Consider the following 72,089-nt stretch of genomic DNA (forward strand, 5'->3'; position numbering starts at 1 on the left):
ACATGTTGACTGATTAATTTAAACCACGTGGTATTTAGCTGAATTTAACCAAATCCTAACAACCTTGGCACTTAAATTCAGACACATATACCACCTACACGTGTCTTAGGGATCACGCATTAAAAGTTTTTTTGATACCCTGTTAGGCACTTTTAATTTCTATTTTTCACAACACGTCCTCCCCACACGACCAGCTCCGCAGTCTTTCTGGCGTCGCAGCACACCGAAGAGACACTCGGTCTCTTCGGTGGGGCCCGATGATGAAGCATGACACTGACCAGGTCGGTGTGTGAGGGCCTCCCTACTCAATCAGAGTGACTGTGTATAAAAAAACCCTCTTATCTCTTTGCTCCATATTCCTGGCAGCCTTGTGACTGACCAGACCTCTCTTCTTTTGTTGTTTGATATTTAACCGGGGATTAAGAGAGTGTCCTTGATTCTCCCTACCTCTCTCTTTGTTGACATATAATTAAAAGGTTGGACATGTACTTTCAAGTTTTACATGTTCTGGTAGTGAAGAATGCCTAAATCAGGTTTGCACTACTGTGACGTCTACCCCTTCCACAGGGTAACAGATTCCTTATTACATTTAATGATCTGCAATTTCTAATTGGGAGCAGGATGCTATGTCATCTTTGGTGTCTCTTTGGAATTGTAATGAAAAACCTTATTTAATGGTAAAGTTGGGATTTTGCTCACAGTTTTGAAAATGCCACTTTTAGACAGTTGTCATTTTTCTGCCATTAGCTTATTTGCATCTGTAGCCTGTCTTGGGTCACAAGACCAGGTGTGACTGACTGACTTTGTAAATTCCACCCAAACAGTCACGCAATAGAGGGATTAGGTGTGCCTCAAAAAGGCGATCTGCGGGAAAGATAGGGGTGGAGCTGAGCACTGCCCACTTGCAACTGAATGACATGTGCTTTCCTTTTGCACAAAGGGCCTAACAACCCTACATTATCGCTGCAGCCAGCTTGGAGTCAGGGAAGGGGAGTCAGGAAATTCCATGCATTTTAAAGTCACAGTCTAGAAGCTTTTCTCACTTTCCAGAAGGAGTGCCCGAGTGTATAAAAAGGGGACCTCAAACACCAACTTTTTATTACCCTTCTAGACCTGTAGATACTCTGCCAGGAAGAAGGACTGTTGTGCTGGTGAAAATACTGCCACTCTGCTGGACTGCTGACAGGCTATCGACCAGATAGCTCCTGAAAGGGTACAGAAAATAAAGGGTGCCGAAAAAGGGGCCCCTTGGTTTACCCCGCTCCTGAGGGATCATATAAGAAAGCTTCGCCATCTTGAGAGATGTTGGAGAAAGACAAAAGATTGTACAGACCGAGTCCGGTATAAAACATCTTTGAACTTATACAAAAAGCTCATTGTGTCAGCCAAAGGGGATTACTACGAAACTCATATAAACAATGCAGCTAATGTACAGAAAGAAACATTCAAAATTCTAAAAGAACTGAGTAAGAAAGATGAAAAGGTTGAAATAACGATAGACTGTAATACCTTTCAATGTTAGTTCCTTGAGAAAGTGGCAACCATTTTGTCAGATATTAGGAAGGACACTCCTAATATTTCCTCTGCACTACAGGTCCCCCAAGCCCCTCCGAGATTCACCATTACTAGGTTTCCAGGTATGGATTCAACAATCCTTGGGCAGCTTATGAATGCAACCAAGTCAGGCTCCCCTGCAGATCCTTGCCCCCCCCCCCCCCGAAATTTTTCGTCTGGCGCTCCTTGTTCTAGAGGATCATATCATCTCCCTCTTAACACCTTGGCTGCTATGGCTTTTCCCATCCTGTGCTGGAAAAGCTTGAAAAGCAGCAATTCATGACGAGCTCACCTTGTCATGAGCACAGCTCCAGTGTGCCTCATGACGAGCTGAGCTCGTCATGAGCATGGAAGGGGTTAAACAACTCGCTAGACACCGGCCTTTTACCAGCTAGCTTTAAAGAGGCACGCGTCAAGCCTCTAATAAAAAAGCCGGGGGCGGACCCGGCTATTCTGAAAAACTATAGGCCAATATCCTAGCTGCCTTTTCTGTCCAAGATCCTGGAACAACATGTGCTAAAATCCCTGTCTTCGTTCCTGGAGTCACACCATCTACTCCAGGAGCGTCAAGCGGGTTTTTGTGCACATCACAGCACCGAGTTAGTAATGCTCTCGGTGCTGGATGAGCTCAGATGCATGGCTGACAGTAAAAAACCAAGTGCCTTGATACTTTTAGATCTTTCAGCGGCGTTTGATACTGTCAGCCATGCCCTGCTCCTGGAAAGACTGGCCGCGTTCGGGATAAAGGATCTAGCACTTCAATGGTTAAAATCCTTTCTGTCAGGGAGGACCCAGAGGATTCAATTAGCGGATTGTATATCTGAGGTGGATGTTCTTGAGCGTGGAGTCCCGCAGGGCTCTGCACTGTCACCACTCTTATTTAACCTTTATTTACAACCACTGATAGACTCCCTGGCAAGCATAGGCTGCAGAATGTTTAACTATGCCGATGATACTCAGCTGTTGCTGAGTATTGACAACACGACATCGGCTCAGACCCAGGCCCAGAATATACTCAGGTTTACGGTGAGCTGGATGACGGCAAATTTGCTGAAAATAAATCCCGCAAAAAATGGAGGTCCTGGTGGTTTCAACTGCTGCCTCGCCCTGGGGTGACTTGTTCTGGCCCCAAGAGCTTGGCCCCACCCCGAAACCATGCTCTATCGTAAAAAGCCTTGGTATTAAGATCAACCATGAGCTGACAATGGCTAGCCAAGTATCTTCTGTTGTCGGAACCTGCACCAATTTAATTAGGCGGCTGCGCAAGCTAGTTCCCTTACTCTCCCTAAGTATGCTCCTAACTATTGTCTCGGCAACAATAATCTCGAGGATTGATTATGGGAACGCACTCTATCTGGGCTTGCCAAAAAATTTTATCAACCGCCTGCAGGTTATTTTGAACGATGCAGCACGATTAATTTTTAGATCACCCAGACAGACCCATGCTTCCACATTACTGCACAGGCTACACTGGCTTCCCATAAAGCAACGGGTGGAATTTAAAAGTTTATGCATTGCCCATAAGGCAATCTACGGGCATGCACCTGCCTATATAAAAGAACGGCTTGAGGTCTACAATCCCAATCGAGCGTTGAGGTCTTCCAACTCCCAACTGTTGTCCTGTCCGCGTTTCAAAATGGCAACTAAGGGAGGGAGATCCTTTTCTGTCCAAGTCCCACAGATGTGGAACAAATTACCAGAGCCCCTCCCCAAAGAAACTAATCTTCTCCACTTCAGGAAGTCATTGAAAATGCTTTTGTTTAAGGAAGCTTTCTGTTCCATTTGAGCAAGGTTGTTACATCTGTACCTTCTGCTCACTCATTTAATTGTTGTTACTGCATCTGTCAGAAGCGCCTAGAGACCTGACGGTGATTTGGTATTATTTAGAGGGATCCTTTAGTTTTTTATTTGTGTTCTTTTATGCATGCCTTTTATCAATGTGATATATTCTTCCCCATATAAGTTTGTCCACAGTTGGTGCTTGATTCGTTTGGGATTATTCTTCTATTGTGTTTTCAATTTATTGCTGCATAAATACTTAACATGTTGCCTCTAAGTTAAATCTGACTGCTTTTTGTGCCAAGCTACCCAGGGTTAAGCACAGGTTAATGTAGTGACTTTTTGAGGTTCACCCTGCATGCGAATTGTGGCTTTTGCTTGATCAGGGCTCAAGCCCCAGTCAACCAACAACCCTATTTCTCATCACTCCAAGTATTTTCACATTTAGAGTCACTACAATACCTCCTTGCCTATTGCTGATATGGTGCCTGTTAGAAATGGGTTCCTCTGTTGGTTGTGGTATTCACCCTGTCCAAGTAGGGGCTCTTCTTTATAGTCATGGTAAGGGAGTTACACACCCAAGATAACTCCTGCTCAGACCCTTGGGAGCTTGCACGAGCAGTCAGGCCTATCTTAGAGGCAGTGTGTACAGTATTTGTATATACCATGTACAGTAATACAGTGAAAACACTACAAATGGACATCACATCAGTTTAGAAAAATAAAGTATCTTTCTTTAAACCAAACAAGAGAAAAATGACACAAATCCAACATACCCTCATCAAAATATCACTTTTAACAGATTTTAGCAATTCTAGCCATAGAAGTCTATGGATGCAGTGATTTTGCAGAAAGTACTTTCAGATGAATCAAAATTCACAAGAAAAACAGCCGCAGAGGAGGGAAGCACAGGGATGCATTGGTTCTTGAGTCCCTGTCGAGGTCGATACGTCAGTTCTGCTGCACGTAGGAGAAGTGTTCAGTCCAATCCAGACTGTAAGGAAAAGATATGCATTAATTTCCAAGGCGTATCCGGTTGGTGGGTGATGTGTTGGAAAAACACAGGTGCGATGCGTGGAAATCAAGATGCACTGGAGGTCAATGCAGCAGCAGCAAACAGTTGCTGAGTCAATTTCTTTAACTGTGGTCCAATGATGAATCAATTCTTTCAGCCGCCCAGCAGGGCCTGCATCAAAGTCAGTATGGTGGTGTCAGACTTCGGAGACATTAGGATGGCGGGTGGATCGTTGCGGGCCCCCAGGGACTCTGAAGGGTGGGGGGTGCACATGGGGCGTACCTCTGGTACCCCCCTGCATTTCAATGTACAATGTGGCAGGCACCGCACGGTTCCTGTCACGTTATGCTTTGTAAGGCACAACCTGCCTTTGTGGCATTGCGGCGGGTGGTGCTTTCAGCTCCACCTGCCGCAATGTTTCAAATGTGCGATGCGCCCGCCATCCTAAAAGAGGGTACAGGACTGGCGCTAACATTGCGGCCGGTCCCGATTCCCGGGGGTATGGTGGGCGGATAAAGTCTACTAATGTCCCCCATGGTGTGCTGAACTTGAGGCTGCAGCATTTTCTTTGTCCACAGAGAGGCACTGCATCAATTTCTTCAGCCAAACGGCGGTGGTGCATGTTGCATGGAAATTTTATCCTGCACTGTGGAGTTGCATTGGAAAAATAGGCACTGGAAGGATGATGCACTGATTTTGATGTCTTTAATCAGCAAAACAACCTCCAAGAGCCCAGAACTGGAATTGGCACCACGAGGCAGGTTGGAACTCCCAGCAGTGGAGTTCAGGGATGCTGCAGATGAAGTCTTTGATGGCAATGATACTTCTTAACAGGAGGCAAACACACAAGCCCTTGGAGACAATTCTCAAGCAGGATACACAGCAAAGTCCTTTCCTTTTTCTCCCCAAAGCAGAAGCAGCAACTGTTGGCCAACCAGCAAGCAAAACACAGCAAAGGGGCAATACTCCTCATTAAAGCTCTTCAGGTCTTCTCCTTGGCAGAATCTCCATTTGATCCGGAAGTGTTCTAAAAGTCTGGGGTTTTAGGTCCAATACTTATACCCTTTTGGCCTTTGAAGAAGGCATACTTCAAAAGAAAGTTGTTGCTGTTCACAAGATCCTGCCTTGCCCAGCCTTGGTTCCAGACACACTCCACGGGGTGGAGACAGCATTGTGAGAGGACTGGCACAGCTCTAGTCAGGTGTCAGTGACAAATCCTTCCACCTCTCTTGCTTGGGAAGACCCATCAGCCTGGTGATGGTCATCGGGATATGCCGGGCACACCTCTGCTCCCTTCGTGTGAGTGTCTAGAGTGAATGGACAAACAACCAAGCTGTCAGTCTAAACCAGACAATTTCACAGGCAGGCAGAGGCACAGAGTGGTAAAGCAAGAACATGTCCACTTTTTAACAGTGATATTTTCAAAGACACAATTTAAAAACCACCTTTACTAAATGTTTACATTCTGAGTTTAGAGAATCCAAACTCCAAATCTCTATCTCTTCCCAATTGAAAGTTACACTTTTAAGATGTTACAAGGCAGTTCCAATGAATAACCTATGGGGGAGATGAGCCTTTCAATAGTGAAAAACGAAATTGGCAGCATTTCACAACAAGGACAAGTAAATCACGCCATCACATGTCCTACCTTTCACATACACTTCACTCTGCCCATGGGGGTACCTTGGGCCTACTTTAAGGGTGCATTACCTGTAGAGAAATGGAAGGCTAGAGCCTGGCAAGTGGGTGCACTTGCTAGGTCAGCATGGCAGCTTAAAGCTGCACTCACAGACACTGGAATGGCAGGCCTGTAACAGGAAACGGTCTTTACATACCAGTGATTACACCGGGATGCCATTACAACATAGTGGTTACAACAACCGCGTTGTTAGCACGCATCGACTTGCAGTAGATGGCGTGCTAACATTAGGAATAGTATAGTTTACTATTCCAACACGTTCCTTACTGTTGCATAGGCTGGAATTGGAATAGTAAATTATATATTTCTAATCTCAGTGTGCAATCTACTGCACGTCGATGTAATGACTCGCGTAGTAATGGCATTGCGTGGTAACAACGCGGTCGTTATAAGGGCCACATTGTAATGCCACGCAACATAATGACTCGCGTAGTAACAAGTCATATTCGCCTGAGACAAGTATACAAGGATACTCATGTGGGTGGCACAACCAGTGCTAAAGGCCCACTAGTAGCATTTCATTTACTGGCCCTTGGCACAGAGTATTGTTTTTTTCTCTACACTAGCTGGACCTTTCCAGTATTTACAATTACAACACCTTGAACTGCCTCAAGACAAAGTCCCAAAGAATCTGGTTATTGTCTATAGATCAAAACTTTAGGTGAAGTTTGGTGTGCATGAGGCCCATCTTTGATGTATCCAGTTTTAGATATTTTGGGGCAAGATGTACATAGGTAACTATGATTATAAAATATGGAATTTTTGTGACTTGCTATTTGGTAATCACAAGCAGCAATGTAGAAATGTGTGTTTAACACATTTTGCGATTCCCAGTGGGTTGTCTATAGACCTAACTCATTATTATTCATGAGGGGGTCTCGGTTCACAATCCATTGTAAATCGCAACAATCAAAGGGGTGGTGGTCTGCTGGGGTCAGCAGACCACCATGTCTGTGATTGCTATTTAAACAAGCATTTGCAATGCAACAGGTCTCACATTTACACAAGTTTGAGCTACTGGCATTGTAAATGACAATGACTTTTGTTTATGTTTTGAGTTTTGAAACATAAATAAAACGTATTGTCATTTACAATGGCAATAGCTTAAACACGCGTAAATGCAAGACCTATTGCATTGCAAATGCTTGTTTAAGTTTGACATGGTTCCGGTCCTCCTGGACCTGCCTATGACATTCCTTATTTAAATGATCAAGAGTTAACAGAGGGCAGGTGAGAGAATTATATCTTTGACGTTTCAGGCAAAAAACACCAGTGAGAGAACACGAGACAGGGAGAGAAAGATGCAGAAATAGGCATGGGGTTGATGATGGGTGAGATAAAGAGGGTGAGAAAGCAAGACGCACCAAAACGGGGACTAGAGAGAGAAAAAAACAGGGGTGAACAATAAGGAAAAGGGGAGTTTGAGCAGGGGGAAAATAAAGCAAAAAATTGGCATGGCAGGAAAGCCAGCAGAGAGAAGACTACAAGAGAAGTCATAAAGACGCGAGGGTGTAACAATACAAAAGAACGAGCAAGAGACAGTACACAGGGATGCTGGGCAACATTGAAGGGTGCAAGAGATAACAGTGCAAAAGAGATCATGAAAGGGGAAGGCCTGATATTGGAGAAGAGCATATGAAAGTGGAAATAAGCATTGGCTTATTTTCTATACATGTATGCACTGCGCTGCACTCAACACGTAATAGATACAGAAGAGTTAACAAATAGAAAAGTGCATGGGAATGTGGGAAAAAAGTAGTGTTTCTTGGCCTGCCCATGCTTTTCAGCCTGACTCTAGAAACAGTTGTGTCCTTCCGTCACTTGCAACCCACCAGACTTGGCCTGGGGGCATGCCCCATAATTGGATAGGCAGGTGCAATTCACAATACAATAATCCTGACAGGTCCTACACCGCTTATGTATGCATGGAAAGAGTTAGCGAACTTGCTTTTATATATTGTTTCTTGCGGCAGTTTAGATTCCAAGCAATCTGCGTTTGTGAAGACAGGAGAAATCAGACAGCTAGTTGAACGCCTCTGATAGAGAAGACCCGGACTAAGCGCTCTCTTGTGAGAAACAGGGACACAGACACACACACAGACACACACACACCGACACACACACACCATCCCCCCCCCTCTAGCACTGGGAGCGGCCAGAAAGCAGCAATAAGTGTCTAGACTTTTCAACAGTAGTAGTAAGAATATGAATATTAGGAGGGAAGAAAAACAAGAACATCAACAGTTGACACTGTTATGTGGAGCTTTCTGCCACAGCTGTGTTCTTTTAGTCCTCAAATAAGCAGTAGTTATATTACCGACCTCGGAAGGATGAAAGGCTGAGTAAAGTGCTGAATTTCAATGTGCGAGATGAAGGCTTAATGTGGATATAGCTCTTGATGACTAGACAGTCCGCCCTCTTACTAATAGGGTCTCTAGAGCATCCCCAATGATTTTCTAGCACTCGCATAATTTTTAAGGAACACTTGCCCCCAGTGTGAGAGCGATAAAGAGATACTGTCAGCTGAGGACAACTGCGACTTCTCCCCTCCCCCCTGGCACTTCTTCAGGATACTCGAAGAAGCACTGAGCGCCCTGTGAGGGTTTCAAAGAGGGTGGGCAGCAGTGCACAAACCTGCAGTACCAAATCCCATGAGAGCGCTCGCCCAGCGCCATCACACCCAACCCCAGGTGGCAACACACTCGGTAAAAGACAGACAAAACAATCCATGAATTAGCAGGGGATTATTAGGCAGGAAGTAACACAACACACTGCTCACTCATGTAACCATAGGCCGCATTGTATGAATGCTGAGAAATAACTTCAATTTTCCTACTCTCCCTATCCCCCCCCCCCACCCAGACGGCAATGGATGGTGCATTTAATAGTTTCAGGTGAGGTCCTTGTTCAAAGCATCTCCTTATTACGTTCCGAATCCTGCAATGTCTTAATTCACTGTTAACTAACCTTTTTAGAAATAGACACGTTGCAACAGTCTGAGACACAGAATGTTTGAACAGTTCAACAAGCATTGAAGAAAGCTGTTAAGCTGTGCGCGAAACCGAAACCTAATGTGGGGCGGGACTTCCGTCTTCTGAAGCCCGTGCCCACGGAGTAGCTGCCCAGAGGAGAAGTGGTGACGCGGGGCTCCCATGCCCGAGGGAGAGCCCTGCGGAGGCTGCAGAAGTCCTGAGTGCCGGTGAGTGGGGCTTAGTTGCAGAGGGAAGGGGGTGCGGCGGGTGGACTTGGTGCGCTCATGTGTGTGTGTGTGTGCGCGCGGTGTGTGTATGTGTGCGGCAGGGGCGTTCTCTATGTGTGTGTGTGTATATGGGTGGCGGCATTGGGGGTGGTGGGGGGTTCTCTATGTGTGTGCGTGTGCGCGGCGGGGCGTTCTCTATGTGTGTGTGTGCGTGTGTGTATGGGCGGCAGGGGTAGTGGGAAGGTTCTGTATGTGTGTGCGTGTGCGCGGCGGCGGGGGGGTTCTGTATGTGTGTGTGCATGTGTGTCTGCTTACAAGGAGCCATGGGAGACAGGAAGTGCGCACGACCTGATTCGTTTATACGCGCGTGCACATCACTTGTCTCCTGTCTCCCTTGGCTCATTGTAAGCAGAAATTATTGCAATAGAGTCTTGCAGCGACGATCGCTTCGCGATCGGTTCGCAGTGCGAGACCTAAAAAGCATTTTTTTTAATGCAGCCCGTTTTCCTTAAAGGGAAACAAAAAGCGTCTCAAAAAGAAAATTGAAAAGTTTTCATTTTTAGGGGGCCCCTTCCCCTTTGTGAATGGGTTACACCAACTTGAAGGTGGAGGTTTAATGCTAATGTTTTACGAACTTATTTTGGTCCCAAAACATGCATACATACCCTTGCGATTGGGCATAAGGGAGATAGGGACTATACACTCCCCTTCCTTATACTAAATAGCAAACACAAAGTGCACACAGTTACACAAAAGCATATTATGCATCTACAGATGCACTGTTTTTGAGGATGCCAGCTGGCTCAGCTTATTGAAAAGTGCTTCTGTTATGCATTTCCCTTGACTTTTCTGTCCTGAATAAGCAAACCCAACAACCCCCTGCTGGCTAAAGACATAGGTCCTGACATCAAGATTATAAAGGCAGGCATCTTTTCGACTCACTTTATAATACACAAGCCAAAATAGAAATGTCAGGTGTTTACTCTAATTGACAATGTGCATAATGACTTGTGGAACAAGCTTTAATTTTCAAAAATGTAAATACCCTTGTTATCAGGCCACTAACTGAATATGTAGTCCACAAAATGACAAATGGGTCACATAAAATTAATTATCAAAGTGTCTCATAGTAAATTTCATGAGCCATGGGTTACATCAGTAAGGAGATCAACAATGTGCTTCAACAAGTAGAGTTTGACCCATCTGTATTTTCACATTTGTATTAATTTTAGCCAGTGTTCAGTTGCATTTAAGTATTCACAAATATATAGGTGCTACATTTTCAAACCATTTTTGTGAACTCCAAGGAGGTAAGACATTGGTTCCAAATGAAGAGGTCACTCACTATCTGGGAGTAAATTTCAATTTGTCTTTGAAAATGTAGTTCATAGTGATGGTTCAGAGTATAAGCTGGCATCGAGATGTCTGAGAACTTTCTTGCATTTGCAACCCTTTTATGTTCAACCTCAGATACAAATATAGTATAGTTTCTTTAAACATGCACTGCATCGAACTGTCCTACATCTCTACCTTTTAAGGACACATGGAAAAGACTCGAGAGCAGTGGAAAATCTGAGTTGTCCAAAAAGTTGATAATTTGCAATTATTTATTGTAGTAGTGATAGCATTGTTTAAGATTTTTATTGTTTAAGACACAGCCTCTTACGAATTGATACTTACAATATATAGGTACTGACTTATTTCTTTCTTCACAGATACTGAATAAACGCCCCCACTTCAGACTATTCGACCCAGTTCACATAATAAATATGATTGCAAGAATTCATACGCATGTAAATACAGTAATTAATAATACAAAAAAGGAAATACTGTATCGAAACACATCTATCTAGGACAAGTTCTTATTTGCAATACTGGATTGCTTTGCATAGTTGAAACTCTTAATAACAGTTTTATTCCCTTCCTCATGCATTATAAATGAATTAATGAGCAACCTTTTAAAGTGACAGTGCAAAATACGCATTAAGGACATACAGAGGTGTCTAAAATACAATAGTCCTTAATCAACCCGGGAGGTATTTACAATGTTCCTATATAGTTCTATACCTTGCAATGTGATTTAAACTGGCATGGCACAAAAATTCCCTTTTACTCATTATCTTCTTATATTCCTCCGCTCTGTATAAGGGGGGCTTTCAGATTTCAGTAGTTTGGTATTAAAGATCGGGCTATCAGTGTAGCTATGAAAATGAAATATGAATCTTCATTATCTGAAAAAGGTGGCACGGTCAGTCCGAGCATAGCTGTCTAGTCAGACAGTCATAACATGTTAAAAATATTTACACAGTAAAAACCTTTTACATAAACTAAAATTATTACATAAAATAGTAAATGCATTCCAGGCTAAAACCATGTCATATCCACAACGAGTAACATTAATTTCCATCAAATATGTACTCCAGTAAACACTCAAGCTTTTACTAAAACTTAATTTAGAGTCAATGAAAATCGCCCCATGCCACAGAATGCATCTAAAAACTGCATGTCCTATAATAAATTGGCTGCGTGCCGCATTCTCCAATACCATACTTTAATAAAAAACTGCTCTCTCAGTAATGATTTTCATTGTGCTAAAAATCACAGACAATCCAATAAAATGTGCATTAAATCCCCTTTCTTGTTAAAACTGCATTTACATATTCTGTCCTTGTCTAAAAAGGAGCCATGTGCTTAAGAGATTAGAGCCTGATCAGCACCGCTCCTGAAATTCAGAATACTCATTCTTAGTTGTGCATTTGGTAGCCTAACAAGCTTGGGGAAATTTTCCAGCTCCAGCCATGAGGTCATCAGGTGATACTGATTTCTTATTCCTTAAATATCGCAAATCATCATCCATGGCTATGGCTTTTGTAAGCTTTCGAATCTCAGCTTTACTAACTTTTGTTAGAATTGTCATACCACATTGTATTGTCAGTTTCTTACTATAGATTATCAAACCTTGCCCTGGTGGATCTTGCCCAATGGTAACTTTTCATAATTTCGTGTTTGCAAAGTGTTGATATTTCTGGGAACTCATCCCTATCTGTTCTGGACCATAATTTTAGCATATCTGCAGAAGCTAAATAGGTCTATGCTGTTAGGCCTATTTCTGTCCTAATGTATAAAAAAGGAAGGAACCCACACTTCAGTAATTTCACACCATTCAACTTAAGGTGAAAAAGAGAGATAAACAAAGTTTAATATGTTTATCCGGGCGATTAGTTGCGCCGTTTTATTTTTTCAATTTTTGTCAAAAAGTGAAGAGTCACTTTGGTCTAAAGAAATCACAGTGTCTTGAACGTACTAGCCACCAGCGTACAACAAGAAACTTAAATCAAACAGTGCATCAAAACACAATAATTTAGCACAACATACAACGTGGATTCTGAAAGCATACTATGAGTGAAACTTACAATGTGTAAAAAAACACAACAACATGTGGCAAATTATCACAAAAGAAGGGGGAAAAAAAGATATATATAATCATATACTTTAACATGACATGATCAGAAAATTGTTAAATGTAACCAATAGGGAGTCTATTGATGAATCTCCAAAAAAGGAACAAAACCACCTCTCGGTGGCCGTATTAGCAGGCTTGTAGTTCCTAACAATTTAATCTGTTTGTCAGAACTGAGGACTTAATCCTGTCCGCCTACGCGTTTCGAGTTTGTGACGTGTCTTCTCAAACTCTCCTCAGGGCAAATTGAATTCTTTTCCCCGTTTATTAAACCTATTCATAAAAAACATAAAGGTTTTGGGGACACTTGTTACTATTAGCTCCCATCAACCTAATCACGCTTTCTCATACATACTACTTTTAAAATAACACGTACCTCCGGGGAATAGAGGTGGTACAATTCATCCAACCCACATATGTCGATCTCAAGGGGGTTGGTGGGTTCTGTGCGTGCAGGGAAAATCAATGGTTTGCTTCGATTTTCAAATCGCTTTCCACATAGTTAACTGCAGGTAAAATGGGCGTATTACTCGCTGTTTTCAATGCGGGAAACATAACACTTTCAGATGGTATTAGAAACCAATAATCACTTACTTTGTTTTCTTTTCTTTTCGAAAAATAAGGATGCCTTAGTTCAAAGGGTTGTACCGGTTGTCTTTCAACAGCGACTGGTGCCGTGAGTCTGTTGAAAAAAGCACGGACGGCAATTAGTGATCACTCAGGAGCATCGAGCTCCTTTGTAAGTGCACAAAGCGCGCGTTTGGTGTTTACCAAAGACTGCGCTGGGACGGGTCGGCTTTTCTAATGTTGAACGCTCGTTCCATAATAGAAAGGCGTTTGTGTCTTGTTGGGGCTTCGCTTTGTTACGCGCTATCAGTTAGTAGAACGCTTGTCCTACCTGGCCGCTTGGCAGCGTTCTTCACTTCCTCATTCCTTCACTGAGAGTGAATGTGAATTCGGTTGCCTCAGTGATTCAAAGGAGTGAGCTCATCATAGGTAAGCCAATCAGAAGAGGATTCTTTTGCGTTCTCGTCTGATGCATTATGGGGCCTGAAGTCCCTTTAATGGTGAAGCCGGGATTATAATCTAGAAACTTCACTCATTGAGTTCAACCCGGTATTTATGGTATTAAACCGGAGTATCAAGTAGGCTTCTTTTCGTAGAAGCGCTTTCTCTACATCAGGTGACCGGTGCTGTGGGTCAATGCCAGATAGGACTGTCCATGTGAAATCAGTTTCCTTGTGATTTGCTGACGTGAAGTGTTCAACCATTGGGGCATTCTGCACTTTTCTCTTGAGTCTAGAGCGATGTTGTGTTATTCTAGCGTTAACCTGCTGGCATGTTTTGCCTATGTATAATTTATCACAGGCGCACAGGATCCCATAAATTACATTCCTACTCTTACAGTTTGTTTGCAAACTGTGTCTCCATCTGATGCCGTTATGACAAAATTCATCTCCCTCCACTGCACTTGCACAGGCCACACACGTACCGCATTTATGGTGGCCTGTGATAGGTTTGAGGTTCCATTTCGCAATCAAATCACTTTTAGGTTTTGGTAAAGAGCTGTCAGCTCTAATGATTTGTTGACCTATACTGGGGTTTTTTTTCAGCGCAAAAATTGGTTTTTGCAGGGGGAAATCTAATCCCTCCAACAAATGCCAATTCCGTAGAATAATCTGTCTGAATTTATTCGTGTGAGATCCATAGGTCGTGACACACACGAGTTTGTCCAACTCTTTTTTGGTTTTTATTTGGAGTAACTCTTCTCGGGGAGTGTAGCGTGCTCTTTTTTTCGAGTGTTTGAGGAGTTTGCTGGGATATCCTCTTTTGGTCAGTTCATCACAAAAGGTCTCAGCATGCACATTAAACTCATCAAGGTCCGAACAGTTACGCCGAATTCTAAGTAATTGGCCGTAGGGTAGATTCTGTTTGAGCCCTTGTGGGTGAAAGCTTTTATAATGTAAGATCGTGTTTTTGTCTGTGGCCTTTTTAAACAAAGTGGTGGTGAACTTGCCACCTTCCGTGCCCACGGCTACATCAAGAAATGTCATCCGCTGGTTACTGCAGTCAATCGAGAATTTTATGTCAGGATGTCTCTGATTTAACCATTCATGGAATGCCATGAGGTCAGTCTGGCTCCCCTGCCACAGGAGCCAGACGTCGTCAATGTACCTAAGCCATTGTATGATGTTTGCATCATATGGGTTGTCCTTATAAATGAATTTCTCTTCGTACTGTGACATGTACAGTACCGCCATTTCTGGGGCGTAAGGACAACCCATGGCTGTGCCCTTGGTTTGTACAAAGAACTCATTTTCGAATTTGAAGTAATTGCTTTTTAGTGTAACCTGGGCCAAGGCTAGAATAAAAGAGGTTGGAACTCTGTGTGGTCTCTCACGTTGGTCAAGATAAATTTTCATCACCTCAAGAGCCTCATCTTGAGGAATTTGTGTATACAACGATGTCACGTCTAGTGTTGCCATCAGCTGTGTGTCAGGGTCAAAAGTCATTTCCTGGAGTTTATTGAGAAAATCAATAGTGTCTCTCAGGTACGATCTAACCCCAGTCAAAAAAGGTTTCAAGAAGAAATCTATATATTTCGAAGCTGGTTCAAGGGCCGAATCACAACCCGAGACAATTGGTCTCCCTGGTGGTTTCGAGCTGTTTTTATGGATCTTCGGAAGGAAGTAGAGAACAGGTGTTCTCGGTGACTTCTTGTTTAGAAATTCATATTCTTTAGTACCAAGGAAGCCATTCTCTAAGGCCTCTTTAGTGATAGTAAAGATTTTGTTCTGAATTTCGACAACCGGGTCATTTTTGACCACTCGGTACCATTCTAAGTTGTCAACGTGTGTCCTTCCTTCCGACAGATACATTGGGCGCGGCCACACAACCACCGCACCACCCTTGTCAGCTTGTTTGATTATAATGGAAGGGTCTGTTTTTAACTCCTTTATGGCTGCGAGTTGTCCCTTGCTTATGTTATAGTTGACAAATGATTTGCTTTTCTCTAGTTTAGTGAGTGCTGACAACACTGCTTGCCCCCTTGAGATCGACATATGTGGGTTGGATGAATTGTACCACCTCTATTCCCCGGAGGTACGTGTTATTTTAAAAGTAGTATGTATGAGAAAGCGTGATTAGGTTGATGGGAGCTAATAGTAACAAGTGTCCCCAAAACCTTTATGTTTTTTATGAATAGGTTTAATAAACGGGGAAAAGAATTCAATTTGCCCTGAGGAGAGTTTGAGAAGACACGTCACAAACTCGAAACGCGTAGGCGGACAGGATTAAGTCCTCAGTTCTGACAAACAGATTAAATTGTTAGGAACTACAAGCCTGCTAATACGGCCACCGAGAGGTGGTTTTGTTCCTTTTTTGGAGATTCATCAATAGACTCCCTATTGGTTACATTTAACAATTTTCTGATCATGTCATGTTAAAGTATATGATTATATATATCTTTTTTCCCCCTTCTTTTGTGATAATTTGCCACATGTTGTTGTGTTTTTTTACACATTGTAAGTTTCACTCATAGTATGCTTTCAGAATCCACGTTGTATGTTGTGCTAAATTATTGTGTTTTGATGCACTGTTTGATTTAAGTTTCTTGTTGTACGCTGGTGGCTAGTACGTTCAAGACACTGTGATTTCTTTAGACCAAAGTGACTCTTCACTTTTTGACAAAAATTGAAAAAATAAAACGGCGCAACTAATCGCCCGGATAAACATATTAAACTTTGTTTATCTCTCTTTTTCACCTTAAGTTGAATGGTGTGAAATTACTGAAGTGTGGGTTCCTTCCTTTTTTATACAGTAATTGGGCCCTTACCCCACTTCCGTCCGCATGGGTCAAACTCCCTTTGTTGTTACAAGTTTTGGAGCGGGTCATTACCCGAGTGAGTTAGGACTGAGACATTGATTGTCACCGAATTGATTAATTCTACTACAAGGAACATTTTCCTTGTTAAAGCATGTCAGAGAATGAAACACTGTCTTTTACAGAAAGCCACATAAAGAATTTGATAGCTTCTAATCCCTTCTCGGGTCTTTCTCTAAGTACTACTGCTAAACATCAAAATGAGGCTGATAAATTAACTCGTCTCCAAAAGAAACATATTAGGACAGAATTGCATGGTTATTTTCTTTTACAGCATTTGCGGGCCGGCACAATACCTTGGGGCCTACAAGTAAAAAATACACCAGTGATATTTGTGGAAGATTCAGAATATAAGAAAGGCTTTAGTTTTATAAATACTAAATGCAGTAGAGACCTCATGGTCCACACGATTGAGACGGCACAACGTTTATGTAGTGAGGAAGAAAAAGAAATTGCTGAACTTTTGAAAGCCATTGCTGATAACAAAACTGAAGTAGAAGCTAAAAATCTGCTTGAGAAAATTGAAAAAGAAATACAAACATTCAAAGATATCACCATCAACACCAAAACTGCCCAATTTGAGAAAGACTCTAAAGCGTTTAAAATAGAACAAGTGTATCCCTTTTTAAAGGAAGATTACTATACTACGGTAGAGTCTAAAAGAGCTTTAAACAATTATCAAGGCAGATCAAGGACGAGATTTACCACCTTCTCGTCTGCCTCGTCAGGATCGTCCCCTGACTCCAACCAAGGTCAGCAAAATAAAAAAGGCTCCAACCAACCTTTTTTAGGAAGGGGCGGACAACAAAACGCCCGCTTCAAACCCCGCTGGGAAATGCGGACGAGGAACAGATACTACAACAATTAGATTTATCAACAATAGTGAATCTCTCCGATAGACCACTCACTAAAGACGAAAGCATGATCCTCAATTTGGGCCTCAAATTTGTCCCAAATCGACGAACTGATTTCACAAAACTTAAGCTGGAGGCTTTAGATTTTTGTAGGAAAATCAGACTTAAAACATACTTTGCCGGTGTGGAAACTCCAACAAGGGGTGAGACTACTGGCCTTCGAGTAAAATCTAATTTTTTACCCACCACGAATATCCCGAAACAGGTATACGCTTTCGAGCAAGCAGTGTTGTCAGCACTCACTAAACTAGAGAAAAGCAAATCATTTGTCAACTATAACATAAGCAAGGGACAACTCGCAGCCATAAAGGAGTTAAAAACAGACCCTTCCATTATAATCAAACAAGCTGACAAGGGTGGTGCGGTGGTTGTGTGGCCGCGCCCAATGTATCTGTCGGAAGGAAGGACACACGTTGACAACTTAGAATGGTACCGAGTGGTCAAAAATGACCCGGTTGTCGAAATTCAGAACAAAATCTTTACTATCACTAAAGAGGCCTTAGAGAATGGCTTCCTTGGTACTAAAGAATATGAATTTCTAAACAAGAAGTCACCGAGAACACCTGTTCTCTACTTCCTTCCGAAGATCCATAAAAACAGCTCGAAACCACCAGGGAGACCAATTGTCTCGGGTTGTGATTCGGCCCTTGAACCAGCTTCAAAATATATAGATTTCTTCTTGAAACCTTTTTTGACTGGGGTTAGATCGTACCTGAGAGACACTATTGATTTTCTCAATAAACTCCAGGAAATGACTTTTGACCCTGACACACAGCTGATGGCAACACTAGACGTGACCTCGTTGTATACACAAATTCCTCAAGATGAGGCTCTTGAGGTGATGAAAATTTATCTTGACCAACGTGAGAGACCACACAGAGTTCCAACCTCTTTTATTCTAGCCTTGGCCCAGGTTACACTAAAAAGCAATTACTTCAAATTCGAAAATGAGTTCTTTGTACAAACCAAGGGCACAGCCATGGGTTGTCCTTACGCCCCAGAAATGGCGGTACTGTACATGTCACAGTACGAAGAGAAATTCATTTATAAGGACAACCCATATGATGCAAACATCATACAATGGCTTAGGTACATTGACGACGTCTGGCTCCTGTGGCAGGGGAGCCAGACTGAACTCATGGCATTCCATGAATGGTTAAATCAGAGACATCCTGACATAAAATTCTCGATTGACTGCAGTAACCAGCGGATGACATTTCTTGATGTAGCCGTGGGCACGGAAGGTGGCAAGTTCACCACCACTTTGTTTAAAAAGGCCACAGACAAAAACACGATCTTACATTATAAAAGCTTTCACCCACAAGGGCTCAAACAGAATCTACCCTACGGCCAATTACTTAGAATTCAGCGTAACTGTTCGGACCTTGATGAGTTTAATGTGCATGCTGAGACCTTTTGTGATGAACTGACCAAAAGAGGATATCCCAGCAAACTCCTCAAACACTCGAAAAAAAGAGCACGCTACACTCCCCGAGAAGAGTTACTCCAAATAAAAACCAAAAAAGAGTTGGACAAACTCGTGTGTGTCACGACCTATGGATCTCACACGAATAAATTCAGACAGATTATTCTACGGAATTGGCATTTGTTGGAGGGATTAGATTTCCCCCTGCAAAAACCAATTTTTGCGCTGAAAAAAAACCCCAGTATAGGTCAACAAATCATTAGAGCTGACAGCTCTTTACCAAAACCTAAAAGTGATTTGATTGCGAAATGGAACCTCAAACCTATCACAGGCCACCATAAATGCGGTACGTGTGTGGCCTGTGCAAGTGCAGTGGAGGGAGATGAATTTTGTCATAACGGCATCAGATGGAGACACAGTTTGCAAACAAACTGTAAGAGTAGGAATGTAATTTATGGGATCCTGTGCGCCTGTGATAAATTATACATAGGCAAAACATGCCAGCAGGTTAACGCTAGAATAACACAACATCGCTCTAGACTCAAGAGAAAAGTGCAGAATGCCCCAATGGTTGAACACTTCACGTCAGCAAATCACAAGGAAACTGATTTCACATGGACAGTCCTATCTGGCATTGACCCACAGCACCGGTCACCTGATGTAGAGAAAGCGCTTCTACGAAAAGAAGCCTACTTGATACTCCGGTTTAATACCATAAATACCGGGTTGAACTCAATGAGTGAAGTTTCTAGATTATAATCCCGGCTTCACCATTAAAGGGACTTCAGGCCCCATAATGCATCAGACGAGAACGCAAAAGAATCCTCTTCTGATTGGCTTACCTATGATGAGCTCACTCCTTTGAATCACTGAGGCAACCGAATTCACATTCACTCTCAGTGAAGGAATGAGGAAGTGAAGAACGCTGCCAAGCGGCCAGGTAGGACAAGCGTTCTACTAACTGATAGCGCGTAACAAAGCGAAGCCCCAACAAGACACAAACGCCTTTCTATTATGGAACGAGCGTTCAACATTAGAAAAGCCGACCCGTCCCAGCGCAGTCTTTGGTAAACACCAAACGCGCGCTTTGTGCACTTACAAAGGAGCTCGATGCTCCTGAGTGATCACTAATTGCCGTCCGTGCTTTTTTCAACAGACTCACGGCACCAGTCGCTGTTGAAAGACAACCGGTACAACCCTTTGAACTAAAGCATCCTTATTTTTCGAAAAGAAAAGAAAACAAAGTAAGTGATTATTGGTTTCTAATACCATCTGAAAGTGTTATGTTTCCCGCATTGAAAACAGCGAGTAATACGCCCATTTTACCTGCAGTTAACTATGTGGAAAGCGATTTGAAAATCGAAGCAAACCATTGATTTTCCCTGCACGCACAGAACCCACCAACCCCCTTGAGATCGACATATGTGGGTTGGATGAATTGTACCACCTCTATTCCCCGGAGGTACGTGTTATTTTAAAAGTAGTATGTATGAGAAAGCGTGATTAGGTTGATGGGAGCTAATAGTAACAAGTGTCCCCAAAACCTTTATGTTTTTTATGAATAGGTTTAATAAACGGGGAAAAGAATTCAATTTGCCCTGAGGAGAGTTTGAGAAGACACGTCACAAACTCGAAACGCGTAGGCGGACAGGATTAAGTCCTCAGTTCTGACAAACAGATTAAATTGTTAGGAACTACAAGCCTGCTAATACGGCCACCGAGAGGTGGTTTTGTTCCTTTTTTGGAGATTCATCAATAGACTCCCTATTGGTTACATTTAACAATTTTCTGATCATGTCATGTTAAAGTATATGATTATATATATCTTTTTTTCCCCCTTCTTTTGTGATAATTTGCCACATGTTGTTGTGTTTTTTTACACATTGTAAGTTTCACTCATAGTATGCTTTCAGAATCCACGTTGTATGTTGTGCTAAATTATTGTGTTTTGATGCACTGTTTGATTTAAGTTTCTTGTTGTACGCTGGTGGCTAGTACGTTCAAGACACTGTGATTTCTTTAGACCAAAGTGACTCTTCACTTTTTGACAAAAATTGAAAAAATAAAACGGCGCAACTAATCGCCCGGATAAACATATTAAACTTTGTTTATCTCTCTTTTACACCTTAAGTTGAATGGTGTGAAATTACTGAAGTGTGGGTTCCTTCCTTTTTTATACAGTAATTGGGCCCTTACCCCACTTCCGTCCGCATGGGCCAAACTCCCTTTGTTGTTACAAGTTTTGGAGCGGGTCATTACCCGAGTGAGTTAGGACTGAGACATTGATTGTCACCGAATTGATTAATTCTACTACAAGGAACATTTTCCTTGTTAAAGCATGTCAGAGAATGAAACACTGTCTTTTACAGAAAGCCACATAAAGAATTTGATAGCTTCTAATCCCTTCTCGGGTCTTTCTCTAAGTACTACTACTAAACATCAAAATGAGGCTGATAAATTAACTCGTCTCCAAAAGAAACATATTAGGACAGAATTGCATGGTTATTTTCTTTTACAGCATTTGCGGGCCGGCACAATACCTTGGGGCCTACAAGTAAAAAATACACCAGTGATATTTGTGGAAGATTCAGAATATAAGAAAGGCTTTAGTTTTATAAATACTAAATGCAGTAGAGACCTCATGGTCCACACGATTGAGACGGCACAACGTTTATGTAGTGAGGAAGAAAAAGAAATTGCTGAACTTTTGAAAGCCATTGCTGATAACAAAACTGAAGTAGAAGCTAAAAATCTGCTTGAGAAAATTGAAAAAGAAATACAAACATTCAAAGATATCACCATCAACACCAAAACTGCCCAATTTGAGAAAGACTCTAAAGCGTTTAAAATAGAACAAGTGTATCCCTTTTTAAAGGAAGATTACTATACTACGGTAGAGTCTAAAAGAGCTTTAAACAATTATCAAGGCAGATCAAGGACGAGATTTACCACCTTCTCGTCTGCCTCGTCAGGATCGTCCCCTGACTCCAACCAAGGTCAGCAAAATAAAAAAGGCTCCAACCAACCTTTTTTAGGAAGGGGCGGACAACAAAACGCCCGCTTCAAACCCCGCTGGGAAATGCGGACGAGGAACAGATACTACAACAATTAGATTTATCAACAATAGTGAATCTCTCCGATAGACCACTCACTAAAGACGAAAGCATGATCCTCAATTTGGGCCTCAAATTTGTCCCAAATCGACGAACTGATTTCACAAAACTTAAGCTGGAGGCTTTAGATTTTTGTAGGAAAATCAGACTTAAAACATACTTTGCCGGTGTGGAAACTCCAACAAGGGGTGAGACTACTGGCCTTCGAGTAAAATCTAATTTTTTACCCACCACGAATATCCCGAAACAGGTATACGCTTTCGAGCAAGCAGTGTTGTCAGCACTCACTAAACTAGAGAAAAGCAAATCATTTGTCAACTATAACATAAGCAAGGGACAACTCGCAGCCATAAAGGAGTTAAAAACAGACCCTTCCATTATAATCAAACAAGCTGACAAGGGTGGTGCGGTGGTTGTGTGGCCGCGCCCAATGTATCTGTCGGAAGGAAGGACACACGTTGACAACTTAGAATGGTACCGAGTGGTCAAAAATGACCCGGTTGTCGAAATTCAGAACAAAATCTTTACTATCACTAAAGAGGCCTTAGAGAATGGCTTCCTTGGTACTAAAGAATATGAATTTCTAAACAAGAAGTCACCGAGAACACCTGTTCTCTACTTCCTTCCGAAGATCCATAAAAACAGCTCGAAACCACCAGGGAGACCAATTGTCTCGGGTTGTGATTCGGCCCTTGAACCAGCTTCGAAATATATAGATTTCTTCTTGAAACCTTTTTTGACTGGGGTTAGATCGTACCTGAGAGACACTATTGATTTTCTCAATAAACTCCAGGAAATGACTTTTGACCCTGACACACAGCTGATGGCAACACTAGACGTGACCTCGTTGTATACACAAATTCCTCAAGATGAGGCTCTTGAGGTGATGAAAATTTATCTTGACCAACGTGAGAGACCACACAGAGTTCCAACCTCTTTTATTCTAGCCTTGGCCCAGGTTACACTAAAAAGCAATTACTTCAAATTCGAAAATGAGTTCTTTGTACAAACCAAGGGCACAGCCATGGGTTGTCCTTACGCCCCAGAAATGGCGGTACTGTACATGTCACAGTACGAAGAGAAATTCATTTATAAGGACAACCCATATGATGCAAACATCATACAATGGCTTAGGTACATTGACGACGTCTGGCTCCTGTGGCAGGGGAGCCAGACTGACCTCATGGCATTCCATGAATGGTTAAATCAGAGACATCCTGACATAAAATTCTCGATTGACTGCAGTAACCAGCGGATGACATTTCTTGATGTAGCCGTGGGCACGGAAGGTGGCAAGTTCACCACCACTTTGTTTAAAAAGGCCACAGACAAAAACACGATCTTACATTATAAAAGCTTTCACCCACAAGGGCTCAAACAGAATCTACCCTACGGCCAATTACTTAGAATTCAGCGTAACTGTTCGGACCTTGATGAGTTTAATGTGCATGCTGAGACCTTTTGTGATGAACTGACCAAAAGAGGATATCCCAGCAAACTCCTCAAACACTCGAAAAAAAGAGCACGCTACACTCCCCGAGAAGAGTTACTCCAAATAAAAACCAAAAAAGAGTTGGACAAACTCGTGTGTGTCACGACCTATGGATCTCACACGAATAAATTCAGACAGATTATTCTACGGAATTGGCATTTGTTGGAGGGATTAGATTTCCCCCTGCAAAAACCAATTTTTGCGCTGAAAAAAAACCCCAGTATAGGTCAACAAATCATTAGAGCTGACAGCTCTTTACCAAAACCTAAAAGTGATTTGATTGCGAAATGGAACCTCAAACCTATCACAGGCCACCATAAATGCGGTACGTGTGTGGCCTGTGCAAGTGCAGTGGAGGGAGATGAATTTTGTCATAACGGCATCAGATGGAGACACAGTTTGCAAACAAACTGTAAGAGTAGGAATGTAATTTATGGGATCCTGTGCGCCTGTGATAAATTATACATAGGCAAAACATGCCAGCAGGTTAACGCTAGAATAACACAACATCGCTCTAGACTCAAGAGAAAAGTGCAGAATGCCCCAATGGTTGAACACTTCACGTCAGCAAATCACAAGGAAACTGATTTCACATGGACAGTCCTATCTGGCATTGACCCACAGCACCGGTCACCTGATGTAGAGAAAGCGCTTCTACGAAAAGAAGCCTACTTGATACTCCGGTTTAATACCATAAATACCGGGTTGAACTCAATGAGTGAAGTTTCTAGATTATAATCCCGGCTTCACCATTAAAGGGACTTCAGGCCCCATAATGCATCAGACGAGAACGCAAAAGAATCCTCTTCTGATTGGCTTACCTATGATGAGCTCACTCCTTTGAATCACTGAGGCAACCGAATTCACATTCACTCTCAGTGAAGGAATGAGGAAGTGAAGAACGCTGCCAAGCGGCCAGGTAGGACAAGCGTTCTACTAACTGATAGCGCGTAACAAAGCGAAGCCCCAACAAGACACAAACGCCTTTCTATTATGGAACGAGCGTTCAACATTAGAAAAGCCGACCCGTCCCAGCGCAGTCTTTGGTAAACACCAAACGCGCGCTTTGTGCACTTACAAAGGAGCTCGATGCTCCTGAGTGATCACTAATTGCCGTCCGTGCTTTTTTCAACAGACTCACGGCACCAGTCGCTGTTGAAAGACAACCGGTACAACCCTTTGAACTAAGGCATCCTTATTTTTCGAAAAGAAAAGAAAACAAAGTAAGTGATTATTGGTTTCTAATACCATCTGAAAGTGTTATGTTTCCCGCATTGAAAACAGCGAGTAATACGCCCATTTTACCTGCAGTTAACTATGTGGAAAGCGATTTGAAAATCGAAGCAAACCATTGATTTTCCCTGCACGCACAGAACCCACCAACCCCCTTGAGATCGACATATGTGGGTTGGATGAATTGTACCACCTCTATTCCCCGGAGGTACGTGTTATTTTAAAAGTAGTATGTATGAGAAAGCGTGATTAGGTTGATGGGAGCTAATAGTAACAAGTGTCCCCAAAACCTTTATGTTTTTTATGAATAGGTTTAATAAACGGGGAAAAGAATTCAATTTGCCCTGAGGAGAGTTTGAGAAGACACGTCACAAACTCGAAACGCGTAGGCGGACAGGATTAAGTCCTCAGTTCTGACAAACAGATTAAATTGTTAGGAACTACAAGCCTGCTAATACGGCCACCGAGAGGTGGTTTTGTTCCTTTTTTGGAGATTCATCAATAGACTCCCTATTGGTTACATTTAACAATTTTCTGATCATGTCATGTTAAAGTATATGATTATATATATCTTTTTTTCCCCCTTCTTTTGTGATAATTTGCCACATGTTGTTGTGTTTTTTTACACATTGTAAGTTTCACTCATAGTATGCTTTCAGAATCCACGTTGTATGTTGTGCTAAATTATTGTGTTTTGATGCACTGTTTGATTTAAGTTTCTTGTTGTACGCTGGTGGCTAGTACGTTCAAGACACTGTGATTTCTTTAGACCAAAGTGACTCTTCACTTTTTGACAAAAATTGAAAAAATAAAACGGCGCAACTAATCGCCCGGATAAACATATTAAACTTTGTTTATCTCTCTTTTTCACCTTAAGTTGAATGGTGTGAAATTACTGAAGTGTGGGTTCCTTCCTTTTTTATACAGTAATTGGGCCCTTACCCCACTTCCGTCCGCATGGGCCAAACTCCCTTTGTTGTTACATATTTCTGTCCTAATGGCATTGAGCATAATAGAGGGTGGTAGGGAAAGCAATTCTTTTAAACACCTACGCTCTTCAGGATCCTATTTTTTCCCACTTATACAAAGTACTACTACACCATATTAGAACTGTGGGCAAATCATCCCCAGGTACGCCACCACTGGTCTTGAAGGGGCACCGCCATACATTTTATCACATTTCTTGATTTCCCCTAATGAAGAAAGGGCTTTTGCCAGCAAGGAATCAATGTGCTCTTTCCTTGGCAGATTCCTCAGAAACCACATCCCCAAATATTTGTATCTGTTGACATCTCTAATATAACTTTATTTAGGAACCAGTTAAACTTTACCTTCTATTCCTGAATGGAAGTATTTTAGGGGGATCTTCTCAAGTACGTGTGATGATCGTTGCCAAAATCGGTTATCGCAATGTCTCACATCGCCGTCTATTGCGGGAAAATAACTCTGTGTTAACGACCTATTCACAACACGGCGATAACGTGCAATATGTTCTTGATAACGCGTCAAATATCAGCGACAAAGTTACCGGGACGGGGTTAAAAATGTAAACCCCAAAGTGAAAAAAGTTGCGATGAGCCCAACCGCAATAATAAAATCAGCGATAATCTTCCCCAGGCAGCAATTCACACACATCAGGTGGGAAAAATCACTATAAAAGTAGAAAAAACATACAAACAAAAGCAAAACAACAGCGAAGCACAATGGAGATGGTGGGAACAAGCACAGAGGACAACCAAAACCCCACAAGCCCCCCGAGGACCAGCCTGGGACCTTAGGGTCAGGGAAGGGCAAGGACAAGAAGAGTAGGAAAAAGCGGTTCAGTCCACAGGAAAACAGGATCCTGATAAGGAAGGTGGTAGAACACCATCAACTACTGTTCGTCACCTCCACTGTGTCATTGGCAACAAAAAGTGGAATATGGCAGTCCATCATGGACAAGGTGGATGCAGTCCGAGTGCTGAAGAAGACAATGGAAGAAGTAAAGAGGCGCTGGAATGATGTGAAGAGCAAAACAAAGCAGAATCTCGCTAACAACCGGAAGGCAGCACTGCAGACTGGAGGTGGGTGTCCAGCACCACAGGAGGAGCTGGACGAGATGGAAGAAATGGTGTCCACAGTCATCAGTGGAGAGACGGTGGCAGGAGTTGGGGAACCGAACACTGCTCAACATGACCAGGGACTGGGGGATGGGGGAGATGGGCACAATGGTACACATGCACAATTAAGTATAGCACATTAGTGGACAAACCAGACCCCCAACTCCCACCAAGAGAACAATGTACCCAAGTCTGCAATATCACAGCACTGTATAAGCACAGATGTCAAAGGCACACCGCATGAAAGGAATAAGGGGCAGCAAAATCAGACCTGCAGGGGCGACTCCCCCAAAATGCAGCACATACAGATAACATGAGAACACATCAACATTGACAAAAATGTGGTACAAATCGCAACATGTTCACAACAGAACAGAGAACACAACTGGTGCTGCTTGTGTGTAGAAATAAACAAATACACATTTGGCATTGAGGGAAATGTGAGCTGAGAATGTACAAGTACAAACACACATCTGTGATGTTGTCGAAATGCCCACTGTCCCGTATCAAATAGGCAGCTCCTTCCAAACAGTCACAATGTACACTATCATGCAAACTGTATGTAAACATGTACAATGTGTCAACATACATGTGAACAGAATGTTAAACTGCATCTCCTCTTCACATTGCAGGGGAAAAACCAACACCTCCTGCAGAGCAGGCCTAACCTCTCTTCTCTGATGACGGAGAGGACCACCACACCTTCGATCTGACGCCCTCCAACAGATCGTGAACAGATTCTCCACCCCACATCCAGGAGCAGGGCAGCCCAGCTGCATTGATGAGACTCCACCCTCTGCACAGACTGCACAGCAGGCTGCACCCACCACCTCAACTGCCTCCCAGGGCCCCCACGAAGAACACATGGCCTTCCAACGCCATGTGTTGGTGTGCCAGGAGCAGCTGGCTGAACAGGTGCAGGTGGGGTTCGACTGCTTGGCAGCCAAACTAGATGCTACACATGGGTGTCTAAGTCACATCAGGCACCAATCACAGTCCCTAATGGACACCCACAGTCCGCTCCATGCTCTCCAATGATCCATGGCTGAAATCGCTGGAGTCCTAACTCGGAGACATGAACAACTATCTAGTCAGAGTGGCTCTAGCGATGTCACCCGGGAGTTGGGACACATGGAGCGGACAGAGGCGGAAAGAGCGGCTGCCACGGCTGCACACCAGCGAGAGGTAGCTGGGTTCCTCAATGCTCTAAAGACCCTCCTCATGGCATTGCTGCCAAAAGGCCTGGCACTGATGAATGCTGCTGCTACCACTTCATCCACATCTTCGCCCCTTGAAGTGTCAGTGCCACACAGTGCGGCAGACATTCCACCTCCAGCCCCTAAGGTATCACTGCCACACAGTGCTGGAGACAGAACACCATCACTCACACATGAGGCACATGAAACAGCAGAGGACAAAGATGCGGATGAATCTGCCTTCGTGGTAAGAAGGATGCAGTAGCATTCATCTCCGCCATATGGCCAATGTCTGCTTGGTTCTGCCCGCTGCATCATCACCTTCCACTGTCCCCTGATACACTCTGCGGCACTTACCTTGGACCTCAACATGGATTGCCATATTCTGTATGGTTACCAATGACACAGAAATCAGACTGCGACTGAACTCTTCTAATGAACTTGTCATTCCATGAAGGACCCTGGCTGGCCCTCCATGGGCCAACAATGTAAAGTGGGGTTTGCATGGCCCTGAACTGCTCCAGCTACAACACTCCACTGAATGTGCATTAAACATTCATATTCACACAGATGTGTCATGTCTATGATCTTTCAAGTGTGGACGTATGGATGAATGTAGGGTCAGTGATTCCCCCTTTTACGTCCATGTTGCTCAAGTTGTGGGACTTGGGTCACAGGGTGACATATTGCCGATTGCGGTCCCGGTGGTGCCAGCACTACAACAGGGACACATGCATTAGTTACTTCCTTGTCCAGCCCAGGACAGAACCACGCCCGAGACCCGGGGCCATTGTTCACACCCTTACGCTGGACTGGCATACGCCTGGCCAGCCCACTCCGCTTATGCTCACATCGGTGGACGAAAAAGCTACGTGTCCAAGGTCTTCCCTGTAGTAATCTGCTGATCACAGGTCTAGTTGCCAGCATGCCACAGCCACGCCCTCATGGCTGGTTTACACACACACACCACACCCATCCAGCACAAGCTTCACAGGACATGTGACCCTGCCAATAAAAAGGGCCAGGTGCATTGCTGGATGCCATTTCCATTCTCTATCTGAGTGTATCCGTGTGGTTATTATTTATGCATGAGGGCCTAGGGCCCTGCCACATCACATTCCCCAGTACCGGTGGTGACATGATGGCGTCCGCACCACAAGACTCAATCATAAAGGGTCCATGATTTGTTGGGCACAGACTTGGTGGCACCAGATACACTGCAGCCGGCACAGGCACACCGCAATGGGACGGTGACTTTCAGTCCATTAAGGTAGGGGCACCTAAAGAGCTGAGTTGGTGTGCACCTGCGACGATGCCCTGTCCTGGCAGTCCAGACTGGTAAGGATATGCGTGAGCCCTGCTGGACTGCAGTGTAGGCCTGAGCCGACCGGGCAGTACTGGCCTACCGCCACGTGGCGTTGCTTCGCGGGTCACAGAGTTAGTGCCAGCCATCGGGTGTGCAGCCTGCGATGATGCTGTGTACACTGATGTGATCTCTGCCATAACGTCATCAAGACCCAGAGTCAAGTGAGTAGCCTGGTTGTCTCGCGGAGCAGGGCTGCATGATGTGGAGGCTGCCTCATTCACAGGCCCCGGGCTTAAGGCGTGCACTGGCATGTGGCGGACCCTCTTGGAGACACGCCGGTGTGGAAGGTGAGCAGTGAGGCCAGGGTGTACAGGGGTGGGCAGTCATTGATGGGCGGTGGGAGGGGCTGGGGTGCAGCAGCCTGTGTGTGCAGGGGTGGGCAAGCAATTATGGCGTGTGCAATAGTATGTACTCTGCCATTCATAAATCTGGACTCTGTTTCAGATGAGGGACTTGGTGAACTGCAGTGCTTAATGGCACGTGGTTGGAGACACACCAGTGCCAGCAGGTGAGCAGTGAGGCCTGGGTCGGCAGAGTTGGCACTCTCACTCTCACTCCCTCTCCCTCTCTTCTTTTCACTGTCTCTCTCTCTTTCTCTCTCTCTCTCCCTCTCTTTCTCTCTCTCTCCCTCTCTTTCCCTCTTTCTCTCTCTCTCCCTATCTTTCTCTCTCTCTCCCTCTTTCTCTTTCTCTCTCTCCCTCTCTTTCCCTCTTTCTCTCTCTCCCTCCCTCTCTTTCGCTTTCTCTCTCTTTCGCTCTCTCTCTCTCACTCTTTCGCTCTCTCTCTCTCTCTCTGTTCTTTGATGAGCTCATGACACACTTTCTTATCTAGAATGTTGTCTTGCAGGCTGTGACCTACAGATTGTCCTGACATGACCCACCATAACTCTTCAAAATAATTGTTTTGAGTTTATTTGAATAAAATGTTTTGTTTGGTAATTCAAAGATGAATGAGTGATTCTCCTTTTTCCGACCACACATGCATGTTAAGTGTTGTAATTGTGCACAATCAGGCGCATTGTTTTGTTCACGATTTCGTTAGGTTGATGTAACATATCTTTGTCTGGGGGCGTACGGGGTGCCCGGGCGGTGGGTGTTGTGGCCCTCTTGGGGCTCCGAGATGCATGATCAGTGGCTCCAATGGTATCTGTTGTTCTTCTGGTGTAGCTCTGGGCTGGGCTCCCTTTTCTGGTGCAGGTTGTTTTCCGACTTTACAAAAGGTAAGAGCAGGTGTTAAATCCCTGATGCTAACGTGCCTTATCTTCTGTTTTGTGATGTTATCGCTGATCTGGCTGGTCGTTGAGAATGTTGCGGAGTGGTGTTTTTGCAGCTTTTTGCACAGGAACGTTACTCTGCATCTCATTAGCGTTAGTTGCTGGGCTCATCTGTGGCGATGTTTTTGTCACTGCTATCGCAGGTAAACTAGTGATATCAGCTGTTTTTGCTAGCTTGTGAATGGGGTGATACATTTATCACCACTTTGACTGCGATAAAGTGCTGATAACTTGACGATAAGTCCTTGAGAATATGTCCCTTAGTTTTCTCCAGGTTTCTTATTAGTTGTTTCTTATTGCAATAATCCAAGAAAGCATCTAGATTACTCTTTAGGTCGTTTTCTGTGAGATCTATGAACTTAGTCTGTATTGAGGAGAACGCTTATATGAGCACCATTAATTTTGGGACTGAAACTGTTAGGAAGGCCTAAAGGTTTGGGTAAATCTGCCAGAAATATTGAGAACTATATGGGTGCCAGAACCCAACCTTGTCTGAGGCCATTTCAAGTATCTATTCTTTGTGAGAGAAACCCATCTACATTGTATTCCACCTGATCCCAATTGTCTCTATACAATTCCTGCACCGTCAAGAGTAAACCACATGGCATGTCATAGTTTCTTATGGCTCCCCATAACAAGGCTTGATCAACAGAATGGAATGCAGAGCAGAAGTCCACAAAACAACAGTATAAACCTCCACATTGCTCTCGTGATTTGTTTAGCTTTAGCACCTAAACAGAAACAGTGATCTGCATTCTAATGCTCTTCCCTTAAAGTTACTTTTCTCTATGGGGAAATGTATTTCAGTCCATTATTTCAATTACCCCAGGACGATTTTAGAGAAAACTCTCCAACCCACATCGAACAGGTTTATTTTCCTATAGCTTCCTAGGGAGAAAACATCACCAGGGGTTTCATCACTGCCCCCTTCCAACTATCCAGGAAAATTCACGCAGAAATAATTTCTTGCAATAATGAATGAAGCAGGCTAGACCATCAATCAATATTTGTTTTTAGATCCAGCCTAGCTAGTGCATGCATCAAGAAGATCTGTTGTAGTGCTTTGTGGGCTTTGACTCCTCCATCACTTTTGATTTGTCAAGTTAGTTATCTTGTAAAAATCTTTGCTTGCTAGTCGGTAATTTGGCTTGGTCACTTCTATTTCAAGTTGTTAACTCCCCTGGAGTATAGTCCTTGGGCTTGTAGGCTTTTGCTTGTCCCACTGTAACATCTGTTTTGGGACCGCGTTTCTCTTTCTCTAAAAGCATTTGACCAGAGCGCTCAATGTTTTCAGTGCTCCGAGGTCTGTTTCCATAAACAGGGCTGTAAATTATATTCGATCTCCTTACATTTGCTGGGCATTCATAGACCGAGGTCAAATGTTAGAGGCTGTTTTCAAAATGGGTCTCTTTCCTTCATACTGTTTCTGGCTCCTTAACGTGCACGGCCATCACAGCGGCAGGCACAAATACAGCCTCGCACTGTCGGTTTGTGTTCAGTTCACCGCCCACTTATAAACAATAGCTGTGCCTGCGGCATGAACACACTGTCTTGCTGTGAGGGGTGCTTTTACTTCAGAATGTGCACACTGGTAAAGCAGACACAGCTGCACTAAAGTAAAAGCTTGGACTCGCAGATAGAAGATATGCGCATCATGGGGACCATTACTGTCACCTCTGACTCCTTATATGTATGGGGACTGTGCTCGCTGGATACATCAATGTAAAGAAAGCATCTCAACCCAATTTTCACCTGAACCTGAGACACACTCTTGAACTCTTTTTGCGACCAGCATTCACCTTTTTCTGGTGTGGATTTGGTGCACCAAAGTCTATGCCCAGGCACAGACCTAGGGTGTGCAACTTTTGTCGGTGGGTGGGAGGAGTACAACAGTTACATGCTGTGCTTACCCTCAGTGTCTAGAAAGGTATTGTCTCCCTTTGTGTGCTGCTTGAGTCTGGGCTGGCTGAGGAAGAGAACAAGGGCGTTCCTATTAGCACAACTTTGATTTTGCAGCTAAAACAGTGTCAAGACGGTTATTTGTAAATGCATCTGTCTCGGTTAACACCTCTTTTTGTTGGTGTTCCTTTAACCCCTCCCATGCTGGTGACGGAACCGCTCCGTCACCAGCCTCGGTCGCGCTGTGCTGGTGATGGAGCGGTTCCGTCACGGCCCGCTTGGCGCGCCTGTGCTGCACTGATTTTGCACCTGCACTGGACGCTCCATTGAGCGGGTGGGGCCGTGACGGAACCGCTCCGTCACAAGCACAGCGCGCCCGAGGCTCGTGATGGAGTGGTTTCGTCACAAGCATGGGAGCGCCACGCGGCCCCCTCCGCCCTAGCGCTGTGGCGGCATTGCCGCCGCAGTGAAGGGGTTAATTATTGCAGGGGTAGACTGAATGGCAAATAAAGGCGGAGACCCTATAGACCAGTGGTATGGGGGAATGAGCCTTTTAATCTAGATGGAATGTGCCTATTTGATGTTTGGGGGTCTTGGAAAGCTGAAGTGATCTCCCCACCGCTTCCATTTAAAGATCAAGTTGAAATATACATTCTCCCATAATATGATTGTAGACAGTACGCCCCTCCAGATAAGGTGACTGGTGTGTCATTGATATTTAGTATATATTGGAATTTTTCTCCAACCGCCTCATTTGTCAGCCAATCAGTAGCTATGATTTCTACTGTAAATTGTGTGTTTGAAGTGAGTGAGGCTTTACCTCTCCGACCTTTAATTGTTGCAGAGCACCCTGATACCCTCTTGTGACAAAACAGGTGATATGTGTGTCCACTGCTTTCCTGGATGGATCCTTTGGCTGTACTTGTTCCATTACTTGGAGGGATGCTGGTATTGTTCCCTCACCTTACCTCCCAGATTGGAGATTGTCTACTCCCAGCAGATCAGGCAATGACATCATTGCCCTCTCTTTCCTTATGTAGATCAGGCACATTGGGTATTGTCAACATCGTCATTGGTCCAGCATACAGTGTCAGTCCGTTTCTCATTCATTAGCTGTTGATGGTGGACTGTGGTTTCTCTCCGATACGTAAGGTGGTTGTGTAGGCTTAGGTATTGGGGTATCAATGTCTCCTGAACACACGACATAACTCTGCAAATCAATAGGTTATTTGGTGGGGCAATTCCCCTAATGCAATTTAAACTTTTTTTTTTCTTGTCATTGTGTTCTATTTATAAAGCCTTTGGAGGAGCTCATAAACATTGAGGAGGTGCCCCAAAGGAAATATCCATGCACTATCCAGCTGAAAATCTATACAAAATTCTCCTTTTTGAAAGATCGTGGAACAGCTATTTACTCCTAAAGCGAGGATATCAAGGGGCTGCAGACCCCCCTACAACCTGGGAGACTCAAACAAACGCGGCCAAAGTGGCAAAGCATCCCTTGTTTCTATGCTTCATAGATTACACCGCAGCCTTCAGCCACGTAGAACACTCCAAACGATGGCTAAAACTGAGCAACTGGGGGATACTGAAACCCTTTTTAGACCAGTTGACCCTGCTCCACACTGAAACCTGGATCAGGATTAAACTTGGAGCAGGGACGCACCGCTCAAGGTGAATTTCCACCTCTAAAGGGTGCGTCTTAGCACCCTTAGTCTTTAATCTCTTCCTAGCCGACCTCCCAGGGGACTTGGATAAGTGTACTTCACATGCCCGAAACTGGGTAATAACTTGTTCTCTAATATGTTATACACGGACGACCTAGTATTGATAAGTCGGACCTCCATGTGTAAACAACACCACCTGAACACCACCAACAGCTTCTCCCAACGCAAAGCCCTAAAAATTAACCTTAATAAAACAAAAATCTTGGCAATAAACTATCATAAAAGAAAAAAAATCAACTGGTACTTAGACTGCCAAAGTCTGGAACAGAGAGCCAGTTATAAATACCTAGGAATCCTGCTGGACCACAAAGGCTCATTCAAACCCCAGCTGGAGTCGCTACGTAGAAAGGACACCATGATCTTAGCAATAAAGCCCCTGGAAAAAATGCTGCCTGATCTAACTTTTGATCCTTGCAAAACTACTACCAGCACTAACTTAAGGGAAAGACGCTGTGGCATAGGACATAGTAATAGCCAACAAATACAGAGCAATTTTTCACCTCCCAAACTACGTCTCAACCGCCCAAATACGCTCAGAGTTTGGGCTTCAAAAACAATCAGTGGAATGGAGAGGTGCATATATAAAAAGCTGGCATAAGATGCGCAAGGCAGAGGCAGGAATATTAAATTTGCACCTATGGATCGTGCTGTCTCGTCGTTAAAATCACCTGCAAGGGAGTACTTGTTTGACTCTCTAAAGCTATTGGGACTGTCCGACCATTGGGAAACATCCACAGACCACCGGAACTTCAAAATAACTGTGACAAAGGTAACAATCCGTTCTAGAAGACAAGGCAGCACTAGCCACAAGGGCTCATGGTTGACAATGCTTAGTGACTATGAAGCTTTCAAACCACAATCTCACTTGAAAGTGGAAGTCAAAACAAGGACAAAAACAAAATTCCTAAAGTTGCTGCTGGGCACCTTACCGATCCTCCCATACCTTCCGCCATGGGAAAGGAGATAAGGACCGCAGTCTTGCCGTTTGTGCGAAAGAGGAAACGAGGATCTTGTGCACGTCATCTGCATTTGCCCTTATTTCAATGACATAAGACGCACCTTGCTTGACCAATATTCAAGCAGAACAGCATCAGGATTTGCAGGCAGGCAGTAAAACTGTGCTTTAACCCAGCTGAGACATAGTTACAATGCCGGCTCACAAAATTATTTGATATATTAACTGTGAGACTCAAATATGCATGGCAAGTGGACATTGGCTAAATAAAAATAGCTGGTCTAGTCTGTAACGTTGGCTTGCCCTGGCAAGCTTTTGCTACTGCACCTTATGGACACACAGACACAACTGATTCAATGAACATTGAAAGCGCAAAAAATTTAAATTTTAATAGGACTTATAATGATGTATAATTTGGCACAGCGCACGTTAGCCCAGCACTCCTTGATGCACAATGCATTTTATAATTGTTGAAGAGCGCAATGTCTCAATACGAGTTTTGATATGATGCATTTTGATGACATTTTAACACTGCTTTTACCCACTAAATTACTATGGATTTTTATTATTATGCGTGTGCCACGGTTTTAATTATCATCAATAATTAACCTTGGGGCATATTACCAAGCAATAGCGATAATTATCGCCATTGCTTGGTTAGAGACAAAAATTTACAGCTGAGCTGCGGCGATTTTTATCGCAGATAAACCTTGGTATTACCAAGGTTTATCGCAAATGCGATAAAAATCGGCCACAATGCATGAATATTGCTGAAAAGTCAGCGATATTCATGCATTACCGAGCTAATGCTCTTAGCCATGTTATCCACCTCCCATTGGATAACATGGCTAAGAACTGCTCAGGGCAGGTGTTAGCTTTTGGAGATATTCGCGCTTAGCGCGAATATCTCCAAAAGTTGGTAATAGGAGATAACGATGTTAGCGACTGTTTCCAGTCGCTAACATCTTGGCACGCCCACTTTGCATGTCATTAGTGATAAATATCACTGACATGCAAAGTGGGGCCCAAGATGGTCGCTATCTCCTACTAGCTGTCGCTAACTGGTGTTAGCGACAGCTAGGTAATAGGGAGATAATTTTATCTCCGCTTTCTTGGCTTTTAAAGCCAAAAAAGCGGAGATAAACCCCCTTGATAATATGCCCCTTACTTACTTATTTCTTTCATATACATGTGTATTATAGAACTTCTTGTCCTTTAAAGTGCCTGCTGAGATAGGCTGTCATTTATCCTCTCACCTGAGTTACTCAGACCTGTTAGTGTGGTTCCCTTGCTCTCAGCCTTCATCTCATATGTTGTCTATATGGCTGCCTTACCCCTCTCCTGAGATCCAATTGGAGCAGGGGTGGCTAATAACTTTGCAACCACTTTGGACATTTAGTAAACAATGTTGACTGTGTGGAGGCATGGGCTTGACAGATACGGCTCTCTTTGCATGGTGTCATCCTTAGGATGTAGTCTAGCGACTAAGCTGCTGACATTGAACCCAGGGTTTTGGGTTTGAATCAATCTGTTGACAGTTGTGTACTCTAGGCCTTTAGCACGAACACATATAAAATGTAATGAAAATATGTAACTAACAGATGCAATGTTGTCCAGGTTCCATTGCTGCTTAGCTCGGTTCCTACGAAATATATACTAACACATGCTACTGCTCAGACAGAAACATTTGTGCGCACTGAGAAAACTGAACTGCGCCTGTGTTTTTTTTTTGTGAATTTAACGTTTTCTTTTTTTTTGAACTGGGAACTCCAATGCTTGTCGATACCATCAGTATGTTATTTGGTGCCACTCATGATTAGGAAGGACAAAACATGATGGATAAAACGCTTGAATTACGCCAAATTATTAGAAACTATTTTAATTACGCCAATGATTAGGTTTTTGTCGCTCTAAATTACCTGAATGTAACCGCCCCCTCAACTTCCAAATTACAGTCAGTTGTACAGCGTATGCTGCTCTACAGAATAGCTAAAACACATTGGGAGAACCAATAGCTCTGGCTAAGCACTTATAAGGTTCTCAAAAGCGAAACCCTTTGGCTGTGCCAATGCTTGTTGTTATTACCGCTGGCAGGTTATCAGGACTGGCTGCTTTAGTAACCTTAGCGATATAACAGTCTCCTTGATAGTTTCTACTGAAAATAATTCTTTAATTTTATCCTTTTTAGTAAAGCCTGTGGTGGGATAGTTGACGCTCCATTGCTATACATTTCTTCGTGGTATGCATCCATTGCTTTCTCTCCCAACTGCCATTTCCGCTTCCCAAGCTCTTTTCGAATCCATATGGTACAAGATCCTGGAATTGTTTGATATTGTTCGTTTTTATCATTTCTAGCATAGTTTTCCAACTTTTTTCCTGGTAGGGCCGTTTTTTACTAGCTGTCAAACTTTTAAAAAAAATTCTTAAAATAATAAGCCGAGTTATACCGTCTTTATTCTGTGAGGGCCTTGCATTCCTTTCTAGTTTCCTTATCAGCCTTTTTAAATTTCTGTACTCCGCATCAAATCAAAGGTTCCTTATCTGTTTTTCAGACTTATTTCTACATATGTTATTATGAAATACGTTAAGGTCTACCTTTAAATATGCTACAACTCGGTTTATTGTTCCCTTCATACCAAGTAATTGCATAGCACTTAATGATGTTGTGTGAAAAATGTGCCCTATTCTGGCACTAACTGCCAGAAAGATATCTTTCCTGAATTTGGACAGCACTTCACATGATCAGAACACAATCCCCTTCTTTATCGCATCTAAGACTTTATTGCTGACTGAAAGGAACATCTTATTCAGTCTTGCAGGAGTATATAGTACAGCATCCAACCATTAAAAAAATACCTTTATGGACATTAGCTCCGCTGAAAAGTGAGGACCAGTAATCAAAATGTCTTTGTCAGTGGCTACTGTCTACAAAAATGCCAGTCTGCCTTTCCCAGTTGGTACAAATATCCTTAATCTTGAATTATTATCTTTATACAATTCCTTATACCAAAAACGAAGAGCACAATCAATGCTTTGTTTTGAAAATATTTGTCCTACTCTATCGGCTTTGAGGATTATTACAGCTGCCTATTAATGCTGGAATCTATGAAGCAGGGGTATAGGCATTTACTATTAGAAAGAGGAGTTTCAGCATAAATCAGTGGCATATTGTATTACAAAAACAGATGTGACCTGCTAGCCCATATAGTTTGAAGAGTCTTGTCCCTAACGTTGTGGAGCATGGGGGTACAAGAGATGTCCTGTGATGCAAGTAACAGAAAAAAATTGTTTTAGATAGCTTTTAGGAACTCCTAAAAGCAACTCAGTTTATGTAATCAACTCTGAACTCTGCGCCCCCTTTCTTACTAATTTAATTAAGCTAGAAACAATTCTGCTGTGGCACAAACTATGGACTTTAGACTACACAGATCACAACCGAGCGATAATCACCGACTGTCTGAAATTAAGTGCATAAAACTCTATTCCATGGTTGATGTATGTCCAGCGGTTCCTTGGTGATGTGATCCACCCAGAATATTTTGATAATCCAGAGACATTAGTTACCATTAGCAGAAAGACACTGAAAACAGAGGTGGTGGCTCATTTGGAAAAGCTTAGCCTGACCATTGAACTCCCAAAATCTTCAGTTTTACACAATCAAATGATATTAACCACTTTTAATTCGACTATGAAGGATGTCACGCCATGGAGTCGGCCCAAAACCTGTTCTAGAATGTATTAGGAATTGAAACACTCAATCAGGACTGACTATTCAGCGCAAGAGCCACTCATCACTTTTGTTATGAAAATAAAAGAAAGAAACACTTGTAAGATTTTGAGATCAAGCTGAAATCTGGTTGGGGATATACTGGAAATATATGATAAAAATACAAAATAACTACTTTTTCTGCCCTGAAAAAGTCTGTGAAGGACGAAAAGTGTTGGCAACGGCTACAGTCCTTTTATCTGAAGAATACATAAAGAATGCACTGCAAACAACGCCACTGGTTTTGCTATAACTGATTTTTATTAATCTGTGTACATAATAATTGCTGTTACTGTTGAAAATTTGAGATATCATTATAATTAGTGTGCTGGGCCATTGTTTGCTGTATTGTAAGAGTAAGACAGTCTTTGTCTTAGGAGATTTAGGGGTTTTTGAATCTCCGGTCCATAGCACCCAAACATTTACACAAAGCAGAACTTAGGATAGGTGCAATTGTGCTTGACTCCATTCTCCGGTCTCCATTTTCACTTTTAATATGCAGGCTTACCTTACAACAGTTTTAAACTCATGGCACAGGTTTGTTCTTACCCACCTAAAATTGGATATGTTTCACAGATTATGTACCTTTCCCACAATGAATGATTGGTCAACGGATCTGGTAAATTGTCAGTGTGATGGCAGGCTGTCTCAGAACACTATGCATGTGGTTCTTTTGTGCAAATTTCACTCTAAATATAGGAAGCAGTATATTTTTACATTTCTAAGGCATTTAAGGTTTAAACGATGCCGTCCTGTGTATTTGGACTTGCAGTCATTGCCAACTCTAGAGATCTGCTGCAGTATGTCATCTTGTCTATGGGCAGTTTTTTACGCTAGAAAGAAGATGACAATAGGTACTATATAGAATATAATATTGGGAATATACATCAATAAACCATGGTCACTACAGTAACTGGGAACAATAAAATCTGGAGGGGAATAGGAAGAAAACTGTACTAATGCAATTTAATAATTTTAGGATTATATTTGTATAAATGTATAGCAATTTGTCTTAATGTTTGGATATGTACCTCAATGAATTTCATTAGTTGCCTTTTAATATCTTGTTCTTATGATGATACTTTTTTAACCTTGTTTTTTAATGTAGTGAAATTAACTCAATGTTTGTTGTTTTTATCTGTGAAAATGCTTTTATGGATCTCTGTTATGGCACTGAACAAAGTTATATATGATATGATAAGTTGAAGAGTCTTGTACCTAACGTTATGGAGCACCTTAGCATTTTTATAGATCCTCATCATACTTGGAAACAGACAACCCAAGTAGCCACAATAAATAAGAATCCACGTAATACAGCCTAAAAATAGGCAGCCCAAAGAAGCCTTTTGATTTTCACTTTTTTTTAAAATCATTCTTGGCCTTTTTTTTATTCCATATAAATGGTAATAAGATAATTTTCCAATTTAGAAAAAAAATCCAATTTACAAACAAGATTTGTAAAAAAAATAATAATAATGAATTGGTGACTATTGTGGGTTAGAAGATGAATATGTGATTGTTGATATTGTTCAGTCCATTCAATGTTATTAATCACTCACTATTGTGCATTGTGGAAAGGAAATGTGTATAAACTGGGTTTTTGCAAATGTTTTTATTTGTTAATATATTTTTGTTTATGTCTTTTTGCAGCTCTAATGAAGTCCTGTGTAAAAGATGAAATGTGTGGGCTTGGCTGGCAATGTGTTTATGATATGTTGTGAAGAAGAATGAAGAAAAGAGCAGACTATAGAATGAGTCAGTCTTTTTTGGATACATAAATTGAATGAATTCAGATCATCCTTGAAATTCATTGACGTATCATCTAAATATTGGAACTATATTTGATGTAGTGACTGTGGAACAAAACATATTTTTGAGTGCTCCTCTAACAACTATTTTTTTTTTTTGTAAAAACAACGGGGTTGACCCTGTGTCCCTCAGAGCCTGGGTAATGTGTAATTTAGAAAATAACGGTTCTGTCGGGTTCGAACAACAGATAATTTATCCAAACAGTTTTTCAATGCTACTAACAGAACCAACAGAACACCTCTGAAATACTGTGACAAATCCTTAAAATAAAGAAGGAAGACCTAACTATTGCTTTATAGTATCTTTATATCAGTTTCTGAGTCAAAAAAGTCAATTCTGTACATTATATACATTAACTGTCATTATATCAAATGCAGTGCAAAAACAAGTGACATTAGTGAATAGTGAATTTGTGATAAACAAATTATATCCAAATTTCATATAGAAAAACTATACACATATATTCAAAATATTATTTCATAAGACCATCAACTAATACAATCCCGGAACCCTATCATTTCTTTTAAGTCTGTTAAGGGCTCCAAGTTTATGTGGCCTGTGAATAGATGTCGACGTTTCGACCCTTAAAGCGCCAATGTTTTCAGTTGCAGCGGGTCTTTATCAAGACAATAATATACGATCTGGATACTCCGCCTTGTGTCTCAAATCGGCTGCTGGAAATCAGCAGCCGATTTGAGACACAAGGCGGAGTATCCAGATAGTCTATCGCGACGAAAATCTCGACTAATGAAAAACCTCCCTTCCACGTGACTAACGCACCTGGTTGATAGGACTGTCGTGCTGCGTATATTATTGTCTTGATAAATACCCGCCGCAACTGAAAACATTGGCGCTTTAAGGGTCGAAACGTCGACATCTATTCACAGGCCACATAAATTTGGAGCCCTCAACAGACTTAAAAGAAATGATAGGGTTCCGGGATTGTATTAGTTGATGCTCTTATGAAATAATATTTTGTATATACATGTATAGTTTTTCTATATGAAATTTGGATATAATTTGTTTATCACAAATTCACTATTCACTAATGTCACTTGTTTTTGCACTGCATTTGATATAATGACAGTTAATGTATATAATGTACAGAATTGACTTTTTTGACTCAGAAAACGATATAAAGATACTATAAAGCAATAGTTAGGTCTTCCTTCTTTATTTTAAGGATTTGTCACAGTATTTCAGAGGTGTTCTGTTGTTTTTTTTAGTAGCATTGAAAAACCGTTTGCATAAATTATCTGTTGTTCGAACCCCACAGAACCGTTATCCTCTAACAACTATGGCATTTTCATAAGCCTTATCTACAGCGGATTGTATTTTGTATAGTTATTTTCTGTCTTTCTTTTTATTATTCACAGACAAGAAAATCTTCATGCATGTAATAGTAGCCTTAAAGGCCTTCCAGACCATTATGATGTCTGCTGTATTTATATTTTGTATCTGAGTTCTTATTATCTGAATATTCATGTCCATAGTCACCAAAATTTTATCCACAACCCACCTTATTCTTACTTTGGGACAGTCAATTGAGAAAATAAAAATCACAGTGGATTAGTCTGAGAAAGGACCTGCATGATATTGCATGATATTGCATTCAGATTCTAGAGAGTGAGAAAGGGGTTAAAAAAAATCAATTCTGGAGGCAGGCATGATTTTTTTCAAAATTCAAGAATATGTTTTTGCTATGCGGAAAGATCTTGTAATCCCTGCTGACACAGAAATCATTGAAAATCTTTTCTGTTTGCTTTTTGTGTTGAATGCGATTAGGATTAGAAGAACCCATACTGGGCGGGGACAAATAGTTGAAATCACCACTCACTATAGGTATAGCAGGTAAATTTAAAAGGTATAATTCGAAAGACAATAGAGGTGAATTACTAACATGTATTGGGTCATAATAAGAGACAATATTATATATAGATTTTTTATTTATAACCAGTACATTCATCCCCAAATCATCTTTATCAGAAATCGGAGAGAGGCAGTTTTTAATCCAGGTGTATTTCAATGTATTTTCCTCCTTTTCTCTAATAATGTGTGTCTCTTGTATAAGGATAACAGTAGGATTAAATGGTAACAATCCAATAAATGTTACATCCCTCTTTCGCTTGTTGCTTAAACCATTGACATTGTAGCTAATTGTAAGTAGACCCAACATTGGATTACTATTTTTGTATACAGAGTAAAGCTCTTCATTGTACAATAGGGAAAGCTTTTGGTACTTTGGTTTATCTTTAGCCTGAAAAGTATAACATTAATCTTGCTTACTACCATTTCTGCTTCTGATCTTAATCTTTTGTTTTCTCTTGAAGTACTCCTCACATTCCACTCCTCATAAAGAAACACTTGCCTCCTTTTGTGCCCCAAACCCTCAGTTTCTATCCTAGCTCCCTCTCACAGTTACACCCCTGAATGATCCATGTATCCCCATCTTTGCACCTAGTCCATGAAAGCTATGTCCATCTGTACCTGCCATCTAATTGATGTTTTTTTGCTGCATCAGTGTTGGTCTGGAGCAAAGTTCTTCAGTCTTTGGATGTTGCCTCTTAGTCAGAAATGTGTCAGCCTCGGGTCCCTCTAAGAAGATGTGAAAGCGGCCTGCCCAGAGGTCTTTCAGCTTAACCAGTTGAACAAGCTGTGCTTGAGTTCCATGTGCCTTGAATGTTTCTATCAGTTGTTTGAACTCATAATAACTATGGGAAGTATCATATGAGACATCTGGAAATCTTTTAAAAGTGAAATTGTTTTCCTCTTTTATGGTTCCTAAGTGAATTGCCTTTCTCCAGACTTGCTTGTGAGTTCTAAAGTATTAAAAATAGACCACAATGGTCTGGGGTTTTGATTCCCTCTTTTGGTGGGGTTAAAGAAACTCTGTGACCTACCATGTTTTTATTGTTATCAAAGTTCTCAGGCAGACCAACTAGTTTTAGATTTTCCAATGAGATCTATTTTTGAGATCTTCTAGCTTAAATTTTGCATTGTACATATCTTTCTTGATTAGTGTCATCGTTTTTAAGTGGGTTACCTGCACATTTTCTATGTCAGAAACCCTCTGTCAACATCTTCACACCTGGAATATAGATCTTGTAGTTTTTTGTCTACTGTATCTAGTTTGGATTCAGTTTTACTAGCGATCTATATGTGTGCAGCCTTCATTTCCTGTACTTCAGCAATGGGTTGGTTAAGCAATGAGACCACCTTTTTGTTAGATGTGCCAGCGCCCACTGGCTACTTACGTCAATCAATCAAGGATTCCAGGGCTTTTTGCGTACCTGTATTTATTTCCATATTTTCAAATTGGTGACCATGTTTAGTGACATTGCAGATTTTGTTGAAAGCAGAGTGTCATTTGCCCAGTCAGGGAGTATCTGGTTGTAAACTTAATTAGCTGTTGTGCCACTCAATTCATCTGAAGAGGGTAATTCAGCTTTCTTTATTGAAATATTTTGATTTTTATTGAAATATTTTGATTTTTTTCCAGTTTTCTTGTGCCCTTGTAAATGCAGTTGGTCTCTCATTATCAAAAATCATATATTGTGAGACATAGGCATGCCTGACATCTATAGTTGTTGAGCAGGGTGTCATTAAATTGCTGACATCTGTGTTTCCAACATTAGTAGTAGTCCATATGGTCCGATTGTGGCTATTTCCTGCTCCCCTCAGTTTTTAATGGAGACACTAGTTGCAAGGTAGTAAAGCTTAATACATTGGCAGTCTCTGTGTTTTTTATTCTAATATCTTACTTTAAGCCTCACTGAAAGTTTGAACCTCATTCATGGCACCTAATGTTGATTCTGCTTGAGTCTCAATCAAATTGAGCATATCAGGAGCAAAAAGAAGAGCTAGGCTCTTTGGTTTTACAATTTGTGACTTAAGCATCAAACATTTATGTGATATTTTCACTTTCCTATTGTTAACAAATTTCATATTTAAGGCATTGGTTGCAGGCTAATTAATTCCCTATAAATAGGTAGGCCCATGCTGTAGTTATGAATTGTTTACATCAGATTGAGATTTAGGATAGCCCCAAGCTTTTTAAAACAGGATAAGGCTCTATCTGGATCTCAGTTGGAGAAGTGTGGCTCAATGGTTAGAGCAGCAGACCCTGATGCAGATGTCTAGCCCGGGACCAGGGTTCAATTCCCCGCCTCGGCGCGTCTTGGGCTCAAAATTCCACAGACCTGATAATTCTCGCCTCGGTGCCTATTCTAATCATAGAGTCCCACTCTGCAACTCTGGGCAATAGCTTGCTTAATCTCCACAACGGCCCCCACAACGCTAAGGATGCCTGGCCTTCACCCTGGGGGTGGCCAGGAGTGGACGCCTCACAGGAAAAGCCAGGACGGGTTCCACAGCGGTATTCGTACAAGTGCCTTGAGACCCTTGCGGGTGAGTAGTGTGCTATACAAGTATCAATTTACATTCACATTTACAGTTGCTCAGGAAAGGGGAGACATAGACAGAACAGAGATGAATCTGCAGGAAGCTTTGTATGGCATATGTAAGAGAGCTAACTAAGTGAAAGCTAAGTGAAGAAGACAGTAAAGGCGCTGTTTCTTAGTTTGCTTGAGACTCTACACAGTAATTGTTTTATTGATCCTGTTTTCTTCACTTAGCCTTTACTTAGTTAGCTCTCTTACATATGCCTTACAAAGCTTCATGCAGATTCATCTCTGTCTCCCCTTTCACTGCCCCACAACCAGTTACCACTAAGCAGCCTTTTCAAATTAATACATTAATTAATGTAACTTCTCATAGTTCCTCAAAGGTTCCTACCTCCACCGAGAGCTCCTCGAGCCAGGGCAGACGATTAATCCGAACAGCAGACATAAAGGAATCCAAGATCTGAGGGTGGGGAAAAAGCAATAGTACAGCTACTGTTCAACAACAGCAGATGTATCACTTGAGGTAAAAGCAAGCACATCAAGCTCCCCCTTTGTAAAAATCAATAGATGAGCTCATTTCAGTTGAGTTTCCAAGGTAAAGAGAAGTTTGTGTGTGTGAATTGCTTCCCCATCCTCTCCTCTCCTCTCTTCTCGGAAATCACAGGAATTGTGACATGCTCTCCAGCCTCTTCTGACAGTGCCCATCTGATTTAACTGCAGAGCAAAGGTCACCCAGAGTGAATAGCAATGGTAATAATCAGCAAGGCATCAATGAATCATTTGGAATCCGGTGACCTCACCCTTTGTAGTTTCTCGCTGCTTCTCTGCTTTTCCTCAGCAGACAGGCAAGAGGAAGTTAAGCAATGTTAATCCTTCAAGCTCTGGGCCTCTAATGATAGGCTCAAACAAAGCACCTGTCCAGGAGGCATATCTTCAGGGATTGTTTTGATGGAACACCCCCTAATATATTTGCCATGGGGTTGGGAAATTTCTGGTTTGACCCAACGTCTATCGCTCCAGTGCATCTTTGAAAGTAAATAAGAGTTTCTGGCAGGACATTCGGGGTCCAAAAAGGGGAGGTTATCCAGTTTGGAGAGCCTAACTGATTTTTTTTCAAATATAAAAGCAGAAGCTGCTTGCCATTTTGAGGAATATTTAGATCTACGTCAAACTCCCCTCTCCAGAAAACTGTATATTCAATTAGGATTGGATACTTCCTCCCTTGCATCCTTTAGGATATTTTTATGTCTAATCTAAAGATAAGCTGAAGTATTTGTCCTGTGTGTAACAGTAGTTTTGAAAATGCTGAACCTCATTGTATTTATTTATGTTCGTTTAGGAGGTTACTGTCTGGAGCCCCAGGGCTCAATGATGATGAAGCGTAAGCCTGGCTCGAATTTGGAAGGGGCTGCAGCAAAGAAATCTGGGAGTCTGGCTGGATACATAGAAAAGGAAGGGTACACTCAATAAGGAAATATTCCTCTTGGAGACATGCCTTTTATCAGTCCTGTTACAATCTCACCCAGATGTTCATACTAATCCCAAGGGGTCGATTTTGGAGGATAGTGACTTTCGCTCCAATCCCGCTTTACTCTCTTCTGTACCTTTTGATGCCTGGCCTTCGCCTCGTTGGTGAAAAAGAAAAAAGGTTTTGTCCCTAAAAAGTCATCTAAGACTATTAAGAACCCTAAAATTACTATGTCTGGTGTTCTGAATCCTGCCACAGTCCAGCTCTCAAATTTGCAAAAAGACTGTTGAGGACCTACTTAGACAGCTGGGCAAAGAAATTGGGTAAGCCATTGATAGTAAATTGGCCATAGTATCGGCTGGGACAAATTGAGGTTAAATTAGCTGTTATGGTCTGTAGACGGGACAATAGTGGTAGCGGTAGTGGGGAGGAGGTGCATGGGAGGGGCGAAGGGGTGAATGTTGTTGCCCTGAAACCCCCTAGCTCTGCTCCTCTTAGCAGACTTGTAGGCTATGTGACCTCTGCCTGAGAAAAGGGTCCAGTTCTCGGCAAGTGTGTATAGTAGACTCCCCAGTCTGATCCAATTATTTCGTTTCCACAGGGCCAGAGAGAAACTAAAGCATTGAATACAGCAGTATGGGATACTTTTGCTCTAGCCCCCTTGCATTGTAGGAAATCTTTTCAGCGCAATTGATTGAGCAGGGTCATCACAGGGGGGCTCCTCTAGATGTTATCTTCCCCTAGTTGCCTGTGCCTATGTGGTCATATAAGTTGATGTCCCAAAATTGCATCCTAAAGCAAATTACTCTACCTTAGAATTGATTAATAAAGTAGCCACTGGATCAAGGGGAACTCTAGTCTTCAAGGTTGTTTACTGTCTTATGTAGAAAGGGTGGAGTGGGTTGGGAAAATAAGAAAGGAGTTAGAGTGCGACTGCTTTATTATTGTCTTCAAGAATCCCATGGTGACCAGGCATTCACTTGGGTTTTCAGGGCCAGTAATCCCCTTCAAATAAGATTAGGGTTTTACCCCTGGTATTCTTCTTTAGGGATTAGGCAAGAAGGTAGTACTCTGCTCCTCCATTTGCACCCCATTTTGGTGTGCCTGTTTCTAATCGATTTTCTCCCTTGGGTGACTTATTTGAAAATAATTGACTTACCTCTCCCAATATGTTAATATCTCATCTCAACAAGGAGCTTGGGGCCCTCCCTTATATTCAATCTATTTCAGACTCTGTTAATGTCCCCTAGAATAAAGGAGGGAAAATGACTTTTAAGTAATCCATAAAACGGTATCCTGGGTCCCTGAAATTTGACGTGAGTATCCTCTTTTGGAATGTTGCAGGCCTAGCCACTAAATTGGATTATGAAGATTTGTGACTTTATATACGTGAACATGAAATTGTGTTTTTTCGAGAGACCTGGGCCACTGAGGAAATTGTTTGGACGGTCACCAGTCGTACTCTGTTCCTGCAGTTTGTTTGACTACAGGCCGAGCCAAAGCAGGTTTAACATCATGGTTTGAAGTTACATTGGATTGCACTGTCACAGGGATCCCTTTTGACAGTCTTGTAATTCAAGCTTTTTTAACCACTTGGTCTAATGTTATGTCTATTGTTTTTTCAATTTTTTTATAATGGCTTTTTCGATTTAGACCATATTGCTAACCTCTAAGTGCTGACGGAATTTATATTAGGCCTGAAGGAATTCTTGGCCTCTTTGTGCAATTGATTTAACATCATCATAGAGAATTACTTTAATGTTAAACTGGGGTCCACTTAAGTGAAGAATATACAATTCATGTTTGATAACCTCACTATTAGAAATGATTACCAACCCAGAGACAAGGGGGCCAGGCCCTGCATGAATTTTGTTAATTGTTTGACCCCTTGAACGTTACTGAGGTATAATGATCTCCTAGATCTAACCAAAGTAACCTTTGAGAGGAAAGAGAGCTCCTTAGTGATTGACTATATTTTGTAGACCAGGAACTTTGTGCCTGGGTCAGGGGGGCAAAATTGATGCAAAGGCCATTTAATGACCATAACCTCCTGTGTTAGGAGTTAGGTATCCCGAGGAGGGGGGAGGTCTGACCAACCTGACCTCACAATCTCTAGAATCTATGCCTGGTCTGGAGAAATGTGAACATTACCACTCTCCGAGGTAAAATATGCTCCAATCATCTTCCTCTGGTACTTGCCTGTCTTGAAACACCAGAATTCTCCCACGCAATGTCCACCCATTTTGTAGAATCAGGGTTAGTGGTGAGTTGTGAGTAGTGCGATGATGAAATCTAGAAGACCAAGGCCAGATGGGTTTACATGGTTTGATCGCTTATGTAGAAAGGACTCTAAGTCTCTACATGAGGCCTTAAATGGCAATCCAAGGGATGCACAGAAAGTGCACCAATGTAGCAGGTGTATAGGAATGCGCAAAGGTCTAGGTGGAAAGAACTACAAGATGAGTCCTGAAGTAAGCTGGTGAGGGCTTGCAGCTGAAAGACTCCAGAGTTTTCTGGACCGTTATTGGAAACATTGAGTCAGTGGGGGTAAAATGTACTACTGTTCTCACCAGCATATTTTAGGAGGCCTGGGTCGACATTTTATATATATGGCTCCTCAAGCAATTCTGGGGTGGCTGAGAAAGAGGAGGTAGAATTTCCTTTGCCAATCGAATATTCCATTGATGAAGTGATGAAGGTAATTGCCAAAAGCCTATCTAGGAAGCACCAGGCCCAGATCGGGTGCCAATGGACCTATATACAATTGCCCCGGACCTATGGGCCCCCTTATTTTGTAATTCTTTTAATACCCTCTATAAGATTGGCCTTCACAATCCTGACGTTCAGCCGTTATAGTCCCTGTTTTTACACCCAATCGCCCAAATGCTGTTGACCAATTTCGTTATGGGATTCTGCTGTTAAATTGATGGTCAGAGTGGTTTTGGGCCTCCTTTTGGACTGAGTGGGGGCAACCTGTATTCTGTCAGAGACACAGTACGGATTCCATGAGGGGCTAGGCACAATAAAGCAATGGTTAAATCTGTACTTGCTGATAAGCAAGTATACTATTGCTACGCAGGGCTGTATGTGTCTAGCCTTCATGGATCTGTCTGGTGCCTTTGACAGTGTGGTGAGGGCTAACCTCTGGGAGATAATGATTGAATGGGGATTGATGGTGACCTGGCCCTGTTTATAAAGGTCCTTCATTACGACCTCTCTGCCTCAGTCCGGTATGGACAATCAGGCAAGAGGACAGACAGATTCAGAATTGGTTGTGGGGTACATCAGGGGTGCGTTTTAGCCTCCCTGCTGTTTCTGCTATAGATTAATGGCGTAGGCCCTGTCTTATCTGCCAGAGTTACCGATTTCCCCTCCATAGCCGACAAGAAGGTCCCTTTATTACTATACAGAGATGACATGGTCCTGCTGTCCAGAACCTCCAGCGGCTTAAAGATATTATTTGACTAATTTGTTTACTTGATGGGATCCTTGAGTTTGGCTTCTAACCACTCTAACACCTTTTTGATGATTTGCAACTTAACCCGTTCCCAGCGTCGAACATTCAGCGCCCAGTGCTGAACGTTCGGAGAACAAATGCTGACCCGACGGCCAACGGTCGTGCGCAGCACTGGGGAGGTAGCGCTCGTGACGACCGTTGGCCGTCGGCAGCAATTAAAGGGTTAAAGCAAACTAAGATGCGGGGCATTAAGTTGCAAGGTCATCCTGTGGCTCTAACCCATGGATTTTCCTATCTGGGTGTATTTTTCAACTCAAAGGGGAACTTGGGTCCTTCTATTGCTGCTGTGCAGTGAAAATTCAGAGGCTCGATTGAGTACATTTTTAAATTGGCCCGATGTGTTGGAAAAAATCCTGTGGCCCCCCTAGTGGGGTTCTATAGGAGAAAATGTCTCCCTATTCTAATGTTTGGCGCAGGTCTATGAGACTATAGTAACCCTAAGTCACTTCAGGAAGTGCATGATAGAGTTCTGAGGAGAATTGTAGAGTTCCAACTACATGCTTCACTTACATATTACATCAGCGAGAAGCAGCTTTTCTATCACTCCAAATCAATATTAAAGCAATATATGACTCAGATAAAGTCTCTGTTTAAAACAAATAGATATTTTCCGAAAGAAGCGAAGGAGTCTTCCAAAATCCCAGTTGGAGATTATGACCCCCTCCATGTGACCATGGGTTTGGAACCATATTTAGGTTGGATAGACTCCACACGGGATAGAATGCTACTCCCACATTTCCGCTTAGGTACAATGAGATGGTACTTGAGTTTCAGACTGGGGCAGTATGAGGTGGCTAGCATCACAATATGCCCTTGTGATGAAGTTTTACCTCAAAGTTTGCTATATTTCATCTCCTTTTGTAAATTCTACCAGGAATTAAGCAACATTTTCTTGTGCCCCATCATTAGGAACTGGGGCTTTCGAACCTCTCAGGCAGCCGTGGAGTCTTCCTCGAATTGTGCCAATATTTGCTCTTTTCTGAGATGCATGATCAAAAAGAGGTACTCAATGCTCTTTTAATTGGTTCATATCCTTTTAGTATCAGATTTGTTGTTAGGCATTGACAGCAGCATTATGGCATTGCTTATCTATCTTGCACTGAACGTATATTTGCACTTTATTTGACTAACTGGGCAGGAGTTTTTCGAGATTTATACTCTGGCCCCCGGGGGCACAGGATGTATGTATTCTTATGCAAACAAGGCCAATGACTATTTTTATTCTACAATGTATTTTTATTATTATGTGCATCACATTTTACTTTGAAATATGTTGTATTTTTACTTACTGTGCTTTTATGGCCACGTTTGTTGTCGAAATAAGGATTAAAACTAATTTACTTATTTTATCCTAGTAGAAATAAAATGTTAAATCAATATCTGCAAGGATGATTATTTGACGCTGTACTTTGGTGTATGCTCCCAATTTTAATTAAATGGTGGAGGTTCCCTTGTTTCCACCGTAGTTATCAGGGCCTATATCGTAAGGAGCTATCCAAAATATAGCCATTAACCTCTGTAAGAATAACTACAAGTAGCTCTGTGTTATGCATGGCACCATTAGCCAGTTCTACATTTTGTAGCTGACTGCACTAGTGAGGATGAAAATAAGATTTAAAAAAATAACCACAAATATCAGAATAGAAAGAGTCATTATTTGTGTACTTAACAATGGAGCCTCAGATATGCTCTGGTTCAGTGTTCTACGTCGGGCCTTTCCAGAAACAGACTGGTTTGAGTTGGATTCATAATGTTAACAACACAGCATGCACAACAGTCATGCATGGTCTGCAGTCGGGGAAAGATGTCAGCTTTTAGGATGATCTAATGTGAGTAGCGTGTCAGAGAAGTGGTGTGTGTAAGATACCCTTGCCTTGGAGCTTAAATATAATTGGGGAAGGTATGGAGTGTGCATTGGAAAATATGATCATTGCTATCATTCTTATTATTTGAAGTAACGCTTATCCTTTGGCACAAACATGCATATGTACTTAACATGTATGCAATGCTGTATTTCAAGGTGTACTTGACACATGTATCACCCTATAGTTAGAGGTGTTGCATTACCACTCACTATGGAAATTCGTATATTTTATTTTAGTCCCCTAATTTAATTTTGTGAGGGCAGATTGTTTAGTCAATGTGCACTGTAGTCCCTTCCTTCCCTTCTGCCTCTGTCTGCCCTCTACCTTTTTAGTTTGGGTAGACCACATTGATTGTTTGGAATCCTCAGACCTCCCCCCCCTTCAATCCTATTAGCAAAGCTGCACCCCTGCAGCTGTCCGAAACGTCTCCCATCACTCCATTTTTAATATTACTTCACTTGGCAAATGCTTGCTTCTAGGTACTATGTTTCTACACCCAAACACAATCATTCATAGTAGTGGCTGCCATAAATGGAAAGTAGGGGGAATGGGTGATGGACAGACAGGGTTGGGAGGCAGCCGCTGCCTAAAACGGCTGCCTCAGGGCTTTCCTGGTAGTCCCTGGAAAAACAGGTTCCCTACCCAATCCAGATGTTGCTCTCACTATGACAGCAGCAACAGGATTGGTACAGGTTGCCTGCCCTGCCCCTCAGACAGTCCCTGGAAGCCTGCGGCATTTCTCCAACCTGGCTGTGAACATAGCCGGGTTGGAGAAATAGAAATGCACATGGATGCTTGACCAGCCTAAGACGGCTGGCCAAACATACATTTTCACTTCTAAGTGCCCACCACTCCTCACGGCCCGCCTTCCTCACTACGCGCATGCGTAAGTCAGTCACAGAAAAATAAAATGATGTTTTATGATTTAATTTTTTTCTGTGACAGATGAGTGGGGCGACACTCCTCCACCATTACGGAGGAGCTACCCCTGCTCATTCACTAAACCTTAGGAAGGTTAAAGTCTGAGTGAACCTACTTGACTCACATATTACACACAGACTTCTGCAGCAGGGTGAGAGCAGTACATTTATAACATTGCCAAATGATCTACATTTTTTTTCCAGTGAATGTCTGTGCTATTCGTTTAGCTCTGTTGTAATGTGTGAGCTATGAAGCTAGAACATACACATTGCAGATTTTTAACTAGCTAAATACATTGGAGTAATCAATGTTCTTTGTTCTCAGTTAGTAGAAAGTACACCATATAAATGGCGAAGTATTTAAGCGATAAAAATCTTTAGTGGGGTAATGAATACTTTATGATATGTACTGAACCTGAATAGCTTGTGCTGTCAAATCCATATATCAAACCCTACTAGAGGAAGTATATCACAGTGGTTCCGCTGGACCATCACTCTTTTGTCTTGTGTTTTATTCATGAGGCCTTGTTTTACATACCGTTTTATTAATTGGTCTGCCCTGAGCAGAGAAGGAACATTTATCACTTGATAAATACAGTGACGAGATTTTCATGCTGATTTTTAAGACAGGAGAATTGTGTTTTGTTAAATCTTTTATCTATGCTGTTTAGTACAGCCGACAAAAGAATGACAATTCATGAAAAGAAAAATGGAAACAAAGATGCCCGCAAGAATTCAACATACACAACTTGTTTTCTGAAAACACATGCATGAACCTACACTAAAATAAATAATGGTGTTCATTTGAATTCTAGAAAGAAAATGCCTATTATGATAAAATCGTGGGATTTATGTGAGCATTAATTCTTTTCAGAAGTATTTCAAACTGTCTTGCTTGTGTTAAATCAGATTTTGTTTTTACCATAATCCGAGGAGCATATGCAAAGGAAGAGCTTCTGTGGTGATTTGATGCTGGCAGCCTGTCTATCACTGAGGAAGAAGGGATGATGGAAGTGGACAAGGATACTGTGCTCAAGGAAGTTGTGTTGTTGATTAAGAAAGGCTGGCTCAAATAGAACTGTCTTTCTCCTGAATTACAAATGTTCTGGAAGGTCAATAATGAGTTTTTGGTTGAGGGCGGCAAAGTGGTTAGAGACGATAAACCTGTACCTCCTGTGTGTTACCGAGAGAAGATTGTCTTGGCTGCTCATTCAGGTCACCTTGGTGCGACCATCACAAAGAGGAAGGTCAGATTTGACTTCTGGTGGCCAAGGATGGACACCCCGATTGATGATTTAGTCAAGCAATGTGCACGGTGCAGTGCCAATGACAAGGTTTTGGTCCTGGAAGGTGTTGTTGAGTCTCCTGTGCCCCGGCCTGGATAAGCTTGACAGAGGTTAGGGATGGATTTTCTTGGACCTTTCCATGTTCTTCCCACTAAAATGAGATACTTTCTAGTTCTTGTGGATCATCTGTCTAGGTGGGTTGAGGTTGAGCCTATCAGCATCCCAAGCTCAAGGAGTGTTATCAATTGTCTGAAAAAGATTTTCCTCAGGGAGGGTTATCCTGAGGAGATTCTTACAGGCAATTGTGTTCAATTCATATCACAGAAGATGAATTTGTTTCTATGCTCCTGCGGCATTAAGCATACCAGAACTCCACTTTATCACCCACAATAAAATGGCAATGAGGAAAGATTCAATAGAGGTATTGTGGAGTGTGTCCAAGCAGCATACAGGTCCTAGACGTGTGTTTTCCAAGCTGTGAAAGATCTAGTTTGGTCATACCGTACTTCACCTCATGTCACTACCAATTTAATTCCTTTCGAGCTTATGAGAGGAAGAAAAGCATCTTCACATGTTCACCCTTTTTGGATGGTTAAGTCTTTTCACCAAGGATGTGACATGAGGTGTATGTGGGAGTCTACGTATAAAAATCAGCTGAGGCATGTTTTAAGAATTATGAACCTACTGTCAAGAAGGAAACGCACAGACTCCATGTCGGGCCTGGGCTAGAGTCAAAATCCTGTCTCTGTCAGAAAAGGTCCCTCAAAATTTTGGCATTCTCAGCAAATTGTAGAAATTCACAGGAATGCTGTGAGATTGTCTAATGAGAACTGGTGGAGCACTTTTTGTGTTGCTAAAGACCCATGTTTCCTCTCTGAAACTGTGAAAGCTGACAAAACTTTTTTGAGGGGGAGTGGTGTCGGAAAGAGCAACAGGGTCCATACTAGGCCAAGCAGATTACAAGATTATATTTAATCACCGGTGATGGATTACTATCTTGCTTTCTTTGTTCATTACATTCCTTCCTTTTTTGTGCACCCCCTCTTTACTTCTGTACCCCTTCCCTATTTTTCATTGTTTCTGAATTATATTATTAAAAGGGGGAGGTGTGGGGATGTGATGCTGGCAGAGCTCAGTGAGAACTTATTGATGTCATCTGGAGTGTTGGCAGGCATCCTGCTCTGAGTGTTCTTTCAGTGGCAGTTACTGCTTGTGCCTTGGCATCGCTAGCTGGGATGGGTCTCTGTACACCTACAATAAATATTGCTTCTGGGAACTCACTTGAGCATCTATTCGACTTCAGTTCAGCTTCCTAAAATGCAGTAAGCAACAGGACCCACAGGCCGTGTGATTTGAAGCAGCTGCAACAGGATACCTTTGCTGCTGGGTGGGTTGAATCTTTTGCTGATGCTGTAGGCAGCATTATGCCACTCTAGCCAGCTAACTAGTTTTCTCGCGTTGCAACAAATTGTTTTTGAATGAACTATGATCAATCACTGAAGTTGAACATCATTCCCTTCCTTGTGAATCAGGATTAGCCCCAAGATGGCGAAAGAACACTGCATAGGTCACACAACCATGGAAATCCTTTAACTTTTCATAATGAAGAGATCAGCTCTAAAGAACAAGAGCATAGCCATCTCTCTCTGCAGCTAATTCTCTTAGATGACCCAGGCAATGACGTCAATCCTAAAGGCAGCATGAAGAATTTGGGGAAAGAAAAGCAAGTCAGCTTAGTTGACCCCTACAGTAATAATTCCAACTTGGGGAATGCGACAACCACTGAGGCAGAAGGAGATATCTACAAGTAACAAAAACAAAAAGGGAGAGCCCAAAATAGAATTAGAACTCAAACTGCCAAGCACAGCTATTGAGGCCTGGTAAAAAAGTAATTTTGGAGTTCGTAAGGTAGTACATCTGTAGTGCATTTTGTGATCTGACCCCAAACCATCTAAAAGTGGAGAAATATCATCAATGGGAATATTAATGTACAAACATATAAATTGGAAAGACTGTGCACTTTTCCTAATAGGGAGTTGGGTGTTACAGGCTTGATTCACAAAGGCATATAAGCATACATTAAAGAGTACTCTTGTAGTACTCCTTCCTCTACTCATAAATGTTTTTTTGATTAGGCCCCAAAATCTTTTCATTCAGCACAAGCACCTTAACTATTGCCACTTTCATTTAGACCCCCCATTGTTTTCACTTAGTTAACATTCCTTGTGCATCTGTCTGCCATTGGTGGACTCTGGAGAGGGCTCTAAATGACCCACTGGTGCCTGCACTAGAGAGATTCCTTTTTAAATATTTAGCTCAGACTGCTTAGGTAGAGCCTTTTGAGCAGCCTGAGCAGTTTTTCTTTCTTTGGAAATGACGATCAGTGGGTAGGGTGCACACTGATCTTCATTTACTACCAAGGTGATAGTAAAATGAACCAATTGACTTATTTTACTTTCACTCCAACAGTGCTTGGGGCATATCGTAGCTGCCAATCCCTGATTGAGCTGTGGGAGGTATCACTGGAAAGAGGAGAATCTCCACTTTCTGATGGTATATCTTTCTAAAAGATCCATGTACTGGGATCCCAAAGTATTGAGCCACTGACTATACACCAGGCATTAGTGGAAGGGAGAATGGCCATGTGGGTAAGGGCTTGGCTCCACCCAGCTCCCCAATAAAGTATTACTCTTTCTGTCCCCCAGGGGCAGATGGAGTGATAAGTCCTGATCTGCCCCTATGGGTGGGGGGGGCACAAAGCCCACTAGACACCATGGAAATATGAGTAAAGCAGTAGTGGTGCGAGGCTGCCATGCCCCCTATCCAAAAATGGTAAAAATTGTCTTTCTGTCTCCACACGGGGTCAGATTCAAGGTTTACCCCAATCTTCCTCCCGGGAGGGGCAGAAAGCCACTAGATACCAGTGATATAGACAGAAAATGAAACATAGGGGTGGGAGCTCCTCACCATGTACTCACTCCAAAGAAAGGTGCAACAAACTTTCTGCCTCTTCTAGGGGAAGACTGGTGGTTTTGCCTAATCTGAGTTTCAGGAAAGGGGCAGAAGGTCTGGTAGACACAAGGGATTTCAAAATGGCACAAAAAAAAAAAAGAATGGGGTGGCCTACCAATACATTGAGCCATGCCCCGGTCCCAGAATGGGCCGATACTAGGGATGCCACAATTAAGAAGTGTGCTTGAAATCTGCCCCTTGAGGAGGTAGAAAACCCATTAGACACCATGGTTTTTATATTAAGGCAAAAGAGAGGCTTGTGGGCTTTGCACTCTGGCATTGGCCATACCCCACACCAATAGGAACAAAAACTGTACTTTGTCTACCCCGAAGGGTACAGTGGTGGTTTTCCCCAAATCTACCCCCAGAAATCCTACCGGAGGGCAGAAAAATCTATAAGTTGCCAGTAGATAGTTATAGTTAGGACCTAGTATCCGTGGGAAACACATTTTTTGACTTGGCTATAACTTTTGAGTACTTTGACCAATCAGCATGACATTTTTCAAAAAAAAGTGTCAGGTTGGGTACTATTGTTATGGAGAGTTTGGAGATGATATGTGCATTGGGGACCAAGAATTAGGGATTCAAAACATGTTGCATTTGTAGTGACAAATTCCATAGGAATCATTAGCCACACCTACAGCCTGAACCGCTGAACAGACTTACACCAGATTTGGCAGGGAGGTAGATGTAGGTTCAAGGAAATGCCTTTTGCTTATTTCGTGTAAATCCGTTCAGCAGTTGTTGAGAAATGTAAGTTTACATTTATAGTGACATCTCTGGCCACAGATATTTTGCGATGAATCAGAAAATAATCACGCACCGGGAATGCTCTGATTGGCTGGACGCAACCTGAACAGAAAGTTGGGGTCACCATTTTATCTACTGGGAACGGTTCCCAAGGCTGAAAATCTGCGTGAAAGCCCACATAAGGGGTCTGGGTGGAGATACTCTGACCCCATGTTTGAGAAATGAGGGTGTTAGTGACACAAGTTATGTGCGCACAATTGATTTTTCTAATTGGGCACGATATTCATGGCGACGCCGCATATGCCAGCGTGGCCCTGTTGTACCATCGTATCAATGTTGTTGTGAATATTGGTGCAAATAGAAAGAAATATATCAAGGAATCATTCCTATGCATTGTTATAGAGATATTGATATATTGATAAATGTTATTATAGAGTTATTTATACATTGAGTTATCTACTGTGATGGTTAGAATGAATTTTTGTAGTTAAAATATTTTAATATGGTGGTGGCTATTGAATTCCAGCTTTTGCTTTCTGCTTCCGAGAAGTAACTGCGGAGATCATGAATACTGAAATCATCGCTATCTCTGGACTCACTGTAAAAACGGAAAATAGGTTTTAGAGATAGTTGTTCTAGAAATACACTAGAAAGACATGAGTTTGAAGCGTAAGTAAAACCCCTAGTGTGTAAAATACTGTAATATGTGTACATATATGTGTTTTCACTTCATAGAAAAGGCGCGATCTTCACGGTTAATGACGGTATTGCGATGTACAGAATAACCACGAAAATGGAAAATAGGGCTCATAGATGGTTTATAAAGAAACTTAGTACAAAAATATGAGTTTAAACATGCTTTGAAAGAAGTATGTATATATTATTATGTGTAGGGCAACCTTCAGAATGGATCTATTTACATATTATATTTGAATGTGTTTGTGGCCATTGAATGTCTGCTTTTGTTTTCCGTTTTAACATCGTGTCCACGGGGATCATGATTACCAACCTCAGCGCGACTTCTGCTGTCTTTACGGAAACAGAAAATACTGTTTGAAAGCAAATATTCTGTAAACTTACTACAAAAATAAGAGTTTGAAAAGTACACTTACAAATCACTACTGTTAAATATGCTGTAGAATATATCTATATATGTTTTACACTTTGTATAAGCCACGTGCTCATTGCGACTACCGATGTCATTGCGGTGAAGTCGGAAGTTGCAAATACAATTTTTTTTATGCAACAGTGGTTGATCATAGAAAGAAAAGTTAAAACTATATTTCACTAAATATTTAAAGCTAAACTTTATTTTAAAAATGTGTTTAAGTGTATTTTCCAGTATGTGAAATACAGTTAATGATGACAGAATCTCCACAGTAAATGCAACAATGTTGAGCCGACTTACAAAATTGTTAAAATAAAACCAGTTATTAATCAAAACATGAGTGGTGTATTAGATAAATGTAATACACAATATCCAGTTATAGACAGAAAGTGTGAAAATCTTAGAGGTTCACTTACAAAAAAATGGACGTTACAATTAAGAAATAGAATTTAAAAAACCTTAGAAACTGTAAATAAAGAAAGTCGACAGGGATGTTTTTTGTTAACAATTAGCATAAAAACCTTAGAAATTCTCTGAAAAACCAGGGCGGTATAATAAGGCTGATTTTTCACTCATACAAAACCAGAGAAATTCAGCAGTTATAGTTAGCTGAGCTAACTATAACTTGTGCCCCCGCAATGCACTGCTTATGATGTCACACATTACATCACTTTACATGGTCAGTGACATCACTGATGGCATCTCAAATGATATCACTGATGACATCATCCACTGAATCTCTGATGCAGCAAATCACACCCTCGTATAACCTTTCATACACCCACTCCAACGTTCACACTACCATTCTCGAAACCACTGACATACCCATACCAGTACTTACATAACCACTCACTTATTCATAGGTCTACATACACATCAACTCAGTCACCCATTCAGCCACTTGTACACCAACTCACTCACCAATAAAGCCACTGATAAATCTACTAATACAGCCACAGAGCCACTCACACACTCTCAGTCACCCATAAAGTTACTCACACCTACTCACTCATCATAGAGTCAATCACACAGCTACTTACTCACCTATACAGTTATACACACAGATAATAACACATACTTACTAACCTATATAGTCAATAACACAAGTATACACTCACCCATAATGCCACTCTCACAATCACATACAGTCACTTATATAATCCAGCACTTACCTATACTGCCTTTCACATATGCAGTTACTCACCTATATACCACTGACATATCCGTTCACTCACTGACATAGCCGTACATACTCTCACTCATCCATACAGCCGCTCTCACATGCACTCATGAATCCATAATTCATGAGCCAGTAATTCACCCACTCACTCATCCATGCAGGTAGTCACACACACCCTCACCCACCTACACAGACACTCATACACCCAATACAGGTACTCAGACAACCAATCAATTACCCATATAGCCACTCATGTACCTACTCACCATCGCATGCAACCACTTACACAACAACTGACGGAATGATACAGACATTCACACAAATTAGTCATTCAGCTATGCATTCACTGAGACATGTATAGCCACTCACTTATACAATCAGTCATGCACCCACTGAATCATCCATACAGGCACTCATACACCCACTGATTCATCCATACACCTTGATATATTTATAGTTAACACTCAAAAAGCATTTTAGAAACACTCACAGTCACTTTGATGATGTAGTTCCACAACATCCGGATTACCGGAATTAGAAACCTAACCATAGGAAGAACAGGGATCCCATTAAACATGTGTGAAAAACCTTTTTTTCAGAAAGAAAAATATTTTCTAGAGACCCCTCACCTACCAGGGTTACCCCTAGGTGGCATGCTTCATCATTGGGGTTCGGTCAATCCGCTGCGGATTGAGGCCAGCTGCAACTCGCGAACTAGATAGGAGCACTTCTTTTTTAGAAAACATGTGTGGTGCAGTGATGTGGAGTGGGAAAAAATAGATTAAGAATACCTAGCTAGTGAGCTAATATTTTGTTTCTGCTTCTAGTTGATATGTTTTAAAATCAGGGGTTAATACTATGGAAAGACCTAACTGTAATGTGTCTGGAGCCCCTAGTACTGGGCCGACATGTTTCAAGCTTTCCTCTAAAGCCCTTCTTCAGGACCACACAGGGGCCAGCCCCGTGCGTACCACTCCTAAAGAAACCTGTGAATGGGAAACAGTGGAGTGCACACCTAATGTGTGTGTTCACCTGATACTTAATACGTACACTGACATGCTGTATCTGTATGAAATAAAGCAAAAGGACAATTAAAAAACCCTGCCTACCAGGCAAGCTGGCAGGCCCTATATATATGCAGCGTAGTATCTCGAACAATATATTTCTCAATAGTGGGTGTACTTAACAGCTATTTTGTGCGATCATCTGTGGTGAAAGAAATCAACCACATAGGTCTAAACTGGGGTGGCATGGTGAGCAAAAGAATGATGGATTTAACCCAGATCTCTTGACAGGGGGTGAATGTTTTGATTTGTTCTGCAGTCCGTCTATCAACTGTGTGTCTTTTCCTTTCTTGCCCTAAGTGCACAAGTTAAGCCCAGACATAGGCCCTGGGCTCACTGTGCCACTGGAATCAAGCTATCCTGGCTGAAGAGGGTTGAAACCCCAAAACCGGTCCTAGGATGCTTCTTTCCGGTCCAGGGAGGACCTGGCTTGACAGTTCGGGCTGGACTGTTCCCATGAGGCACAGGGTCAAGACTGATTTGCATATGGCCAGGTCTAAACTATGGTGGCATTGTGAGCAAAAGAATGATGGTTTAACCCAGATCTCTTAACAGGGGTGAATGTTTTGATTTGTTCTGCATTCCATCCATTATTTGTGTGTCTTTTGCTTTCTTTCCCAAAGAGCGAGAGTATGCCCAGACGTGGGTCCTGAGCTCACTGTGCTACTGTCAAGTCAAGTCAAAATATATGTTTATTATGACCGTAGTCTTTAAACAATGCAATGAGAATAGCACAGAATGGAGTATGACTTATTATTTTTTAAAACTTTGTCCATTTTCGAGGTTTGTACACACCATTATCAAAAGTACAAAAAATCAGTAAAATTTACAGTTATCTTAAAACTTAATTTGTCTAATAAAACCTATTCCTATTCTTATTACTCCGTACAATTACAATCTGCTAAAAACTCATACAGTACTACATGTTATTCTGTATCTCTCAGTGCAGTCAGAGACACCTTTAAAAATTTCCCGAGGGCAATTGCAATATCGATGTAGGGGATTTCTGTTAAGAGACTGGCTGCCTGTGATCTTGTTTTTACATCATATTTTATGAAGACAGGACGCAACAGAAGTTTCCTAAGGTCTAGGAGTGTAAAACAGTCTAACAAGACATGCAGCGGGTCTCCCTTTGTCCTCAAGTAACACTTGCAGTGACCTTCCTTATCTAACATTTTTGAATTAAGGTCTCTGCTTATTAACCATGGGTTGATCCCGATTCTAATTCTGAGGATCTCTTGCCTGAATCCGCGATTGGGTAATCTGTCAAGGTAGGGGAACCAATTATCAAGGGACCACGCATTTAGCATATGTACCACTGATTTTTTCTTTCTTAAGTAGCCTCTATCAAGCATTTTCGAGACTTCTTTCCCTCTTTGCTTCAATTCACCTTTGGTACTAGTGATTTGCAATGAGCTCAGGTCCCAGTCGAGCTCAAGTGTGTTACAGATTCCCTTCACTTTATCCCTACTGGACTTCGCCCTTTTTAGCTCGCTTTTCTGGATTTCTTTGCGACACCAGTATGCCACTTTTTTTGTTTCAGGGTCTTCTAATCTCTTCCAGAATCTGATCACAGCCATCTGGGTTAATATCGCCCAGGACTTTGTGCCTATTTCTGTTCTGATGGCTTGAATCATAGCAGATTGAGGAAGTGATAAGAGCCTTTTTATGCAATTTCCCTCTATGACGTCCCAGGATCCCTTACCGCTCAAATAAAGGATCTCTGCGCCATAAAGAACTTGGGGGGGGGATCATTGCCTCAAAAGCTCTGAGCATTTGCCGGTGTGACATCTCACCATATTCCCTATTGAACCTTTTAAGTCCGCATATGGAGGAGAGTGCCTTTGCTTTTTGCGTTTCTAAATGGGTGTTCCAATTTAGTGTCCTATCGAACCAAATACCCAAATATCGGTACTCATTTACTGTCTCTAATTTAAGGTCACCTATGTACCAACTAAATCTGCTTAGCTTTTTCCCGAAACATAGGGTTTTTGTTTTATCCAAGTTGATAGTCAAGAATTTTTCAGCACAGTAGGTATTAAAAGCATTAAGCTTCCTTTGGAGGCCTCTCTCGGTCTGATCTACTATCACCAGATCATCCACATATAATAGGCATGGGATCTTGTTTCCATCCATTTTTGGACTGGCACTGCCCTCCACCTCCAAATAGGCCGGGAGATCTGACAAGTAGATAGAAAAAAGCTGGGGGGCCAGCACGCAGCCCTGTCTTAGCCCATTAGCTATGGGTATTTTGGGAGTTAGGGAGCCCCCCGTATCTTTAATTACTTGCCCCCAGTTTTCCCTGTGTAGTTCTTTTATTATGGTCAAGAGATCTTTCGGGATGTTTAGCTTCTTTAGTGTCTCCCATAGGCAGGCCCGATCTACAGAATCAAAGGCTGCTTTGAAATCGACGAAACAGCAGCATAGTTTGCCATTCTGTTCCGTCGACTTCCTCGCCAACGCCCATGGAGCAAACCCGTGGTCTATTGTCGAGTGGCCTGCTCTGAATCCACCCTGTTCTGTGGGGATTATTTGGCACTCTTCTACCCATGTATTCAGTTGTTTTAAAACAATTTTAGAGAACACTTTCTCTCCAATATCTAGGAGGTTAATCAGCCGATAGTTTCTTGGCTCCTCTTTGCTCCCTTTCTTATGTATCGGCCTACTTATGGCCCCCTTCCAGGTTGGAGGCATTACGCCATCTTTTAGCACTACCTGAAACATATTGGCCAGGAAACTTGCCCACCATGTAACCTCGGTCTTCAGAATTATTGCAGGCAGATTGTCTGGGCCTGCTGCCCGGGTTAGCTTGAGTTCTTTTATTGTGAGCTCTACTTGTTCTTTGTTAAATTTGGCAAGGAGGTCTTCAGAAATATCTTGCCATGTTTTAGTCTCCATCTCCTGACTGGGAGTCCTTGCCCCGTACAATTCCCTTATGTATGTATCCCATGCTGCCTCACTCACCACACAGTTTAATTCGCCCTCTGAAGTGCCAGATGCTGTCTTTACTAGTTGCCAGAATTTCCTTAGATTTTTATTCTCTATGGCTTCCAAAAGTTCTAACCAGCATTTTTCTTTATGTAACCTTTTTGTAGAGAGTACCATTTGCTTGAATTCTTTTTTCAGTTTTACCAGGTAATCATGTCTCTCTTGTGTAAAGGTCTTTTTTTGTTTCCTCTGTGCTGCTCTTATCTCCCTTTTCTTGTTTTGGCATACTACTGAGAAGCCTTTACCATAATTTATTTGTTTTACCCTATTGGGATCTTCCCTTTTTAGATTTATCTTGAGGCATTGAACCAGTTCTTCTAGTTTTAAAATGAACCATTCCAGTTTTTTATTTTCAAAATTGGCAGGTGCCATTTTTATTTGCGTGGTCTTCACTTTTTCCAGATATTCCTCAGTTCGGCGTGTCGTCACTCGTTTGGGGTACTCAACCGCCTGGTTTATCACTGTTTCTCTCTGTAGTTTCCTACCCCCCGTTATTACTATATGGAGGAGTTTGTGATCGCTCATCACTTTTTGAATTAACTTGAAGGATCTTATCTGGTGAAAATTCCAGGCCTGCAGGAATATATAGTCAATTGGGCAGTTCTGCTGCCCTTGTATAAACGTTTTTCCTGCTGGTGTATCTGATTCTATTCTTCCGTTAACACAGTGGAAACCCCTGCCTCCTAAGATATGTATTAATTCCCGGTCTTGTTTCGAAGTTTCCCCTACTGGGAACCTTGCCGGGTTTATACCGTATGCCTCTAACTGTTCAATATTATAAAGGTCTGCTTTTCTTGGGTTTAGTTTATGGTTGAAGTCCCCCAATATCACTATTGTGTCTGCGGAGTATTTTTCTAAAATACTGTCTACATCCTCCTTAAAAAACCTCCTTTCCCTTTCATACTCCTCCCCATTTTCCCACTGCATGTATACATTCAATAAAATCATCATTTTGTATTTTAGATCCACCGTCAAGAGTTCAATTCTGCTTGATTGTACCCATTTACATTTTGTGTTCAACAGTTGTATTTCCCTCATTACTCTTGTTGATACCAAGGTCATCAGGCCCCCAGAGGGCCTCCCACGATTTTTCTTTATGGCAGGCTGATGTATCTGGGCATAACCGTCAAAGGTTGGGGTATCGTCGCATAACCAGGTCTCTTGCAAGCAGGCAATGTCTACTTTGTTTATGGATTCCTTTATGTATTCCCATTTTTGTTCATTGCCTAGCCCATTTACGTTCCAAGATAAGAGACCTAGGTCTTGTGGACCCCCTTTATCCTATTCGACGTCACTCAGCTCTCCTTCCTCATCTGTAGCCACTGTATTCCTTTCGATACTTTCCTCCGCGTGGGTGCTGTTAGACGACCAGTTCCCCCATGAGGAATCATTACCTGTGTTTTCAATTATAATGTTCAGAGAGTTTCGATCACTTTTTGTTTCTTTATATAGGATTACTTGTCTCTTCTGGAGCCCGGCATGTTTTAAGAAATTATTATCTTTCACAGTTTTTATATCTCTCTCTGGGATAATCTTTAGTCCTTGATGCGTTATCTCCTTTGTGGCATTCAGGATTGCCCTTTTTACCAGGTCTGAGTATAATGTGATTTTTGTTATTTCCTTTCCTTGCCTGTTTTCTACAAATCCAACGTGCTGAAGGTCTTTAGTGCCGATCCCCCTCAGACTAGCGCATTTTGCAAATGCCGACAGGACCTGTGCCCTATTCGGGGGGTTAATATTTCTTCCAGACTTTCCTTTCCTCCCTGCTGGTAACAGGTCCAGGAATAACCATTTGTTGTCAGCTCTCTCGTATGAGTTCATGTTTAATTCGTTCAGCTGATGGCTGGTGAGTGTTCTTCCTTCTCTCCGGCTTTTGTTTCTTATATTGGGTTCTTCATGTATCTGTGGTCTTATACACCTTTGTTCTGTGGCCGGATCATCCAATAGCCTTACGCTTTGTCTCGTCGTACGAGTGGAGGGGGGAATCTCAGTTGCCTCCCTATGTGATTGTTTTTTCTTTGGTGCTCTCACAATTTTAGGGGGACATAGGAGTTTTTGCCGCCGCCTGTACAGGTCTTTGTGTTATAAATATTGGGGCTAAGGCATTTAATCCTGGGGCCACCCTCCCTTTCCTTGTTTCCTTCTCTTTTCTCGTTCCGGCATGGTTCGTTTTCCTGGTTTTTTCCTTCCTGTTCCTGGTCCCGAGTGTGACATACCCACCTCGCCTTTTTATCAGCATGGGTCTTCTTGATATGTACACGTTATTCACGGGTTCTACTACCTCCTTTGCTGCTTGTTCTGCAGATTTGGGCATCCTTTCGAGTAAAACCAAGCTTTCTTCTTCCGATACTGTCCTGTCACTTTCCTCGTTTGGTAGGACTGTGTCTGTTGGCTTTACCCTACTTGGCAATTGGCACTTTATTTCTCCAAGTTCTTCTTCTATTTTCTTTAAGTGTTGTTTCTGTGCCTTCATTACTCAGTTGTTTGATAGGGTTACTTCCAGGATTCCTTGAAGCGCTCTCTGCATTAACAAGATTAACTCCATCAGTGAAGATGTTGGGGTTTCCGAGAGCACCGAGTCCTGTGTGATATTTCTGCTTGGGATTGCTGGGTAGCTTGTCCTTAAGCACTCTTGCCGTGTTGGGGATTTTTGTCGTAGTTGCTGTTGTAGAAGTTGGTCAGGAGCTCCTCCCCAGATGATACTCTGGTTCTGGTCATCGTTTCCCCTGTGGCCTTCAGTCCCTACTGACATCAAAGAGAACATTTTTGGTGAAGATGATAGGCGAGGGGCCGAGATTTGGTGATTTTGACTCTGTAGTGTCAGGTTTAAGGATCTATGGATCACACCGACTTCCTCGTTATCAGGGTTGGCTTCTTCCTGGGGATCTCCTTGGTTTGACCGTCTCTGGTTTTCATCTGGCAAGCCTAATTTTTCCCCGATTTCTCCGCCAGTTTCCGCTATTTCTTCATCTAAGACAGACGCTATTGCTGGGTTTAATGTTCTATAGTGTTTGCCTACGAATTCCTTTATAGATTTTAGCGCTGCTGTGTTCTCTTTCTGTTTGATGGTTGTTTGATTACCACCTTTTTTTCCCTTCTGAGCAGTCTTCGTCGCTCTTTTGACTTTCTTTTTCTTTCGTGCCCCTTTATTATTTTCCATAGAAGACGCAAGGCTTTCCTGGCTTTCATTGAGGGATTTTGAGCCTTCCAATGATTTACTCCTTCCATGTTCATCCGGTAATTTTTGGCCTCTTTTGGGTGCCATTTCTAAGCAGAAACTATTATACTAAGGTGGTACGCTTAAATATTACTTTTAATTTTTACTTTTAATAAAAAATAAAAAAATACTCACTTACCTCTGTTCTGCCTCAGTTGCCTTCCGCCTGCTGCCTTGTTGCCTTGCCCCGCTTATATTTCAGCCGAGATTAATTCTCTAAGGGTATTTTCTGATGTTGTTTATACTTTCTTTTGAAGGCTGGAGCATAAATTCCACTCCCTTTATTGCCTGCTTCCGGCTCCGAGGCTTCGCAATGGGCTGACTTTTGAACTCGGCTGGTTCAGCTTGTTGTCCGCGTTTTACCAGGTTTTACTGTGCTACTGGAATCAAGCTATCCTGGCTGAAGAGGCGTGAAACCCCGAAACCGGTCCTAGGATGCTTGTTTCCTGTCCAGGGAGGACCTGGCTTGGCAGTTCGGGCTGGGCTGTTCCCATGAGGCCCAGGGTCAAGACTGATTTGCATATGGCCAGGTCTAAACAGGGTGGCATGGTGAGCAAAAGAATGATGATTTAACCCAGATCTCTTGACTGGGGGTTAATGTTTTGATTTGTTCTGCATTCCGTTCATCAATTGTGTGTCTTTTGCTTTCTTGCCCTAAATACTTTTGTTTAGGCAGACATAAGCCTCCTGATCTTCAGGGGTAGAGGGGCTTACAGTCACACCCTAAAATGGTAATGGGGGCACAGAAAAGGTCATTAGAGTTTCCTAAAGGTAAATGAGATAGGAACCAGGGAGACAATTCCTGATGCCTTAGCTTATCCTGGGGTGCAAATAGAAACCTTATTATTTCCTTGGAAAATTGAGAAATAAGGTGAAAACGGGTCTGGCTGGACTTATTTATTCAAAGCATTCCTCTCAGAAAATGACTGAGTTGGCACCCCTTGAGACCGCATCTTACTGCGTCTGTCTCCCGGAAGCTTTTAAATAGACCCGGAACAGCTTAGTCATGCTAACTTAAAAAAGCTAGACCTTGTCTCTAACAAAATGGCCGCTGTGACTGGCAATGGAGCGTGGCCATATTGGGTGAATGAAATAGACACAGATCAGCCTAGTCATGCTCACTTCACAAACTAGACCGTGTCTCTCACAAAATGGCCTCTTTCACTGGCAATGGAGCCGGGCCACCTTAGATGAATTTTCAAATTGTTGGGTATTGTGGCCAAAAAGCTGAAAATGAAATAAAACTAACATGGAGGATACATTTATAAAGGGGATACATTTAGACACTCAAATACGATGTGGAGTAGTGATTTTGTTGCGAGCGCAACGGTACATCAGATTGATGTGCAAGACCCCTAGACATAACAGTTCATCTGTTTTCAGAATAGCTTGTATGTACATCATGAAATAACTAAACCTCATGTCCTGTTAGGGGAAATCATAATAAATGCCAGATTCCTGGATGATGCGGTACATCAGAATGATGCGCAAGACCCTTAGACTTAACAGCTGGACTGCGCTCTTCTCAGAATAGCTTGTATTTACATCATGTAATGACTAAACCTCATGTCTTGTTGGGTGGAAGTCATAAATAAGCCTGATTACTGGATAATGTAAGATATCATGTATGGAATAGTAGACTCGTAGTTGTCAGTTGGTGTATGAATGCCACCGTTAGGCAGTCTGCTGTTCACAAAAGAGCCGCTGCTAGTGGATAGGTGATAGGGCCTTCCTGGGTAATTGGGCATTCTAGATGAAGTGGTACCTATTTGTTATTAGTGTTAGGATTTACGTTTATGTGATTATCACTTGCGGTATGACCATTACTTCTGTTACATTGTGAGTAGGGTGGTATACTCAAACAATCCACTAAGTCTGGCAGAAGGTGTATTCCTGATTCATTAGCAAACTGCCCCCACAGGTTATGATCATTCAATCCTTCAGTGCCCGTGTGCAATTTATACACCCACCGTTGCTTTTTCTCTAGCAATCTTTTTGCAATGATGAAACATGCCACCTAGGGGAACCCTGGTGGGTGAGGGGACTCCAGAAAATAATAGTTTTTCTTAGTGAAAATAGGGGTTTTCACACATGTTTAGTGGAATCCCTGTTCTTCCTATGGTTAGGTTTCTCATTTTGGTATTCCGAATTGTGTGGAACTGCATTCAGTAAGGAGGGTGAACCTAACATTAAACTCTACTTCCCCAAGGTTTTGATTGTATTATATACAGCACGCAGCTGTGGGAGCCCAAACACAACACTATCATTATGGCCGAAGTCACAGGCCTCACTTTCTCCGAAGAGGAAGTGGAGAAAATTTCTTCTTCCATGACCCCTTTCACAGAGACACCAAACAGGGATACCAATGAAGCGGAGTTAATGTTGGAACTAATTGAGAGAACTCAAGAGGAATCAGATCAAAAACATGATTCACGGGGTCATGATGAATGAATACCTTAGGGTGAATGCGGCACCACAAGGATGAGCTGGCATTACCCAACCATGACTCCAGGGCACCATTCTTGGTACGGTCTCCAACAATGTAAGGTTGTTGAACATGTTTGCTGATTTTTGTTTCTAGCCTGGCCATATTGAGCTGTAAGATCAGAGCATCCCAGTTGGGATTTAGCTGGCGCAGGTAGGTAGATCATCAATTCCCCATAAATAATCCATCTTTTGCCTTTTGTCTCCAACCTTGTGCTTTTTATGCACTCCAAAGTACTCCGTCCTAAAAGATTATTATAGTATTATAGTACGGAAAATGTGTTTTTCGAAGCAATATTGAACATAATGAATTGTTTAAAAAAATGCTCAAGAAATGTGGGTGCAATTGCACTTAAATTGCATTCCGGCATATGTATTGTAGGCATTACTCGGCAATATGTTGTTTACAATGGGGAATATGCTATCGCCATGTGCATGCTTTCTGCCTTAATTATTTGCAGAGTACTGACAGGCCAATTGACCAATGAATAGCTCTAATGTCCTTGTTAAAGCAACTGTAAAAGGAAGAGGCTTGTCTGGCCAGAACAGTTTTCCAATTTGTCATGACTCCAAATGTAGAAAACGCATAATGAATACAAATTACATATTGATTAAACGTAGGGTAGTGTAACATTGCTACTGTTATTAATGGCAGAGGTTTAGAAAAGCCTCGCAGGCATGCTGATTAACGCTTTTATTATACATCCGTTGCTATGCAACCTTTAAAAAACATACTACAATGCAAACAGCATAACATATGTTTATTTTCATATTAACATTTTAGCAAAAGCAAATCGTATTCTGTCAAAATAGTAAGCCAGGCAAATGAGGGGTCATTTACGCAGTTAAACCGACAAATGACGGCTAAGGTCACCAGGACTGACATGTGTTATGGTGAAACACCGAAATGATAGCCGAGCATAAGATATGTGTTCATTTCAGAGGTCACCAGACTCCTCAAAATCCTTGCATTTTAGAGCCCTGCAGCATTCTATGGAGCGCTTATAAAAATAAGTGTGCATACCATATAAAGAGAAGGTCAAATGAGCTCTACATGCCCAGTAAACAAATCCAGCAAGGCACTATATTTGTCAGGAAAGGGATTTAAAATTCAGCACCTACATAATATCAGAAAACATTAAACATAGTCACTCCACACGAGTATATCAAATGGAACATGAATTGTAGCCGAGAATATGTTATGTGTTATGTTACACTATTTATAGAGCCCATGGCTGCCCCAACCAGGGGAGGGGAGGGAGGGGAGGGGTGGTCCTAGCGCTGAGCTGAGACAAAAGTATGTGACAGGGCCAGAAAGTGCATCAAATGAATATTTAGAAAAAAGATTATTTTTTTGGGCCTTGCAGAAAGCAGCATGATTTTGAATGCTTCTGATACTCACCGAAGGGAGTTCCAGAGTTTGGGGGCCAGGGCCCGAAAGGAGTGTCCTCCAGCTCTGGCTATCTTGACCCGAGGGACCGACGCCAGGTGCTGGTTTTGAGTTTGTTGGATAGGGTACTCCACGGCGGAGTACCCTTCCCACCAAGCTCTCAGGCTGCCCATCTCATTTAGATACATAAGGTTTTTGTCAGAATACTTCCTCAGGCATGCCTAAGTAGTAGGGGCCTTTGGAAAAAGGGCACTATATCGTCCTCCCCTATTTAGGATGGGTCGTATAATGCCTTTTTGTCCTGTCTCTAACTGTCAGAAAAAACCCTGGTGGTGAGGGACAGGAAAATGCCCAAAATGACTCCCACACCCTGGGACAAAATTCCCAAGGTGTGGGAGCCATTCATTTATTTTATTTTTCAAAATTACTTCCACACTGGAAATTACATTTTGAAAAAAGGTTTTGAAAAGTGTGATGGTCTACCATCAGGGCCCATGGTACAGTTCGCCAAATGTTTCCTTGTGCTGACATGACAGCAGTTCATGTCAAGGTGTTCGTGGGCAGCAAACAACTCAAATGT

This window comes from Lissotriton vulgaris, chromosome 12 (assembly GCF_964263255.1).
Source record: "Lissotriton vulgaris chromosome 12, aLisVul1.2, whole genome shotgun sequence".
Taxonomy (NCBI): Eukaryota; Metazoa; Chordata; class Amphibia; order Caudata; family Salamandridae; genus Lissotriton; species Lissotriton vulgaris.